General features: G+C 42.6%; 4 protein-coding genes across 4 annotated transcripts; 3 read left to right on the top strand and 1 right to left on the bottom strand.

The window, feature by feature from the left end:
- Positions 1–3,743: 3,743 nt before the first annotated feature.
- On the top strand, positions 3,744–5,369 carry LOC311127579 (heat shock protein beta-1-like). Its single transcript, XM_084159396.1, has 3 exons — positions 3,744–4,282; positions 4,438–4,501; positions 4,764–5,369. Exons 1-3 carry the CDS (start codon positions 3,895–3,897, stop codon positions 4,921–4,923), a joined length of 612 nt encoding a protein of 203 aa, XP_084015522.1. The 5' UTR covers positions 3,744–3,894; the 3' UTR covers positions 4,924–5,369.
- Positions 5,370–15,578: 10,209 nt separating this feature from the next.
- LOC311127092 (serine/threonine-protein kinase TAO3-like) lies at positions 15,579–19,054 on the top strand (the record flags this gene model as incomplete). Its single annotated transcript, XM_084158857.1, has 8 exons — positions 15,579–15,707; positions 16,817–17,053; positions 17,253–17,381; positions 17,498–17,701; positions 17,867–18,106; positions 18,300–18,512; positions 18,626–18,808; positions 18,893–19,054. Exons 2-8 carry the CDS (start codon positions 16,868–16,870, stop codon positions 19,052–19,054), a joined length of 1,317 nt encoding a protein of 438 aa, XP_084014983.1. The 5' UTR covers positions 15,579–15,707; positions 16,817–16,867.
- A 12,633-nt stretch (positions 19,055–31,687) lies between these two features.
- Positions 31,688–33,438, top strand: m17 (IL-6 subfamily cytokine M17). Its single transcript, XM_084159793.1, has 3 exons — positions 31,688–31,770; positions 32,152–32,300; positions 32,514–33,438. The coding sequence occupies exons 1-3, from the start codon at positions 31,713–31,715 to the stop codon at positions 32,988–32,990; spliced, it is 684 nt and encodes a 227-aa protein (XP_084015919.1). The 5' UTR covers positions 31,688–31,712; the 3' UTR covers positions 32,991–33,438.
- A 13,524-nt stretch (positions 33,439–46,962) lies between these two features.
- LOC311127738 (calcineurin B homologous protein 3-like) lies at positions 46,963–62,158 on the bottom strand. Its single transcript, XM_084159606.1, has 9 exons — positions 62,009–62,158; positions 55,366–55,435; positions 55,017–55,097; positions 52,803–52,942; positions 51,650–51,711; positions 51,444–51,551; positions 51,262–51,309; positions 50,456–50,529; positions 46,963–48,080 (listed from the first exon to the last, which is right to left on the bottom strand). The coding sequence occupies exons 1-9, from the start codon at positions 62,070–62,072 to the stop codon at positions 48,020–48,022; spliced, it is 708 nt and encodes a 235-aa protein (XP_084015732.1). The 5' UTR covers positions 62,073–62,158; the 3' UTR covers positions 46,963–48,019.
- Positions 62,159–72,089: the final 9,931 nt, after the last annotated feature.

The following is a 72,089-nucleotide window of genomic DNA, read 5'->3' as shown; positions in this document are numbered from 1 at the left end:
ATCAACTTTAGGAGACGGTCCTGGCGCTTACTGGACTTTCTTGGGTGCCCTGACGCCTTCTTCACAACAATTGAACCTCTCTCCTTGAAGTTCTTGATGATCCGATAAATGGTTGATTTAGGTCAAATCAAATCAAATCAAATTTTATTTGCCACATGCGCCGAATACAACAGGTGTAGACATTACAGTGAAATGCTTACTTACAAGCCCTTAACCAACAATGCATTTTTAAAAGAGATTTTATTTTGTAAATTGTTAAGTAAAAAAATATAAAAGCAAATAACTAAAGAGCAGCAGTAAAATAAAATAACAGTAGGGAGGCTATATACAGGTGGGTACCGGTGCAGAGTCAATGTGCGGGGGCACCAGCTAGTCGAGGTAATTGAGGTAATATGTACATGTGGGTAGAGTTAAAGTGACTATGCATAAATAATAAACAGAGTAGCAGCAGCGTAAAAGAGGAAAGAGGGGGGTGGGGCTGTTGAGAAGCCTTTTGGACCTAGACTTGGCGCTCCGGTACCGCTTGCCATGCGGTAGCAGAGAGAACAGTCTATGACTAGGGTGGCTGGAGTCTTTGACAATTTTTAGGGCCTTCCTCTGACACTGCCTGGTATAGAGGTCCTGGATGGCAGGTAGCTTGGCCCCAGTGATGTACTGGGCCGTACGCACTACCCTCTGTAGTGCCTTGCGGTCGGAGGCCGAGCAGTTGCCATATCAGGCGTTGATGCAACCAGTCAAGATGCTCTCGATGGTGCAGTTGTAGATTCTTTTGAGGATCTGAGGACCCATGCCAAATCTTTTCAGTCTCCTGAGGGAGAATAGGCTTTGTCGTGCCCTCTTCACGACTGTCTTGGTGTGTTTGGACCATGATAGTTCGTTGGTGATGTGGACACCAAGGAACTTGAAGCTCTCAACCTGTTCCACTACAGCCCCGTCGATGAGAATGGGGGCGTGCTCAGTCCCCTTTTTTTTCCTGTAGTCCTCAATCATCTCCTTTGTCTTGATCACGTTGAGGGAGAGGTTGTTATCCTGGCACCACACGGCCAGGTCTCGGACCTCCTCCCTATAGGCTGTCTCATCGTTGTCGGTGATCAGGCCTATCACTGTTGTGTCGTCAGCAAACTTAATGATGGTGTTGGAGTCGTGCCTGGTCATGCAGTCATGGGTGAACAGGGAGTACAGGAGGGGACTGAGCATGCACCCCTGAGGGCCCCCGTGTTGAGGATCAGCGTGGCAGATGTGTTGTTACCTACCCTTACCACCTGGGGGTGGCCCTTCAGGAAGTCCAGGATCCAGTTGCAGAGGGAGGTGTTTAGTCCCAGGATCCTTAGCTTAGTGATGAGCTTTGAGGGCACTATGGTGTTGAACGCTGAGCTGTAGTCAATGAACAGCATTCTCACGTAGGTGTTCCTCTTGTCCAGGTGGGAAACGGCAGTGTGGAGTGCAATAAAGATTGCATCATCTGTGGATCTGTTGGGGCGGTATGCAAATTGGAGTGGGTCTAGGGTTCCTGGGATAATGGTGTTGATGTGAGCCATGACCAGCCTTTCAAAGCCCTTCATGGCTACAGACGTGAGTGCTACGCGTCGGTAGTCATTTAGGCAGGTTATCTTAGTGTCCTTGGGCACAGGGACTATGATGGTCTGCTTGAAACATGTTGCTATTACAGACTCAGTCAGGGACATGTTGAAAATGTCAGTGAAGACACTTGCCAGTTGGTCAGCACATGCTCGGAGTACTGGTAATCCGTTTGGCCCTGCGGCCTTGTGAATGTTGACCTGCTTAAAAGTCTTACTCACATCGGCTACGGAGAGAGTGATCACATAGTCATCCGAAACAGCTGGTGTTCTCACGCATGCTTCAGTGTTGCTTGCCTCGAAGTGAGCATAGAAGTGATTTAGCTCGTCTGGTAGGCTTGTGTCACTGGGCAGCTCGAGGCTGTGCTTCCCTTTGTAGTCTGTAATAGTTTTCAAGCCCTGCCACATCCGACGAGTGTTAGAGCCGGTGTAGTACGATTCAATCTTAGTCCGGTATTGACTCTTTGCCTGTTTGATGGTTTGTCGGAGGGCATAGCAGGATTTCTTACAAGCGTCCGGGTTAGAGACCCGCTCCTTGAAAGTGGCAGCTCTAGCCTTTAGCTCAGTGAGGATGTTGCCTGTAATCCATGGCTTCTGGTTGGGGTATGTACGTACGGTCACGTTATCGATGCACTTATTGATGAAGCCAGTGACTGATGTGGTGTACTCCTCAATGCTATCTGAAGAATCCCGGAACATATTCCAGTCTGTGCTAGCAAAACAGTCCTGTAGCTTATTAAGGTGCAATCTTACTAGCAGCAATATCCTTGCCTGTGAAGCCCTTTTTGTGCAAGCAATGATGACGGCACGTGTTTCCTTGCAGGTAACCATGGTTAACAGAGGAAGAACAATGATTTCAAGCACCACCCTCCTTTTAAAGCTTCCAGTCTGTTATTCTAACTCAATCAGCATGACAGAGTGATCTACAGCCTTGTCCTCGTCAACACTCTCACCTGTGTTAACGAGAGAATCACGGACATGTTGGCAGCTGGTCCTTTTGTGGCAGGGCTGAAATGCAGTGGAAATGTTTTTTGGGGATTAAGTTCAATTTCATGGCAAAGAGGGACTTTGCAATTAATAATCTGATCACTCTTCATAACATTCTGGAGTATATGCAAATTACCATCATCAAAACTGAGGCAGCAGACTTTGTGAAAATTAGTATTTGTGTCATTCTCAAAACTTTTGACCACGACTGTAGTTTTAGTCAGTAGTAGGATAACTAAGTGGGACTTCACCCCTTCACCCCAGGGAGTTGTGCACCCTTGGCATAAGAAATGTTGAATGGAGAGAGCCTGAGTTGTTGACATTATGTAGATAATCCCTTTCATGACCCTCCTAAAACACATTGGCGCAGGCTTATTAGATCCATTCCCCTCTGACAGTGAGTGAGGAGACAGAGAGTCGCACCCAGGGGTAAAGAATGGGCAACCCAGAGGATAGGCCTACAGGCTCTTCATATAAAAATTCCTCACTACCTCTCTATTGCGTCAATCTTTCTATTAGAACTCCATCACTCCCCTCAGATGCAGGAGCCACAGTGTCAACATGTAAGTGAATGTTATATGCCCATAGATGTACGTAGAAGTTGAAGTCACATCAAAATAACCTTATGAACATAAGGTCAGTAAACCATGGCTCCGACAGTGGGGTAACCAGAAAGGTCATGTTTTGGAGTTTGGGTCTGGAACTAAAAGTTTACCCCTCGTTCATACAGTAGCTGAGGAGTTGCTTAGCAGTTTCTGCTGTGAATGTACATGCTGTCCCTGCACATAGCTGAGCGGTGCGATTACTATGGAGAAGACAAAGCGCACCAGTATGTGACAAGACTGCAGAGGCCAAGCTCTGAATAAACCCCATCGTTGCCGCGCCCAGAGTCATCCACCAACTACTTGCCATTTACGTCTTGGAGCTATAAATACAGATAATTAAGATTTACCCTCTCCAGGTCCCAGGGCAACAGAGGAGCAACACCACTGCCCCAACCATGCTAATGAACTACTTCTCATCCCATGGATAAGGCTTACTGCTTGATAAGTTCTAGAATGGATCAGCTGGGTGTATAAAGGGTGTGAGTGATGCTCCACAGCGGAACAAAGTCTGATTGTCCAGAGCAATCCTTCCCACTATGACGCAGCCTTCCTGAACTGTTTGGGGGAAAATATTGCTGCCCTTTTGTGTGGTGAGGCTAAGTCATTAAACCTGACTTAGTAATTGTAATTAGACAGAGATTGGATTAAATTATCCAGTCAGGGGAAAACCAAGAGAGGAAACAGGTTTCCCCCCCCTAGTACCACTCTCGGGCCATTCTGAAGTCATGGCTGACCACAACAAGGTATTACCGCGTCCTCTTTTCCGCCGAGATGCAAACTGGGATCCTTTCCGTGAGTGGACACGGCCTAGCCGCATGATCATGGAGCAGGACTTTGGCCTCCCTCCTTTCCTGGATCCAGGCGATGTGAGCTGGATAGACTGGGCTAGGAGGAGACTGGCATCATCCTCCTGGCCAGGGTACACACGCCATGGCACTGCTCCCCCTGCTGCAGTGGCACCCCAGACCTCAGCCAGACTTCAGAGACAACTGTCTGGAGGAGTGTCAGAGATCAGGACAGGACAGGACAGCTGGAGGATCACACTGGATGTCAATCACTTCTCACCAGAGGAGATATCAATCAAAACCAAGGGGGGCTTCCTGGAGATTACAGGTACGAACGTTATTTCTCTGATCTGAGACAGCAGAATATGGTGGCAGTTTGAACATTCATTGTTACTTAAAAGGTTTGACAATTAACTGTTGAAATATTTTATAGCGGTCTCAAGTCCACACTACTTCAATTATTGTCTCAACTTATATTTTAAGGTCAACATGAAGAAAGGGAGGACGAACATGGATCAGTCTCAAGGTGCTTTACAAGAAAATACAAGTAAGTTGTAATGGTGGAATAGAAAATAAGGTCCCTCACAATGCTATGACAAAGACATACCGGCAATGAAACTAAGAACTCAAAAAATAATGTGTGGAATTGAAAGTCTTTGCTGTTGATTGCTATAGGAAGACATTCTAAATAGTTTCCCACGGTTTACTTACATTTGTAAAAACAGATGACAAGCAGTCTATTGTATCACAGTAAACAAGTCCTTGCCTGTCTGTGTTGTAAACAGATTATTGTTGTTTGTTTGTTGAAGGCTGCCCCCTGGTGTGGACTTGCAGCACGTCAGCTCGTCTCTGTCTGGTGAAGGGGTTCTCTTAGTAGAAGCACCCCTCCCAGGCTCAACCACCACCATCCTCCCCAGTGACATGGTCATCCCCATTCAGATCAAGCACAAGCAGGAAGGGAAAGAGTGAATCCAGTTGACCAGAAGTCATGATCCATTACAATTAGATGTAAAGCTTGGGGTAGAGCTTAAAAGTTGATGTCGGTGTTGACAACTTTTGACAAAAAATTTGAATTAAGTCTTGGTCATTTAAAATGACAAATGTAGTGGCTTCTATAGCTATTGAAACACCATAACTTTATTTACTCTCACTGTAACCACAAGCGTGGCATGTTTTTCTATGTATTATGTTAAATCATTTCCCACAAGGACTAGCAAAACCAAGATAAACTGAAAAATCAAGACTGTTGAAATGTACTTTCTCATTTGTCAAATTATAGATAATCTGGGAGGAAACATGACCATGCTTAAGAATGCTGGAACAGTTCTGCAAAGCATACTTTTCAACGTTATTTATTTCTATGAATATAATCTCTTTTGAATCAAAGCAATAAACATTCCATGGCAAAATGACCCATATTGAGGGGGGCTGGGGCTCTTATGTATGCAGTGTCTGTCTTTGTATAAAAACTGCTGCCTGTGCACACACATTACTTACTCTAAAAACTGGAAGAATCTACTGGGAATTAGACCTGGAAGTAGTAGAACGTTTTTTAATTAGCCCAAACCAAAAGAGCTACTGTGTAAATACAGGGTAAAGTGAAGTCATTTCCATTTTAGTTATTTATCAGACACTGTTATCCAGAGGAACTTACTGTTAGTGCATTCACTAACTGAATGCACTAGGTACAACGACCACATCAGTCAAAGTAAGTAAACTTCCTCAAACTTCCTCAATAAAGCAGGTGAGTGTTAGTGCAAGAAAGGTAAGTACAACGCTAGGGTGTGGGTTTCCCCCCATTCTCTTCTCTCATTTCCCTCAAACTCTTGCTTACTTGACCCAAATTGACCCTAAAGGACTTGGCAAATGTTCCCGATTGTGTCAATGTTGCCCTGCATTTGCCTTCAAGTTTGACAGCTTTATGATAAGAACTCTGTTTAAATACAAATCAGAGATATACTTGTGCTTGATGTGTGCTCCAAAATCTTATTTCATTGGCGTAGGCGTGTAGACACGTCAGAGGCCACAACGTCCAGTCGTCCACTAAGAGGTGTTGAAACCCTCTCAGGGCGTCCCTTACAAAAAGGCATGAGTGTACACAGCGTTTGGTCAGTAGAGACGGTGAGCAACATCGATGGATACCTCCAGCCTGAAATCATCTAATGGTACTGTACAACTTCAGATTTCGGCTGAGGCTGTTAAATGTGTTTACTATGGCACCACAAAAAAAATATTTTCTATTGTATTAATGAATTCATGTTAAAGACAGTGCAAGTAATCTATTCTCTGAATTTTCACATGACAGTTTTACAATGGTCTGCAATCTCTGGAAAATATTTAATCTCTCCTGTACTTGTACTAGGTGTCACATCAAATCAACAAATAGGGATTTACACCCATTAACCACTGGAAGTCCCAGGAGTGCAGTCTGTGTCAGCTGAATATCATGTTTGCATTAGTTATCCTTTCCAAATATGACTGACTATTTCTGGCAGTATAAGAATCCATAAGACTTGTGGAACCTTGCCAAGGTGTGGCCGTTTCTCTCTCAGGCTGATACAGAGAGACTCATCCATGCTTTTATTACAAGCAGGATTGACTACTGTAATGCTCTCCTGTCTGGTCAACCTAAGAAAGCCATTGGTCAACTGCAAAACATACAGAATGCTGCAGCACGGGTACTGACCAAGACCAGACGGAGAGCACACATTACACCGGTTTTAAGGTCTCTACACTGGCTGCCTAGAATTCATTTTAAGATTATTATTTTGGTTTTAAAACAATCCATGACTGTGTGTGTGTGTGAATTTGGGGCGGGGGGGGGGGGGGGGGGGGTGTGTAGCAAATATTTCACTGTTGGAAAAATGAATTGTGTCATGCACAAAGGAGATGTCCTAACCGACTTACCAAAACTAGTTTTAATGACTCCAACCTAAGTGTATGTAAACTTCCGACTTCAACTGTACATATATGGACAAGCAATGACAGAGCGGCATGGACTAAGATACAGTAGAATATTATAGAATAGAATGCAGTATATACATATGAGATGAGTAGTGCAAGATATGTAAACATTATTAAAGTGACTAGTGTTCCATTTCTTAAAGTGGCCAGTGATTTCAATAGGCAGCAGCAGCCTCTAATGTGCTAGTGATGGCTATTTAACAGTCTGATGGCCTTGAGATAGAAGCTGTTTTTCATTCTCTCGGTCCCAGCTTTGATGCACCTGTACTGACCTCGCCTTATGGACGATAGCGGGGTGAACAGGCAGTGCTCAGGTGGTTGATGTCCTTGATGATCTTTTTGGCCTTCCTGTGACATTGGGTGCTGTATGTGTCTTGGAGGGCGGGTAGTTTGCCCCCGGTAATGCGTTCGGCAGACCGCACCACCCTCTGGAGAGCCCTGCGGTTGCGGGCGGTGCAGTTGCCGTACCAGGTGGTGATACAGCCCGACAGGATGCTCTCAATTGTGCATCTGTAAAAGTTTGTGAGGGTTTTAGGTACTATGCCGAATTTCTTCAGCCTCCAGAGGTTGAAGAGGCTCTGTTCGCCTTCTTCACCACATTGTCTGCGTGGGTGGACAATTTCAGTTTGTCGTGATGTGTACGCCAAGGAACTTGAAGCTTTCCACCTTCTCCACTGCGGTCCCGTTGATGTGGATAGGGGGGTGCACCCTCTGCTGTTTCCTGAAGTCCACGATCATCTCGTTTATTTTGTTGATGTTGAGTGAGTGGTTTTTTTCCTGGCACCACACTCCCAGAGCCCTCACCTCCTCCCTGTAGGCGGTCTCGTCATTGTTGGTAATCAAGCCTACTATTGTTGTGTCGTCTGCAAACTTGATGATTGAGTTGGAGGCGTGCTAGGCCACGCAGTCATGGGTGAACAGGGAGTACAGGAGGGGGCTGAGCACGCACCCTTGTGGGGCCCCAGTGTTGAGGATCAGCGAAGTGGAGATGTTGTTTCCTACCTTCACCACCTGGGGGCGGCCCGTCAGGAAGTCCAGGACCCAGTTGCACAGGGCGGGGTTCAGACCCAGGGCCTCAAGCTTAATGATGAGCTTGGAGGGTACTATGGTGTTGAATGCTGAGCTATAGTCAATGAACAACATTCTTACATAGGTATTCCTCTTGTCCAGATGGGATAGGGCAGTGTGCAGTGTGATGGCGATTGCATCGTCTGTGGATCTATTGGGGTGGTAAGCAAATTGAAGTGGCTCTAGGGTGACAGGTAAGGTAGAGGTGATATGATCCTTGACTAGTCTCTCAAAGCACTTCATGATAATAGAGGTGAGTGCTACAGGGCGATAGTCATTTAGTTCCGTTACCTTTGCTTTCTTGGGTACAGGAACAATGGTGGCCATCTTGAAGCATGTGGAAACAGCAGACTGGGAAAGGGAGAGATTGAATATGTCCATAAACACACCAGCCAGCTGGTCTGCGCATGCTTTGAGGATGCGGCTAGGAATGCCGTCTGGGCCGGCAGCCTTGCGGGGGTTAACATGCTTAAATGTCTTAATCACGTCGGCCATGGAGAAGGAGAGGCCACAGTCCTTGGTAGTGGGCCTCGTCAGTGGCACTGTGTTATCCTCAAAGCAGGCGAAGAAGGTGTTTAGCTTGTCTGGAAGCGAGACGTCGGTGTCGTCGACGTGGCTGGTTTTCCTTTTGTAGTCCGTGATTGTCTGTAGACCCTGCCACATACGTCTCGTGTCTGAGCCGTTGAATTGCGACTCCACTTTGTCTCTATACTGATGTTTTGCCAGTTTAATTGCCTTACGGAGTGAGTAGCTACACTGTTTGCATTCTGCCATATTCCCAGTCACCTTGCCATAGTTGAATGCGGTAGTTCGCGCTTTCAGATTTGTGCGAATGTTGCCATCTATCCACGGTTTCTGGTTAGGGTAGGTTTTAATAGTCACAGTGGGCACAACATCACCTATACACTTCCTGATAAACTCAGTCTCCGTTTCAGTGTATTCATCTACCCGGAACATATCCCAGTCCGCGTGATCAAAACAATCTTGAAGCGTGGATTCCGATTTGTCAGGCCAGCGTTGAATAGTCCTTAGCACGGGTACTTCCTGTTTGAGTTTCTGCCTATAGGAAGGGAGAAGCAAAATGGAGTCGTGGTCAGATTTGCCGAAAGGAGGGCGGGGGAGGGCCTTATAACCATCCCGGAAGTTCGAATAGTAATGGTCGAGGATTTTGGCAGCGCGAGTACAACAGTCGATATGTTGATAGAACTTCGGCAGCCTAGTCCTCAAGTTTGCTTTGTTAAAATCCCCGGCTACAATAAATGCAGCCTCAGGATATGTGGTTTCCAGTTTGCATAAGGTCCAGTGAAGTTCTTTGAGGGCAGTCGTGGTATCGGCTTGAGGGGGGATATACATGGCCGTGACTATAACCTAAGAAAATTATCTTGGGAGATAATACGGTCGGCATTTGATTGTGAGATATTCTAGGTCGGGTGAACAGAAGGAGTGTGTGGAAGGAAAAGCAGCCAACAAGTGATCAGCATATGTGAGAACTCCTTCAAGACTGTTGGAAAAGCATTCCAGGTGAAGCTGGTTGAGAGAATGCCAAGAGTGTGCAAAGCTGTGATCAAGGCAAAGGTTGGCTATTTGAAGAATCTCAAATATAACATATATTTTGATTTGTTTAACACTTTTTTGGTTACTACATGATTCCATATGTGTTATTTCATAGTGTTGATGTCTTCACTATTATTCTACAATGTAGAAAATAGTAAAAATAAAGAAAAACCTTTGAATGAGTAGGTGTGTCCAAACTTTTGACTGGTACTGTATATATATATATATATATATATATATATATATATATATATATATGTGTGTGTGTGTGTGTGTGTGTGTGTGTTGCTTCAATGGCCTGGGCTATTGTTTGTTTAAATTCAAACCAGGTTAATCTCAGTTTGTCAGTGTCAGAGTAGCCACTCATTTCAGTCATTTGTGTGGTATTAAAAAAGAGTCAGCTAATGTCTTCTGTCATGTAAATGAGGTAGAACTGCAGCAAATGTGTTTTTAAAAGCCAGATTTTATTCCAGAACCTGCTAATCCAAAAAACGCCTTTGCTCAACTGTAGTCTATACCACATTGCAAATGTTATTATGGGTTTATTATAAAGGGGCTTTTTCTTCAACAGTAAATTCACCATGCATCGAATTGCATATTGGTTCACGGATTAGTTTACAGAAAATGTTGGTGTGTTTTTTTATGATAAAAAAAAAAAAACTCAGTATATTTAGTGTTACATTTAGAAAAGGTTTATATTAGGCCTCCTGAGCGGTGAAGCGGTCTAAGGCACTGCATCGCAGTGCTTGAGGTGTCACTACAGACCTGTGTTCGATCCCAGGCTGTGTCACAACTGGCCGTGACCGGGAGTCCCATAGGGCGGCACACAATTGGCCCAGCATCAATGTAGTTCTGGGCTGATTCCTCACTGTTCTCATGATCATTGCAACTCCACGAGGTGAGATCTTGCATGGAGCCCCAGGCCGAGGGAGATTGACAGTTCTTTTGTGTTTCTTCCATTTGCGAATAATCGCACCAACTGTTGTCACCTTCTCACCAAGCTGCTTGGCGATGGTCTTGTAGCCCAATCCAGCCTTCTGTAGGTCTACAATCTTGTCCCTGACATCCTTGGAGAGCTCTTTGGTCTTGGCCATGGTGGAGAGTTTGGAATCTGATTGATTAATTGCTTCTGTGGACAGGTGTCTTTTATACAGTTAACAAGCTGAGATTAGGAGCACTCCCTTTAAGAGTGTGCTCCTAATCTCAGCTCGTTACCTGTATAAAAGACACCTGGGAGCCAGAAATCTTTCTGATTGAGAGGGGGTCAAATATTTATTTCCCTCATTGAAATGCAAATCAATTTCTAACATTTTTGACATGCGTTTTTCTGTATTTTGTTGTTGTTATTCTGTCTCTCACTGTTCAAATAAACCTACCATTAAAATTATAGACTGATCATTTCTTTGTCAGTAGGCAAACGTACAAAATCAGCAGGGGATCAAATACTTTTTTCCCTCACTGTAAGTTAGTCTAGTCATCTAAACCTTGTAGTAATCATGGCTGAATTACCAACCAGGCACGAAGGGCACCTCCAGTGGGCCCCCCTCTAGCCTTTAGGCCCCCCCCCCGACCTTTTGTTAGTCAACCAGATTTAAATTTTAGTCATTTAGCAGACGCTCTTATCCAGAGCGACTTACATGAGCAATTAGGGTTAAGTGCCTTGCTCAAGGGCACATCGACAGATTTTTCAACTAGTCGGCTCGGGGATTAGAACCAGCGACCTTTCTGTTACTGGCACAATGCTATTAACCACTAAGCTACCTGCCGCCCTGAACATGGCATAAGTCAATGCAAAATGTGCAGACTTGCAGGAAATTAGCTTCAAAACTGCACAATTTTCTCAAGGGAACATCGACAGATTATTCACCTTTTCAGCTCAGGTATTCAAACCAGCAACCTTTCGGTTACTGGCCCAACACTCTAACCGCTAGGCTACCTGACACCTAGCAAGCTCATTTTCAGCTCATTGTATCTTGTTAGGCCATGTCTACACTTACATGCGACTTCTGCTATCAGAATACAAAAATCTCATTAGAAAGACAGGTCTAGATACACAAAAGTCGCATTGTGGTCGGATTGTGTTCAGATTGTGTGTCGGATTTCTCCTCAGTCTGGACGCAATCATGCTACCGCAAGCACATACACTGGGCGACATCACCAAGTCTCCAGAAAACTTGTATTTTAGGAGCGAGAGGCACCTTTTTTAATTAAACGTTATCCTAACCTGCTTGCAATCCCTTTAGTTTTGATAGCTAGCTTGCTGGCTAGTTACAGAGGTTAGCTGGCTAGTTAGCTACAGTAGTTGGCAACTGCCATCAAGTTGTTGTTGTGTTATTATCAGATTTAGCCTGTCCACCGTTGACAGAATGCATACTGCATTTGAATATAGCACGGAAAAAGGGAATCCAGACACAACGTGGACACGGTAGACACATTTAAATGTAGGTGTAGACGCATGACTGGTTCGGAATTCCATGATCAGAACTCCATGATCAGAATATAATATATATAATATAATTAGGCAATAAATTATTCTAATCATTCATATCAAACATAAAAATAGACAATACATATTTGACTCATATCAGTGATGACCTTCTTTGCCTTCTCTGCATTTCTGACTTCCTGAACAGTGTCTTCCACTTCACCTTGTATCTGAACCAAGTCAGCCTCAAGCTTCTTCTTGGTGCTCAGAAGGCTTGTGTTCTACACAAATCATGTAAAGAATAAGTTCCTGTGTTCATAAAAATTAGGACAAACGTCAACAAACGGTATGAACAAAATGACTCTTCCTGAGAGTGCAGCAGTCCAACACGTTCACTGGCATCCACCAGCTCCTGCTCAGCCACTTTGCGGCCTCTCTCTGTCTGGTCCAGAGCAGCCCTCAGCTCCTCAATCTCAGCCAACATCAAGTTGTTCCTGCGCTCCACCATGGCTGTCTGTTCCTTCATGTTATCCTGTCCTCTGATTGCATCATCAAGGTGCAGTTGGGCATCCTAATAATAAATAGGTTATAGACTATTTAGCAAACGTGGGAAGTCATTAAGTTATTGACTTCGTAAACACATTTTGACTGAAAAAAAATGAAGCTTAAAGTGGCAATATGTAACTTTTTGGACGACCCGACCAAATGCACATAGAAATGTGAGTTATAGATCTATCATTCTACTTGAAAGCAAATCTACGAAGCGGTATATCTGTTCTATGTGCGCTATTTCTATGCTTCCCATTACTTTTACTTTCGGTTTTGTACACCAACTTCAAACAGCTGAAACAACAATATTTTGGGTTATGGAAAATATATTTCACAGCAGTTTAGATGGTAAAATGATTCTCTACACTATACTAGTTTATTTTGTCACATAAACTGAAATTAGGCGAACTATTAGCGTTTTAGCAACCAGGAAATGGCAGAGCGATTTCTGCATAGTTCAACTTTAAGCAGCTTGTCGGTTGGCATGACTTAGCTGGATCTCCATCTCATTGAGATCTCCCTTCACCTTCTTCTTGACTCTCAGGGCATCATTTCTGCTCCTGATCTCAGAGTCCAGATTGCTCTGCATGGTGTCAATCACCCTCTGGCTGTTCCTCTTGATCTGATCCATCTCCTAATCCTTCTCTGCAAGCTTTCTGTTGACTTCACCCTTGACCTGGTTGACCTCCAGCTGAACACGCAGAATCTTGGATTTCTCATGTTCCGTAGCTTTTTATTACACAAGAAACAAAGAAGTTGAACAAAATGATATACATTTTTGACTAAGCTTGCTCGGCCTATTCATGCAAATGTTTTTATATTTAATATTTCACAATATTAAAGTGTTGGACACTGTTAAACATATAGGTCATAGAAAGTAGTACCAGCAGTGTGGCAGCTTCTTCAGAAGTGGTTGAATAAGCGCAAGCCTGATGTCAGGTAACAAGTTATAGGCACAGAAGAGGAAATCACTGACTTGAAGAAGATCTATAAGTCCGTCAGGGAACACAAACATGAGCATGACAGTTAAAATAAATAGTGTTTGAGTTAAGGATTACATTTTACATTTCAGTCATACCTTATTCGGGCATAGTAATAGGTTATCCATTTAGATAGAGAATTAGAGGACTGTTTGCTTGGTTCTTAGCTCTATTGCAGTTGACTGAGGATGTTGACTTGAAATGTATTCTCTTTGATCACTGCTATGATTGTGGGTCACTGAAACCCCTGTTTAGAGACCGTTATGCTACGCTATTGACCCATCCAGTGGTTTGTTGTGACAAGCGTTGCTACTTGGGGCCTTCACATGCTCCCGGTAGTAATTTAATTGGCCATTTGTACCACAAAGTGAGTAACATAATATGAAATTGCAATATGTAGAGTAATTGTTAACACTGTGTGATGCGTGATTTGAAGGAGTCAGGCGCAGGAGGGTAAATCACAGTATACAGAGTTTATTCCGTAATCCAGTGTAACCAGTCCAGTGCGCAAAACAGGCGCATTGGAACAAACATGCACACCGGGACAATACAAAATACTGAGCTCAACCGAGCTACTAATCCTCACAATGAACAATCACCCACAAGGACAAGGGGGCAGAGGGAACACTTATACATGGACTAATGAGGGGATATGCACCAGGTGTGTGTAATAGACAAGACAAGACAAATGGAATTATGAGATATGGAGCGGCAGTGGCTAGAAGGCCGGTGACGACGAACGCCGAAGCCTGCTCGAACAAGGAGGGGAGGCAGCTTTGGAGGAAGTCGTGACACACTGTATAATCATTTTAATGAATAAGCATGCATAGATATTATACATATTTATAAATAGTGTACCTACAATTTCATTATTTATAAACATTTATAATAATTTATAAACATTATAAGAACCACAATTTATAAGCAATTATGGCATGTATAATAATTTATAAAACATGTATAAGCATTTACAATGGCTTATTCAGTAAAGTTATTGTAAAGGATAATATGTACAGTAGTTTACCTATTAGCCAGTCCTCTGAACTAGTATTAATTTTAAGTCGTTTTTACAATACTACTATTGTATTACTCTTTTATAATGACCTTGTTGATTATTCAGACATTTTTACAAATCTGTTTCAAGAATCAACATCATTTGAGCAAATTCATTATTTTAAGGAAGCCACACTAGATAATGAATGTAATCAAATAAAATGAAATGTTATTTGTCACATGCGCCGAGTACAACAGGTGTAGACCTTACTGTGAAATGCTTATTTACAAGCCCTTAACCAACAATGCAGTTCAAGAAATAGAGTTAAGAAAATATTTACAAAATAACTAAAGTAAAAAATAAAATAAAAAGTAACACAATAAAATAACAATAACGAGTAATTTGTACATGTAGGTAGGGGTAATGTTCAGGATTGGTATCGTTGTAAAGTATCCATCCAGTATTTGAAACATTGTAGTGTCTTTTTAGAGAGCTGGAGAGATGAATAGAAGGCACTAGAAACAATTAATTGGAATATATAAGAATTATCTAGCTGATTAGTAATGTCACAGGAGAATAATGCCTTGGATGGATCTGTGTTTGATTTGCATATTTTCACAGATCACATAATATATCATCATGGGAATACAGGAAAATGAATACCTCTCCAAATCTTTTTATTGTAATTTATTTGGAGGCAGGAGAGAAGGAGTGCAACAATCTCTCTGTCATTTTCCTCCTCTTCTTTTTGTCTTGATTGTCTGTGATAGGCATTGCATAATTCACCCTTTCCCACCGGATCCATTTGGTTCCTCCTCCTCAGGAAGTGGAGACGCCAGAGACAAGGACTGCCTTCAGCTGCTGCCTTCCTGACGGTGCCTGCGATCGCTCTGCGATGCCTTGTTCATTTCTAGTGAGGAGCTGCAGGCAGTAGCGAGGGACCACGCAGGGGAAGGATGCATTTAAAGCAGGATGTGTGCTGGATGCTGGGAGACACGGCAGCGATAGCAGCAGCAGCAGCGAGCACGGAGGGCCTGGGAAGCGTCCACCCCCTCTCTCTCCTCCTTTTCCTCCCCCCCTGCAGGACCATGCTTGCGTGAGGGATGAGGCTGTGCACAGGGACGCCAGGCCAGAGCTGCGGCCTACTTCTTCTCACAAGAGCCGGGCTCTCGACTGCAAGATCTGTGAACGCTTTGCCACCATCAAATCAGCATCTTTGGTAGGCAGGCTCCCTCTCCCGCTGGGAGGGTCTCTCTCGCCATCCTCTCAGCTGCACATCTGTAGTCATGGCAACCGGATCCCGTTAATAAGTGTAATTTTTTCCATCCTCAGGTTCCCCCCTCTGCTTTTATGTGTGTGTAATTGTTTGGATTTCTATCAAATCTCTTTCTATATCTGTTTATCGTGATGTGTTTTTGTTATTGATTTACAAGCTGTGTGTAGACGTACCTTTAGCATTTTCATCCCAGAATAGTAGGCCTGCAAAACAGGCTCATACCTATTGAGCTCTCCATTTGTGGCTACATACAGTATGTACGTGACAGATGTATTAGCATGAAGAACACCACATTGACATTCAAGACACCCTTGCTATGTTCATGTATGTATTTATCGTAATTGATGATGCATGTGCTATGTTACTAGCATGAAATCTGAGCTGAGCAGCCATGATCATTTAGTGAAGAGGAGCAGTGTACATTATTTCCTGCCCTGGCTAATACTATCCACAGATACTGTAGCTAATAACCCTCAAGAATGTCCACCAATTAACAACTGTGCGTGTTTGTGTGTTTGCGTGTGCGTGTGCATGTTTGTATGTGTGAAAGTTATGACAGGATTTGTGACAGGTGGTCGGTCATAGAGGCCTTTTTAGTTATAATTGATTGGACTTTACACATGTTGGACTTGAATGCTAATGAGATTATATTGAGTAAATTCTGGATGAATTTACTGTAGTTATACTACATTAAGGGTGATATTCAGAGACTGTGATCTAGAGTACAAGCAAATACATAGAACCAAATGAATACTGTAGTTACCCTTAGGTGTACAGTACATAGTCTTCGTGAGGTCTCTCTTCTCTATTTCACTTAAGGTATCCTTGCAAAGATAATCAAATATGTCAAGTTATGTGTCAGATTCACAAAGGACATTGTTCTACTATATTTTACAGTCTATTACTGAGTGCGACTAGGGTACTCGTGTTTCTCCCTTTGTGAGTCCATATTTAACATACATTTTAATTGTACAGCAGTCTTCTCAGGCCCTCTTGCTTTTCACCCCTGACTGTTCTCTCTGTGCCCTCCGACCCCTGACCCCTGTGTCCAGGTCACCAGGTAGATCCAGGAGCATGAGCAGGACTCTGAGCTGCGGGAGCAGATGTCTGGGTATAAGCGCACGCGGCGGCAGCACCAGAAGCAGCTGATCGCCCTGGAGAACAGGCTGAAGGCGGAGATGGACGAGCATAGGCTCCGGTTGCAGAAGGAAGTAGAGACCCACGCCAACAACACTTACATTGAACTGGAGAGACTGGCTAAACGGCACGCCGTTCACACAGACAAAGAGGTGAATAATGATGTTGCCTGGTAGGACAGTAGGTCCTGGTTGCTATGAATGAGATGTAAACTGAAGATGTTCCAGCCCCTTAATTATATAGCATCCTTAGCATTTTTCCCTTTCAGCATAATGTCAGAATTTTAAACAGTACATCAAAGGGAGGTGGTAAACAAAATAATTCTGGAACATTTAATATGTTCCCGTACAGATAAAGGCAGCTACAGCAGAGGAGAAGAGGATCCAGCAACAGATCATTGCCCAGCAAAAGAAGGAGCTGACCACCTTCATAGACAACCAGAAAAAAGAGTACAGGCTCTGTAAAGATAAGATCAAAGAGGTAAATGTACAAATCATTTACACATTTTTCCACTTTGTCTGTGATGAAACTGTTTGCATTTTCCATTGATTCCATGCATGACCCACTAAGCCCTGGTTCTTATCTGGATGTTGCAGGAGATGAATGAGGACCCCATTACGCCCAAGGAGGAGAAGCAGGAGCGTCTTTCCAGGCACAAGGAGACGGTGCAGCGCTCACAGGCTGAGGATGAGGCCCACCTCCTAGACCAGCAGAGGCTGGTCTATGACAGGAGCTGCCGGGCTCTGAAACGCAGGACACTGGTCAAGAGGCACGAGTTTGAACAGGAGCAAATGAGAGAGGTACAGTTCCTCTCTGATATTTAGTTTGCCAATGATGCTGATAGAATTGCCTCTAGAATTGTCACCCCAACCTATTTTGTTAAATGGCCTAATTTGCATTGTAGAAATCTGAAGTACTGTATATTCGAAATGAAATGGGAAGATGAGGAATATGTCCCACCTCAGGAGCTGAATAAGAAGAAGACCCAGAAGGAGATGGAGCAGGCCCTGATGATCCGACAGGACGAGTCCACTCAGGAGCTGGAGCGCAGGCAGCTGCAGACGCTGCAGAGGCTCCGTGTTGAGCTGATCCGCCTGCAGCACCAGACCGAGTTGGAGAACCAGGAGGAGTACAACGGCCGGCGGCAGAGAGAGCTGCACAGAAAGCACGCCCTGGAGCAGCGGCAGCAGCCCCGGAACCTCAAGGTGCATAGAATCTATACTGCAGCTGCTGTGCTGTACATTTGGTTTAGTGTGTCTGCACATCTATGCAAAGACCCTTGAATTAAAGTCACACCCCTGGTCAGACTGAAGCTCAGCCGGCAGTCATAACCGGCAAAATGATTGTTTCTTACTGTATGTTTCTTACGATTGTTTCTTTCTATTTGTCCTTCTGGAGATGTTGGAGATGCAGATCAAGAAACAGTTCCAGGACACATGTAAGGTGCAGAACAAGCAGTACAAAGCCCTGAGGAACCATCAGCTTGAGGTTTCTCCTAAGAGCGAGCACAAGGCCATCCTAAAGTCACTGAAGGAGGAGCAGACACGCAAGCTCGCTGTGCTGGCCGAGCAGTACGAGCAGAGCATCAACGAGATGATGGCCTCACAAGCGGTAAGGGCACTACTCACCCTTAACCTCCAAACAGCTACACAATGCTTACTGGTACATGTATTATTTAACCCCCTCTCTCTCTCTCTCTCTCGCTTGTCTCTTTGGTCCCCCAGATGCATCTGGAGGAAGAGCAGGAAGGGGAGTGCCAGGCGTTGAAGCAGCAGCTGCAGCAGGAGATGGAGCTCCTGGATGCCTACCAGAGCAAGACCAAGGCCCAGACAGAAGCCCAACATGAGAGGGAGCTGCAGATGCTGGAGCAGAAGATCTCCTTATGCAGGTCCCACCTGGAACAGAAGGTATGTTTTGGTTATGTTGTAACACAGACTCACCTCTTTAGACTGAAACCGTCACTTATTTGATTATCACTATTGTGGATTCAGATTGAAGAGGAGCTGGCCTCACTTCAGAAGGAACGCACTGAAAGGATCAAGCAGCTTTTTGAACGGCAGGAGAGGGAGATGGACGCTTTCGATGCAGAGAGTGCTAGGCTGGGGTTTGGGAGCTTAGGTTCGCTGGACTTCCCCAAGGAGGACGACAGATGAAAATGGATGTGTGTGTGGAGGACTCTTCCCTTCTGGTGTATGGTGTAGACACATGTGCCTGCACTCTCACTGTTGACTTGACCATCGTCATCTCTACAGTGACAACGCTGGATAACCCTCTTTCTCTCTTTCTCTTTAGAGTCTTTTAGATACCACATCACAGCATAGAGCTGACATTTGCCATGGGAACTACTTTTCTTAAACTTAAAAAAAGGGGAAAATTAAACAAGATTAATTCACAACACAAGTTAAAGTGTGTAACTCAAAAGTCATGCGTTGGAGATTACAAGAATAGAATACTTATAAAAAATAAGAACGGACTCTTTCCTCCATGCCATCATCCTCCTTTTGGTATGAATTCATTAAATTCAGGAAATGTTAGTAAAGATTTGCACTTTGATATGTTTAAGTATTAACCCATCATGTTCATATGATGCTTAATGCGTATGTTACATGGAGGGCATTGTAATTGTGGAATGTGAGCTGCGGACTACACCGTGGTGTTTAGCTGCTTCTTCTTTCTTTTTTTCCTCGCAGAATGTGAATAATACTGGATGTGAATACTGTAAGCTAAAAGAAGGTATCGGGACGGTGTCAGATCTTAAACAGTTTTATAGAGAGATTTTACTTAATTCCATATTGTGCTAAAGCATATGGTCTTTCACTTTTTAAACTATTCCGGTACTTTATTTTTCATTGTTCAGTATTTAGGATTTATTGGCATCAGTTTGATCAAGCTGTGTATTTTATCAGAATGATGAAACTCCGTAAAACTGCTTATTATTGCATGCACTTTAAAGACACATTCAGGTTGTGAAGTAAAGCATGACTGTCAAGAGATTTTAGCCGTTTGTAAATAAAAGTGGTCATTGCATTTTTGTTTTAATGCCTATTGATAAGCGCCATATTTGATATGAAAATGTCACAAATGCCTTTATTTAAGTTGTGCCTATGAAGCTGTTTTGATTTGTCGTTGTTGTTCTTTCATGTTTGTTTAGCACGGCCAATACCATTGTTTGTTCCATCCAAATTTGTGAATCATTTAATGTTCACTAATCAAAGGTGAGAATTGTGTTGTATAACTTTTGATATAAATATTTGTATTTGAGAACATAAATAGGAGATACAGAAGCATTGGTCGATTACTGATGACAGAACTTCACATTATACTTGGAAATCTGTTTTTTTCTTACAAATAGAACTGACATGGTAATACGGTAGATCAACATACTGAAAACTCGAATCACTGAAGACTTTTATCAGATTGTATAAAAACAAAGTTAAATGGTATCACAGAATTACTGTAAATGCATTTATTTATTTTTTTGCTGTCTGGTAATAGTTAACCAGGCAGGTGGTTGCTTTGTCTGGGTTGCATTCAAGTCATAGCTGTTTAGTAACCAGATGTACAATGTTTTGCAGTGTTCACTGTTGTTATTGAACATAAGGTTGCAAAATGTGCCCATTACAGTGACTGGGAAGGAAATTGTTTGGTGCTTGATTTCTAATATCACCATCAGCCTTCATAGTCCTTTGACACAGACAGAAGACCAGATTGAATGCCTGTCTGGATGTTACAAACTATTTCAAAATGTCCAGGGTTAACAGTTTTGAAAGATTGTTTTATGTTGAGATCTTGAATGCAACACTGGTATTTTGACAGTTGCCTCCAAACCCACTCCCCAGTCCTGTTCCTCACACATTGATATCATTTAAGTGATGGAAATAATGCCCTTCCAAGTGATGGGCTGGGCAAGTGAGATTAAGAATGTTGAAATATCTGACACATAAATGCAACAAAGCTATGAAATTCGAAATACATTAATAAACAACTAATATTTTAAATGTAAGAAACCCAGTACGGCATTATTTATACCTCCAGACTCATGACTTGTGGCAAGACTTCAAGTGCCAAAGTTATACAGTAGGCCACAGTTTTGGAATTATTTGTTGTAAATTACTCCTTTGAACAGGGCATATTTTGAGGTTGGAAGGTTTTGGAGATTTATTGACGAATGGTTTAGATCCATTTGCTCTTTTCTCTGGGTTGGTTGAACTTGAGACTGGTTCAAACCTGTTATGAACCAAACTGTTTATGTGGACTTATGTTATCAAAAAAGGGGACTTCCCTAAACTAAACCACACAGCGTTTCCTGTGTGGTACAGAGATGAAATAAAATAGATTCTCTTGAAACAAGAGTTCTGCATCAACATCTTGCATCCAATGTCAGTGCTCCCCTGAATGAATGTGCAATTATTTTCTCATTTCCTGTATTATTACCGTATATGCTTTACATAAAGTATACACCCTGACAATTATGTAAGAAATACAAAAATAGTTACAGCATATTAGATTCACTAGAAGTGACAGTCCATATTCCCCACAGTGCTGTGTATGTGAACTGGTGGTGAGGGAAGTTACACGGCAGTGCTTCCTGTTTCCTCAATGCCCTGTGGTCTACCATCTTACCATGCAGACTGTGTATCTGTTTGATCTGGCTGTTGGGTAAGGACACTCATATGGTAGAGGGGTTGTGGCAGATCCGGTCTACCCTCACCTGAGTTGTGCTGACAGGGATGTGGTCGTATGAATTCCCCCGGACATTTCTCAAGCGGTCAGTCATCTGCTCCCCTCCAGAAACACTTCTGAGTTGAAAGGAGGAAATGTGGATCATAATCATGAAAAGTGAAATGAGTGTACTCTTTATATATAAGAGTACTAGTCCTCTGTAGCTCAGCTGGTAGAGCACGGCGCTTGAAACGCCAAGGTAGTGGGTTCGATCCCCGGGACCACCCATACACAAAAAATGTATGCACGCATGACTGTAAGTCGCTTTGGATAAAAGCGTCTGCTAAATGGCATATTATTATTATTTATATTATTATAAGTGCATGTATTCTCACATAGCACAATGACTATACAGGAACCGAACCAGGATTCATGTTATTCATATTGAGTAAAGAAAGCAATGATGTGTAGGTGATTATGACACCCACAGGGAGGTCAAGGGAGCAAGTCCACACATCAAAGTCTGAGTCAAGCAGAAATGGAGCAACATACATAATTATACATTATGTCTTAGGTTAGCAAAATGGTTCTGTTAAAAATAACTGTTTTCAGTATTGACTGTTGCCGATGTAAGACCTTTAAACAGGTTAACATTCACAAGGCCACGGTGCCAGACAGATTAAATTTTAGTCATTTAGCAGACACTCTTATCCAGAGCGACTTACAGGAGCAATTAGGGTTAAGTGCCTTGCTCAAGGGCACATCGACAGATTTTTCACCTAGTTGGCTCGGGGATTAGAAACAGCAACCTTTCGGTTACTGGCACAACGCTCTTAACCACTAAGCTACCTGCCGCCCCAATTAGCAGGACGCGTACTCAGAGAATGCGCTGACCAGCTGGCAAGTGTCTTCACTGAAGTGTTCAACCTTTCCCTGACCCAGTCTGTAATACCTACATGTTTCAAGCAGACCACCATAGTCCCTGTGCCGAAGAACGCCAAGGTAACCTGCCTAAATGACTATCGCCCCGTAGCACTCACATCTATAGCCATGAAATGCTTTGAAAGGCTTGTCATGGCTCACATCAATACCATCATCCCAGACACCCTAGACCCACTCCAATTCATATACCACCAATGTTCCCTCAAAGAATGTTTGGCACTAAGACATTTTTGGGTCTGCTGAGCGCAAACTTCAACGATGTGAAAATTCTCTTCAACTTCCAGCTCGCATTTACTGTGAACACTGAGGCTGTACCCGCTTTAAGTTACAGTTTCAGACAGTGGTCAAGTAGGCTACTTTGGCTATTTGATCATAATGTAGGCCTACCAGAGTGGCCTACCATCAAAAACAATGGAAAAAATGCATCCCATAACACTTTAACATGGAAATAGCTGTTCTATCATTCAGCCTACAGAAGCAGCCAATGTGTTGTGTTCAATGTAGGTCTACATTCCATGAGACTTTTGAAAAACCCCACTAAGGAATGAATATGGTCCACACACACCAACACAGTCATGAAGAGGGCACGACAATGCCTCTTCCCCCTGAGGAGGCTGAAAAAATGTGGCATGGACCCTCTGATCGTCAACAAGTTCTACAGACGCACCATCGAGAGCATCTTGACTGGCTGCATCACCACTTGGTATGGAAATTGCTTGGCATCCGACCGCAAGGCGCTACAGAGGGTAGTGCGTACAGCCCAGTACATCACTGGGGCCGAGCTCCCTGCCATCCAGGACCTCTATACTAGGCAGTGTCAGAGGAAGGCCCTAAAAATTGTCAAAGACTCCAGCCACCCTAGTCATAGACTGTTCTAGTGGTGAATTATTATTAATGAACTGTAGAGTTTAATGGACTATGAGGTAGAACTGGGTGGTCCTCTGTAGCATCGATGATGTCGTCCCCACAGTGACCGTACGTACATACCCCAACCAGAAGCCATGGATTACAGGCAACATCCGCACTGAGCTAAAGGGTAGAGCTGCCGCTTTCAAGGAGCGGGACTCTAACCCGGACGCTTATAAGAAATCCCGCTATGCCCTCCGACGAACCATCAAACAGGCAAAGAGTCAATACAGGACTAAGATTGAATCGTACTACACCGGCTCTGACGCTCGTCGGATGTGGCAGGGCTTGAAAACTATTACAGACTACAAAGGGAAGCACAGCCGCGAGCTGCCCAGTGACACAAGACTTCCAGACGAGCTAAACCACTTCTATGCTCGCTTTGAGGCAAGCAACACTGAAGCATACATGAGAGCACCAGCTGTTCCGGATGACTATGTGATCACGCTCTCCGTAGCCGATGTGAGTAAGACTTTTAAGCAGGTCAACATTCACAAGGCCGCAGGGCCAGACGGATTACCAGGACGTGTACTCCGAGCATGTGTTGACCAACTGGCAAGTGTCTTCACTGACATTTTCAACATGTCCCTCACTGAGTCTGTAATACCAACATGTTTCAAACAGACCACCATAGTCCCCGTGCCCAAGGACTCTAAGATAACCTGCCTAAATGACTACCGACCCGTAGCACTGACGTCTGTAGCCATGAAGTGCTTTGAAAGGCTGGTCATGGCTCACATCAACACCATTATCCCAGAAACCCTAGACCCACTCCAATTTGCATACCGCCCCAACAGATCCACAGATGATGCAATCTCTATTGCACTCCACACTGCCCTTTCCCACCTGGACAAGAGGAACACCTACGTGAGAATGCTATTCATTGACTACAGCTCAGCATTCAACACCATAGTGCCCTCAAAGCTCATCACTAAGCTAAGGATCCTGGGACTAAACACCTCCCTCTGCAACTGGATCCTGGACTTCCTGACGGGCCGCCCCCAGGTGGTAAGGGTAGGTAACAACACATCTGCCACACTGATCCTCAACACGGGGGCCCCTCAGGGGTGCGTGCTCAGTCCCCTCCTGTACTCCCTGTTCACCCATGACTGCATGGCCAGGCACGACTCCAACACCATCATTAAGTTTTCCGACACAACAGTGGTAGGCCTGATCACCGACAACGATGAGACAGCCTATAGGGAGAAGGTCAGAGACCTGGCCATGTGGTGCCAGGATAACAACCTCTCCCTCAGCGTGACCAAGACAAAGGAGATGATTATGGACTACAGGAAAAAAAAAGAGGACTGAGCACGCCCCCATTCTCATCGACGGGGCTGTAGTGAAACAGGTTGAGAGCTTCAAGTTCTTTGGTGTCCACATCACCAACGAACTATCATGGTCCAAACACACCAAGACAGTCGTGAAGAGGGCACGACAAAGCCTATTCCCCTTCAGGAGACTGAAAAGATTTGGCATGGGTCCTCAGATCCTCAAAAAATTATACAGCTGCATCATCGAGAGCATCCTGACTGGTTGCATCACCGCCTGGTATGGCAACTGCTTGGCCTCCGACCGTAAGGCACTACAGAGGGTAGTGCGTACGGCCCAGTACATCACTGGGGCCAAGCTTCCTGCCATCCAGGACCTCTATACCAGGCGGTGTCAGAGGAAGGCCCTCAAAATTGTCAAAGACTCCAGCCACCCTAGTCATAGACTGTTCTCTCTGCTACCGCACGGCAAGTGGTACCGGAGTGCCAAGTCTAGGTCCAAAAGACTTCTCAACAGCTTCTACCCCCAAGCCATAAGACTCCTAAACAGCTAATCATGGCTACCCGGACTATTTGCACTGCCCCCCCCCACCCCATCTTTTTACGCTGCTGCTACTCTGTTAATTATTTATGCATAGTCACTTTAACTATACCCACATGTACATATTACTTCAACTACCTCAACTAGCCGGTGCCCCCGCACATTGACTCTGCACCGGTACCCCCCTGACTGCTCTTCTCTGTGTCACGGAGGCTCTCCGCACTGCTAAAGCTAACTCTCTCTCCTCTGCTCTTGTCCTTCTAGACCTGTCTGCTGCCTTTGATACTGTGAACCATCAGATCCTCCTCTCCACCCTCTCCGAGCTGGGCATCTCCGGCGCGGCTCACTCCTGGATCGCGTCCTACCTGACCGGTCGCTCCTACCAAGTGGCGTGGCGAGAAGCTGTCTCCGCACCACGTGCTCTCACCACTGGTGTCCCCCAGGGCTCAGTTCTAGGCCCTCTCCTATTCTCCCTATACACCAAGTCACTTGGCTCTGTCATATCCTCACATGGCCTCTCCTATCATTGCTACGCTGACGATACACAACTAATCTTCTCCTTTCCCCCTTCTGATAACCAGGTGGCGAATCGCATCTCTGCATGTCTGGCAGACATATCAGTATGGATGACGGATCACCACCTCAAGCTGAACCTTGGCAAGACGGAGCTGCTCTTCCTCCCGGGGAAGGACTGCCCGTTCCATGATCTCGCCATCACGGTTGACAACTCCATTGTGTCCTCCTCCCAGAGTGCGAAGAGCCTTGGCGTGACCCTGGACAACACCCTGTCGTTCTCCGCTAACATCAAGGCGGTGACCCGATCCTGCAGGTTCATGCTCTACAACATTCGGAGAGTATGACCCTGCCTTACACAGGAAGCGGCACAGGTCCTAATCCAGGCACTTGTCATCTCCCGTCTGGATTACTGCAACTCGCTGTTGGCTGGGCTCCCTGCCTGTGCCATTAAACCCCTACAACTCATCCAGAATGCCGCAGCCCGTCTGGTGTTCAACCTTCCCAAGTTCTCTCACGTCACCCCGCTCCTCCGCACACTCCACTGGCTTCCAGTTGAAGCTCGCATCTGTTACAAGACCATGGTGCTTGCCTATGGAGCTGTGAGGGGATCGGCACCTCTGTACCTTCAGGCTCTGATCAGTCCCTACATCCAAACGAGGGCATTGCGTTCATCCACCTCTGGCCTGCTGGCTCCCCTTCCTCTGCGGAAGCATAGTTCCCGCTCAGCCCAGTCAAAACTGTTCGCTGCTCTGGCACCCCAATGGTGGAACAAGCTCCCTCACGACGCCAGGACAGCGGAGTCACTCACCACCTTCCGGAGACATTTGAAACCCCACCTCTTTAAGGAATACCTGGGATAGGATAAAGTAATCCTTCTACCCCCCCCCCCCCCCCCTAAAAAAAGAAAGAAAAAAGAAAAAAAAAGATATTGTAAAGTGGTTATCCCACTGGCTATAGGGTGAATGCACCTATTTGTAAGTCGCACTGGATAAGAGCGTCTGCTAAATGACGTAAATGTAAATGTATATATAGCCTCCCTACTGTTATTTTATTTTACTTCTGCTCTTTTTTTCTCTTCCCAACACTTTTTTGTTTTATTCTATTTTCTTATAAAAAATAAATGCACTGTTGGTTAAGGGCTGTAAGTAAGCATTTCACTGTAATGTCTGCACCTGTTTTATTCGGTGCATGTGGCCAATACAATTTGATTTGATTTGATTTGATTTGATTTGATTAGCTCAATTGGTAGAGCATGGCGCTTGCAACGCCAGGGTAGTAGGTTCGATCCCCGGGACCACCCATACATAAAAATGTATGCACACATGACTGTAAGTTGCTTTGGATAAAAGCGTCTGCTAAATGGCATATTATTATTATTATTATTAATCAAGAGCATAGAGTTAGATTTCTTTGTTACTGGGCCAGGGATTGAATTGGGTCATTTCACTGTGTGTGTGTGGGGTTTGTGTATGTTTCAAGGATTTAGGGCCTTGTCATGTTTAAACTAAACATGAGTGTGTGTGCAAGACAGGGGAGTGAGTGATTGGTTGGAGTACTATGTGCATAATAAAAGTCGAGTTTAGCCGCCCTCAGAGACAAAGGAAGTGGGCGGAGCAATAAAAGAGCGGGAAACTGAAGAGGGGACTATATAAGATGGAGGGAGAGAGTAAGAGGGGGTTCCAATCTGCAGATTGACCTGGCTTTGTTGAATAAAAAATTAAGTCATTCTTGATGCAACAAAAACTCTGTAAGACCTTTGATTTTTAATAAAGTATAGTGGTTATTTTCCACAACATTCTCTCTGCTACTGCATGGCAAGCGGTACCGAAGCATCAAGTCTGGAACCGACAGGACCCTGTACAGCTTCTACCCCCAAGCCAAAAGACTGCTAAATAGTTAACCAAAAAGCTACCTGGACTATCTGCATTGAACCTTTTTGCACTGACTCTTTTTGACTCTATGCACACATACACTGGACTCTACCCACACACTCACACATACTTACACTTACACTCCAACCCACACACACTTACACACGCATCACATTCGCTGCTGCTACTGTTTATCTATCCTGTTGCCTAGTCACTTTATCCCTACCTACTGTATATGCACAGTACATACAGAATATACCTCAATTATCTCGTACCTCTGCACATCGACTTGGTACTGGTACCCCGTGATATAGCCAAGTTATCGTTACTCAATGTGTATTTATTCCTTGTGTTATTATTTTTATATTATTATTATTATTTATTTAATTTTATTCTGCATTGTTGGGAATTTCACTGTTAGTCTACACCTGTTGTTTACGAAGCATGTGACCAATAACATTTGATTTAATTTGGCCCCACCTTGGTAATTAATTTCACAAATGTCATCACTGATCATTCATCATTGTTTTGGTCATGGTTGGTTCAATCAAATAGATGGGGATTGTGGTTGAAAATGGAGCAGCATGTTTATTAGTTATAAACAACACCATAGTTGGACCATCCTCATCTGATGAAAAGTGGGCCTCTCTGAAACACAGATTAAACAAACAGGAGTTTCCTGACAAAATCAAGAGCCTTTTAGGTGTGGCTTGGTTTGATGCTGGGGACAGAGAACTACAGGGTGTGGTACTGTTGTCTCCTGGCCTACTTTGGTGACTCTGACCCTTTCTTTACACTGTCTTTTACACACTGGTGAAAGTCTCCTCTTGAGAAACTCTCTTCCTGTGCATTGACAAGTTCTCATCAGCCCACATGCAACGGTTTCTCATGAACCTGAAAATGGGTACAGGATCTTAACTGACGTATGTAACCACTGTGAGCTCACTCTGTTTTGTTTCCTCTATTGACAAGAGCACAGTTATACAGTATTTTCTATACTGAACAAAAATATAAACACAACATGTAAAGTGTTGGTCCCATGTTTCATGGGCTGAAATAAAAGATCCCAGAAATGTGTTTACATCCCTGTTAGTGAGCATTTCTCTTTTGCCAAGATAATCCATCCACCTGACAGGTGTAGTATATAAAGAAACGGATTAAACAGGATGATCCTTACACAGACGCACCTTGTGCTGGGGACAATAAAAGGCCACTCTAAAATGTGCAGTTTTGTCACACAATACAATGCCACAGATGTTCCAAGTTTTGAGGCAGCGTGCAATTGGCATGCTGACTGCAGGAATGTCCACCAGAGCTTTTGCCAGAGAATTGAATGTTAATTTCTCAACCATAAACCACCTCCAACGTCATTTTAGAGAATTTGGCAGTACGTCCAACCGGCCTCACAATCGCAGACCACGTGTAACCACGCCAGCCCAGGACCTCCACATCCGGCTTCTTCATCTGCGGAATCGTCTGAGACCAGCCACCCGGACAGATTATGAAACTGAGGAGTATTTCTGTCTGTAATAAACCCCCCTTCTGATTGGCTGGCTCCCCAGTGGGTGGGCCTGGCTCTCAAGTGAGTGGGCCTATGCCCTCCCAGGCCCACCCATGGCTGCGCCCCTGCCTAGTCACGTGAAATCCATAGATTAGGGCCTAATTAATTAATTTCAATTGACTGATTTCCTTAAATGAACTGTAACTCAGTCAAATCGCTGACATTGTTGCATGTTGCGTTTATGTTGTTGTTCAGTATATATTCCATGCACCTACTGTGTGTAATTATGTTGTTCTCTAGAGCGCATAAAAAGAACTCTGATGATTTAACCATATGTACTTTGGATGGTGTCCATATTGATGGTGTCCATATTGATGGTGTCCATATTGATGGTGTCCCTGCTTATAAATATCTGGGCATCTGGATAGATGAAAACTGCCTTTTAAAAATCATATTGATAAGTTAGTTAAGAAGCTGAGAAGACAAATGGGCTTCTTCTACAGAAATAGGTCCTGCCTCTCGCTAAATAGTAGAAAGCAAATTATTCAGTTGTCGTTCCTTTCAGTCCTAGACTATGGCGACATCATCTATATGAACACAGCTGCCACTTCATTAAAGCCGTTAGATGCAGTTTATCATAGCACACTGCACTTTATTATGGACAACAATTTTAGTGCTCATCACTGCATTCTCTACCAGAAAGTTGGTTGACCCTCTTTGATGTCACGTATGTTGATATATTGCTATGTTTTCATTTATAAAGCCCTATTACAAAAAGTCCCACTGTATCTAACATCTTTACTAAACTTTTGACATACGAGTTACCACACCCGGTCTCAGGGATGGCTAACTCTGGAAATTCCTTTGGTCTCTACTGAGTTAGATAAATCAGCTTTTCATTTTCTTGCACCTTATTTGTGGAACAATCTTCAAAAAGTTCTTAAATTTGATGTTCTGGTTCCTCTAGGGCAATTCAGAAAGCTGATTGAGGACCTTATTACTGATGAATGTGTTTGTTTTTTTATGACCGGGTTTTTCTTTCTGCTTGCATTTTGTATTTATAATTTCTGTATTTTCTGTAATTTCTGAAATTCAGGGCTCATCTGTAAAAGAGACATTGGTCTCAGTATGACTCTCTGATACAATAAAGGTAAAAAAAGTAAATTAAATGAACTATAAGGTAATCAAAACGATATCATCATATGATACCCCAACGGAACAGATTGCAACACTGCATTAACTTATTTTAAAACTTCACAATCACTTACTCTAGGAGGCGACAGCACTACTACAATGAATTGTGTCAGAGTAGGTTGACATTTACATTTACGTCATTTAGCAGACGCTCTTATCCAGAGCGACTTACAAGTTGGTGCATTCAACTTATGATAGCCAGTGGGACAACCACTTTTTCCCCTTTTTTTTATGGGGGGGTGGGGGAGGGGGGGTACAAGGATTACTTTTACACTATTCCAGGTATTCCTTAAAGAGGTAGGGTTTCAAGTGTCTCCGGAAGGTGGTCAGTGACTCCGCTGTCCTGGCGTCGTGAGGGAGCTTGTACCACCATTGGGGTGCCAGAGCAGCGAATAGTTTTGACTGGGATGAGCGGGAACTGTGCTTCCGTAGAGGTAGGGGGGCTAGCAGGCCAGAGGTGGATGAACGTAGTGCCCTCGTTTGGGTGTAGGGTCTGATCAAATCAAATCAAATCAAATCAAATCAAATTTTATTGGTCACATGCGCCGAATACAACAGGTGCAGACATTACAGTCAAATGCTTACTTACAGCCCTTAACCAACAGTGCATTTATTTTTAACAAAAAAAGTAAAAATAAAACAACAACAAAAAAAGTGTTGAGAAAAAAAGAGCAGAAGTAAAATAAAATAACAGTAGGGAGGCTATATATACAGGGGGGTACCGGTGCAGAGTCAATGTGCGGGGGCACCGGCTAGTTGAAGTAATATGTACATGTGAGCCTGAAGGTAAGGAGTTGCCGTTCCCCTCACAGCTCCGTAGGCAAGCACCATGGTTTTATAATAATATGCCATTTAGCAGACGCTTTTATCCAAAGCGACTTACAATATGCATACATTTTATTTTATTTATATTAATTTTTTTGTATGGGTGGTCCCAGGGATCGAACCCACTACCTTGGCGTTACAAGCGCCGTGCTCTACCAGCTGAGCTACAGAGGACCACAGTTTTGACCTCTTGTGACTGGTATAAAACAAATGACCTCACATATGCATAGGTTATTACATGTATTTGTAATAATGTATGTGCTCAATCCAAATATACAAATGAATATACCTGCAATGCTGTAATATTTACTGTAGATAAATCTGGTATCTGTGAACCTTGTGGGAGTGAGTTCAGACCGCAGACAGTGGTGAACATACACATTCATTTAGATTTGGTATATCAAAGAAAGTAATTCAGGTCTGAAAAACATTTCTGGGAAATGTAGTTGCTTCACAAAGAAAGAGCTGAGCACGTCATTTCCTCCAATGACAAATGCATGGTTTCAGTCTTTTAAAAGTTTTTCAGGGGAGTGATCATGACTAGTCTGTGTCTGACACTTGGCCTGTGTCACTGTATGGGAAATGAGTGGTCATGTAAAGAATATGTGTCCTCAGCTGTCCATATCACAAGCAGCAAGAAGTAAGTAAAATACAATTTTAAAACCATTATTGCGATATTTCATATACTGTGAATAACTATATATTCAACCATCTGGATACTGTAATTTACTTGCTGTAATGTCACCAGTATCAATGTGCAGACATTGAATGAATGATGCTGTGCACATGATTGGATATTGATTTTTGTTTTTGTGTATGAATGATTGTACTCAGTGCACAGCTACAAACTTAGTATATTTCCACTCAACTTTTATTGTGTCCTGTTACCACAGCTACTTATCGCAACATATATATTTCAGAACTTCTTCATACTTCTAATTTAGATTGTCATGTAACAATGCTAAGGTCTGTGATATAGGTGTTAGTGTCATGATTTTAATTGTCTCACCTTGATCCTCAGCATTGCTCTCTCTGTTACTGGTTGCTGCCATTGATTCAGTTAGTGCTGGAGTAGTATGTAGGAAGCAACCGTGTGGGAGTTCCCTACAAAGAAGTTTGAAGCTAACCAAACTCATACACAAGGAATCTGTGGACCTCTTAAAAACATACGTAAGTAGAAAATTCAAGGCATAATATTGTCCAGTATTATAGCCTCATGTAGCATGCATATGAAGGAATCATGCCCAGTCTAATGGGAAATGTAAAACTACTTTTAAGCTACATTATGGCCAAATCATAATGGATTATAAGCTACCTGTTGGCTTTTGTAAAAGTGCTACCAAGAACTTCTACTAATTTGATATTTTTTTCATTGATATCCAGAAGGTCAGTCAAGGAGACATGTCAGAGCTGTTCTGCCAGATGTCAATCAACAACGTTCCTGACCCAAACATCTCTGGCCTTGATCCCTCAGAGCGGATGTTGAGCATCTACTCCCACTGTAAGGCTTTCCTACCACACCTGAAGAGGGTCACTGAGCAACAGACAGACTTACAGCCACCCTCCAGCGCACTGCTGAGCAAACTCTCTACTGCCCAGAACCGCACCAATGGTCTGGCCAATCAAATAAACTGCATTTACCAAACCTTCTTTCCAAACCTGCCCATCCCACCTGAACCTGTAGACGGACCGACTTCAGTACCCCCCTCCCAGAACGTGTTCCAGCAGAAGGTCTATGGCTGTGTGGTTCTAAAGAGATTCAAGGAGTTCCTGTCACGGGTCACACGTGAATTAAGGACCCTAAAGAGCCAAGTGTGCACTAGGAGGACATCATTTGCAGACACAAATGCACTGTTCTGAGGCCGACTTCCTATTTATTTTATTTATTATTTATTGTACACTTGTTTAGAACTTATGGAAGCTTATTGCTGCCACTGAAAAAAAACTGGCCGGCCAATATTTTTCAGTGGCAGCAATAATTCACTTGGCATACTACGTCATTTCAACATCGTCATTTGTGTAATATTTGGTTGTGACGTTCAATCTTTAATCATCCACTCAAAAAGACAGCCAGAAGTTGGTTGAATTCCCAATGTGTTATCGATATGCCTTCAACCATCTAAAAGCGCAACCAAATTCCAATGAAAAACAGATTATACTTTTTTTGTCATCTAAATGTGTTATCGCTGCACTTTCAACTATTTAAAAGCACAACAAAGCTCAAATGGGAATAAAATGTCAGATATTTTGTATTTATGCAACAACTTAATGTGTTATCACTGTGCTTCATCTAATAGCACAACCAAATGACCTGTATTGCAGTTGAGATTACATTAAAAGTACATAGTGCAAGTGATTGATGCTGTTTGAGATTCTGTGCAGATTATAATAGCAATTGTGAAGATCTCCACAGACCTGGGATCTTTGCATGCTATCTTGAACATGAATGCTTTCTATGATTGTAGAAGACATTTATAGTTAGAGTAACCTCAACGTGGCCATGGGTGTGTTACTCATTTTAAGGTTGAATAAATACTGTTACATTAGTTTGTAAGACAGCCTTACATTTGGGCTATATACTGTATTGCAAAAGTCACACAACCAAATATCAGCATTTGAAGGAGATGTATCTTCTGCTTGGATAGTTCCATCTGTGCCACCGACTTAGTATGGCTTTAACTCTAGTTTGTCTACAAATTAATAATTTATATGTTGGATTCACGTCTCCATCTAAACCAAAAATCTAAGTTAAAGAATAGGACTACATAAAATCAAACTGCACAGATGGATCTATCCAAGCAGAATATACATCTTCTTACAATGTTGATATTTGGTTGTGTTGACAACTAAACACAATTTAATATCCAGTTTGTCTACAAATTAATAATTGATATGTTGGATTCACACACCATCTCAACCAACAATCTAAGTGAAAGAATTGGATTAAATCAAATAAAATCAAACTTAAATGCATTTTAAATCAGCTGAGCTACAGAGTGGTCCTCTGTAGCTCAGCTGGTAAAGCACGGCGCTTGTAACGCTAAGGTAGTGGGTTTGATCCCCGGGACCACCCATACACAAAAAAAGATGTATGCACGCATGACTGTAAGTCGCTTTGGATAAAAGCGTCTGCTAAATGGCATATTATTATAATAAATTTGACCTGATTAAGTCCTATTCTTTAACTTAAATTTTTGGTTGAGATGGAGACGTGAATCCAACATATGAATTATTGACTTGAAGATTCAATTTGAAATCAACCAAAGCTTGAAACCCTAGGTGTATATGTATTGTCTATTTTTAGTTGAACCCTTGGTTGAATTTAAACAATAGCTGTTGATGACTTCACAAATTCTATACACTGAGTGTACAAAACATTAAGAACACTTTCAATTCGTCGGGGCATGGACTCTACAACATTCTTAATGTTTTGTACGCTCAGTGTATATAGGCCTAAATAGTGTCATTGGTGATATACACTGAGTGTACAAAACATTAGGAACACCTTCTCTTTCCATGACATAGACTGACCAGGTGAATCCAGATTAAAGCTATGATCCCTTATTGACGTCACTTGCTAAATCCACTTCAATCAGTGTAGTTGAAGGGGAGGAGACAGGTTAAAGAAGGATTTTTAAGCCTTGAGACAATTGAGACATGGATTGTGTATGTGTGCCATTCAGAGGGTGAATGGGCAAGACAAAATATTTAAGTGTCTTTGAATGGGGTATGGTAGCAAGTGCCAGGCACACCGGTTGGAGTGTGTCAAGAACAGCAACGCTGCTGGGTTTTTCACACTCAACAGTTTCCCTTGCGTATCAAGAATGGTCCACCACCCAAAGGACACCCAGCCAAACTTGACACAACTGTGGGAAGCATTGGAGTCAACATGGGCCAGCATCCCTGTGGAACACTTTCGACACCGTGTAGAGTACATGCCCCGACGAATTGAGGCTGTTCTGAGGGCAAAAGGGGGTGCAACTCAATATTAGCAAGGTGTTCCTAATGTTTTGTACACTCAGTGTATGACAAAGGTACAAATTCAACATATTTTACACAAGGTTTGTCTATGTTGAAAATTGGTTACCATGATGACATAATCCTGTGGTTGAAATGTCACCCTCAAAACAACAGTTAATGTTGATTACATTTTTCAAATCGAATGTATTTTCCATGTTGAACCCACGTCACAATACGTTGACAAATTACGTTGAAACAACGTTGATTCAACCAGTTTGTGCCAAGTGGGAAGCTTCCGTTGGGAGTAATATAAACTTTGACTAACATATGTAGTTATATTATTTGTGTGGAGAATGTATTAACTTGTGTTAATATTGCCCTGCAGTATTATTGTAAATACTGTGAGATTTTAAAATGAATGTCTTTTGTCAAATCTGAGTCACTTTTATAGTTTTGTAAGCTAATTTCACTTAATGTTTTTCGCAGGCTGTGCTCAAATAAAGTCGGTGATATTAACTTTAGACTGCAAAACTTCAACACAGTAGTCCGAACATGAGAGATTGTTCTAAACCAGGAAGCAATTGAGACACTGAGTCTGTGATCTCATCTCACAATGACGCATGTCTTGAAGACAGCACAGCATCTGATAGGAAAGATTTTGTGAAACTGGCGGGCTTCTGTCTGGCCAGTCACAAGGTGTGGGTGTGTATGGGTCAGATTATCTGTGTGTTCTGGGGTGATGTGTTCACATAGATGTAATGGTTAATTGCATCACACCATATAAGGCACATCTGTACTGGCACGCAATACAAGAGTTTATATTATTATTCAAACATTCTATATCAAACTAATTATCAATAGACTGTCAGTTTACTTTATCAGGTGCCAATTACAACCAAAGTATGTTGCGTGAGTGTTACTTGGGTGGATAAAGGTTGTTAAGTAAATGTGTTTGCAGTTGACACATGAATGAATGTAACTGATAGTTTGGTAACAGTGAGCATCTGTCGAAAACAATCCGAAAAAGCAGTATAGACAAATGCCATCAGAAATATTCTAGGCTTTCCTTAGATCACGAGCTCATGCAAAACTGGAAGTTGAGGAGGGATACACTCTAGGTCATGAATCAAGTTCCCTGTTTTAACCCAGAACTTTATTTAAAGAGACAAGTGGCTAAGTCTGGGCAACAAATCCTAAAACGTTACTGGAATAAAAGGTCATTAACACAGATTCCCTTTGTGATGGAAACAGACTTGATAATCATCATTATTTAGGTGAACCTAAGCACTAACTAGCTTTCTATTTATTATGTTATTTTCTATATCCAAAATGAGGCAAAAAGTCATATATATACAGGGAAAATGGGAGGATGATAAAAGCTGCTACAGTCAGCTAAAAGTCACTCAGCTCACAAGGAACAGACAGAGAAAAACTCCCTTCAGATACATTTGGCAAATTTTATGGGAGAACCAGGAAGTCTGCAGGAGTATTCTCCTTTGGGAGAGTTGTTCATGTAAATGTAATGTACTGTGCTGAAAACTACAAATAAAACCAAATTACAGTCAACTATGGTAAATCCCTGCTCATTTACAAGAATGCACACAATACAATTAGGTCAGTATGTTCAAGTTCAACTTTCAACTTTCAACTTTATTGTCCCAGAGGGCATTTGGTTTTGCAGCAAAGGAGGATAAAAAACAACATTGAACATACAGTATAAAATCCACATGGATCACAATGACACACAGTTATAGTGAATACAATGGTCTAGCTAGTCCATCAAGTCATAGGGCTCACAGCCATCAATACTAATATATAGAGTAGTCCTACTAGTGATCCACATTAGCAGCAGCACAAAAGTAAAGCAAGCCAAAGTTGCCTAATAAGTAAAGTGCTCTGTGCAATCTTAGGTCATCTCGTCAACAACATATCATCAATGTGCTGACAAAAACCAAAAAACATTAACGGCAACATCACCTTCATCATCATCAACAACATATTACCATTGTCATCCTTAACATCACCCCTACCTCCTTATCTTCCCTGTATTCAAAAGGGCAATGGCCATAAGGGAGTGCTTGTACCCTGTTAGTCTTAACAGTGGGGAATCTATTTTAATGGGTGACTTTCACTTTTACTTGAGTAACTTTCTATTAAGGTATCTATACTTTTACTCAAGTATGACAATTAGGTACTTTTTCCACCACTGGTGTAGAGGATGGGCACAGTCAGACAGGATGGATTCTGCCTTCTTCACCACTTATCTGTTCTGTTGTACAGGTGAGACAGACTACTCTGCTGGACTTCTGCGATCTTACTGCCCACTTTCACTATTCTAGCTAGGGCATGTTTTGCTTTTACACCAAGGTTGCCGTAGCAGCAAATCAAATTTTAAGACAAGACTCTATGAATGACATAAAACAGAGTCATCAAGGCCCTGTCTACCTGGAACTTTGCCAGTTTCCTGAGACAGAAAAGGTGTTGCTGGCCCTTCTTACACAACATGTCAGTGTTACACTCAAAGTTCACTTTATTGTCAATCAATGTGCCAAGATACTTGTAGTTGTCTACACTGTCTACCACCTGGCCTTTGATGATAGTGTTCTGAGGGTAGGGGATTGATGCCTGAAATTCATACACCTATCTTTGTTTTTTGTCACATTCAACTGTAAGAATGCACTGTCACAGCAATGTACAAAATCATCAACAACAGGGGCCATGGGAAAATTCATTGGACTGAAGGAGACTGACTATTACAGAGTCGTCCCCAAACTTCAGGATGTGTCGGTTCTCGTACTGGCTACGTCAATCATAAGTGTACAGGATATAGAGGAGTGGTGAGAGGACACAACCCTGGGTTGAGCCTGTTGACGATGACAGCTCCCCTGACAGTCACCCATTCACCCTCACCCTCTGGGTTCTGCTGGTTAGAAAGTCAAGGATCCAGCCCACTACATGAGAGTCTACACCAAAATTATTAGTGAGTTGGTTCACTAACAGGTGGGGTTGAATGGTGTTAAAATCAGATGAGAAATCAACAAAGAATAACTTGGCATCAGTTTTGCTACCCTAGATGTTTGCATAGAAGGTAAATTAGGGTGACAGTAGCATCTATGCAAATATGCAAACTGAAACAGATCAAGAAGATGCTGTGTCTTGTCCAGAAGCTCTTTCTTAATCAGCTTCTCAAAGGACTTCATGACCAAGGAGGTCAAGGTGACTGGTCTGTAGTCATTAAAAACCTTTGGGTGGTTGTTCTTGGCAACTGGGATCACAGTAGACTGTTTCCATAGATTTGGCACCCTCTGCTGGCTGAGTGACAACTTAAAGATGTAATTAAAGATAGGGCCTAGTTGCTCTGCACAGGAGGTGAGCAGGCGGCTACCTATATTGTCAGGTCCCGGTGTAAAACTAACTAACTTGACCTCCTGTGCCAGTTGCTTATCAGAATTAAAACCATCTAGTGACACTTTCTTCTTACTTTTATCCTGCAACCCCACAATAGTTCTCATACCCTCCCAGGCTGAGACTAAATTGTTACCAAGATCTCTTTGAATTTTGTCCTTATACATCTGTTTAGCTCTCCTGATTTCACCTCTTTCTGCAGCCTATTTAACTCAGTAAGATTACCATTATAAATGTATCTTACTGTTTAACATAACCCTGAGAGACTTGCTAACCCGTAGCTTATTATTGGGGGTACGTACACCTTCACCACCTTATCTGGGATGACTACATCTTCACAATATGAAACCCAGGAGCTAACAGCATCAGTGAGATCCTCAATATCGGCAAGAGTCTTTAAACATGTCCCAATCAGTACACTCAGTCAATACACTCCTGTAGGGTCAGGGAGGAATCGTCAGTCCAGTTCTTAATCCGCTAAGTAAGCACTTCACCCCTCCGCAGGGCTGTGCGATACACTGGGATAAGGGCCATGCAGTTATGGTCAGCTGTGCCCAGCGGGGGTAAGGGGGGGGGGGGGGGGGGGATCTTGTTATTTCTGGTAGGGCATGTGACGTACTGATGGAAGTTCTCAAAGTTAGGTTCCCCAAGGATGATGTTTGGGGCATCTGGAAATGTTGTTTGTAATTTCTGCGTAGCCTGGAGTATTACCTTTGCGGCATTACTCTCATTTGCCTTAGGGTGGATGCAAACCACGGTGACAAATATTTAACGAAATTCCCAGGACAGAAAGTGGGGCCACAATGACACGGATAGCAGTTCAACATCCTTCGTGGATAGTCTTTCCCTAACCAGTAGGCTACCGTTTTGTACCAGTGCTCATTCACATAAAGACACTCCATCACCAGTGCTTAATTTGTACATCGGGATGTCCCGGAACACATAGTGAGGGGGGAGTTGGGTGGTTATCCGTGGGGCTCTGAGGTACCGGAATACATTGAGAAGAAAAGTGTCAAACAAGACGTAGCAGCCAGGTAGCCTACTATCTATGTGAAACGGACAGCACTTTCCAAGGTGCTAATTAATTCAAAGCATTTTAGACATCACTGCAGTATGCCCACATACTTGAGTGTAGCTGCGGGGCTTACACAAGTCCGAATTTCTTATGGCCTAATTTTCTAGACATCAATGTACAGCAACATTTTTAGATGACACTGCAGAACACCCGCTGTGGGGCTTACAAGACCTGAATTTCATATAATTTTCAACAAACATCACAATATTGGAATATAACTTCCAATAAATCAATATAGGCTACAGCAGAACACACATATGAGGATACAGTATATATGCCTCCTGCCTATGTGATAATATGAAGCACATATTCAGATTACAGACTTGTTCTGTGCTGTGAAGGTAAAGGAAAAAAAAAAGTCCTACCTTAGTTTTCAAAACCTCCCACAATGACTCTCCCCATGTCAAGTCCATTTAATTCCTGAGAGTCAACTTCTTGCTCAAAGCCATGAGCGGGCATGTGGCTGTGATGTTTAGCCTCCTTCTAAGGCTGTTCTGAAGACTCTGGCTGTAGTGTCTATGTTCTTTCTCCATTTTGAGTGTTAACCTGGGTGTCATCTTTAGCCTTGTCTACAAGGCTTACTGCCACCAAATGCGCCTTGATTCAGGCATTTTCTGAGGGCTCTTTGTTTTTTTTGTTTTTTTTTACATCTGATGCATAGGATGTTAATTGACTGTACATTCCACCCACTCTTTTGCTAGTTTAATCCCTCCAGTCGTTTGTAGACCACAGCTCCCTAGCTTTTTGCATGTTGTACAGCCCAACTTTGAATTCTGTATGACAAGCCAGGGGTTATACGTTTGCTTGTTCTTGAACTGCAAATTGCACCTGCTCTGAGCACTTCGTCGGTGGATGCATTGTCCCCCTCTCCCCCAGCTCCCCGTCTCCCTCTCCCGCTGAGTCTGACTCGCTAGTAGGCCTACTAGCTAGTGGAGGTTCCGGTGGTGATGCTGAACTGGCGGGATTAACATCGCCATCAGGCTCAGCGGGAGAGGGAGACGGGGAGCTGTGGGGCAGTGCACTCCTCTCCCCCAGCACTGACAGTTCTCTGGCTCGTTCTGGGTTCCATTCACCATCTTTCTCTGGATTTTTGGACTCTGGATTTTTGAAACTTGATTGCCTTTTCTTATCAATGGTTTATTTGGCTTTCCCACGATTCAAATTCTGTAGGGAGACGACTAGGCTACATTTACATTTTAGTCATTTAGCAGAGGCTCTTATTCAGAGCGACTTACAGTTAGGGAGTGCATACATTATTTATTTTCATACTGGCCCCCCATGGGAATCGAACCCACAACCCTGGCGTTGCAAACACCATGCCCTACCAACTGAGCTACACGTGATGTGATTACGAAGGGACCTCTTCACTAGCTGACCACCACTACCAAGACCTGTGTAAAGATCAGTTACTTACCCCACTGGCCCTCCCCATAACCTCTATGTACAAATAAGAGAGCAGGTCTGGAATCAGTGTGGCAGGATAGGATGATTACAAAAAAGGATCACCGCGCATTTACATGATGGTCTTTCTGGGGGGCGGGAGAAATAATGAGGAGGCAACTTGATTTAATGCTGATCGCTTTTATAAGAATGTTTACAGTTTGAACAGTGAAATAATTAATAAATCATGCCGTGAGAGGTACCGGATCTGGGCAAATAGGTGACGGAACAAACAAAGCCAAATCTGAGAGGTGCAGGATCCGGCTCAAATTAAGCACTGTCAGACCACCACCCAGTGTTTTACTGGTAACATCGGCCTCTCGGTCCAAGCGTATAGGCGCCCCAAACCTGTCAGTCACCAGCTCAGAGTCCAAATCCATATTCTTAAACCATGTCTCCGTGAGATCCAGTATACAGGGATTTCTGAATTCATGTTGGAAACGAACATGGGCTTGCAGTTCATCAGTTTTGTAACGAAGAGACTGGGCATTTGCTAGAATGATAGAGGGTAGGAGAATGCGTGACAGAGACTGACGCTTTGCCCTTTCCTGAACTCCACTCTTTCCCCACTTCTCACCTGCTGGTAGAATCCCATTGCCCATTATTATGATCAAATGCATCGACGTTTGGGTAGATTAGATCCAAGGGAGGATTGGCATTGTGGGGATTATTCCATTGAAGAAGAAAACTTCCTGCTGTACTGGATCCATTTATTGTGAATGGGAAAGATCTTGCAAACTTTGTACCAGGTGAAACACCATCCACTATAAAAACAAGGCTGCTATGCCATGTTCCCGAAAGCAATTAGAGGAAGAGTTCAACACTGCCCTTTCTATTGAATGTATCTACTACATCATTGTATTCAGTGATTTAAAACAGATAATCTAAAACTGGTCAAATTCAAAATAACAAAAACAAATGGAGAAACACTTTGCTGCTGGTCGCTGCAAGAGCATGCGCACTATGAGAGAACAACCTGAGATGAATGGAAAAAAGTTTAGATGGGCAGTGACGTCTGTGGTGTTTGTCATGTTTGGCTAAGGTAAGGGAGACCCCCCTCACCACAGTATAAGCACTATGACTGAGGGAGTAATGCTATGACTGATGTCTGGGAATACAGTATATGAGGTATGTGGAAGTTAAAGGTTTTTGAGAAGGTTAATTACATACAGTACCAATCAAAAGTTTGGACACACCTACTCGTTCAACAGTTTTTCTGTATTTTTACTATTTTCTACATTGTAGAATAATAGTGACAACATCAAAACTATTAAATAACACATATGGAATCATGTAGTAACCAAAAAAGTGTTAAACTAATCAAAATATATTTTATATTTGAGATTCTTAAAAGTAGCCACCCTTTGCCTTGATGACAGCTTTGCACACTCTTGGCATTCTCTCAACCAGCTTCACCTGGAATGCTTTTCCAACAGTCTTGAAGGAGTTACCACATATGCTGAGCACTTGTTGGTTGCTTTTCCTTCACTCTGCGGTTCAACTCATCCCAAACCATCTCAATTGGGTTGAGGTCGGGTGATTGTGAAGACCAGGTCATCTGATGCAGCACTCCATCACTCTCCTTCTTGGTCAAATAGCCCTTACACAGCCTGGAGGTGTGTTTTGGGTCATTGTCCTGTTGAAAAACAAATGATAGTCCCACTAAGCGCAAACCAGATGGGATGGCGTATCGCTGCAGAATGCTGTAGTAGCCATGCTGGTTAAGTGTGCCTTGAATTCTAAATAAATCACTGACAGTGTCACCAGCAAAGCACCCCCACACCATATTCTCCATGCTTCACGGTGGGACCCACACATGCAGAGATCATCCGTTCACCTACTCTGCGTCTCACAAAGACACGGCGGTTGGAACCAAAAATCTCAGACCAAAGGACAGATTTCCACCGGTCTAAAGTCCATTGCTCGTGTTTCTTTGCCCAAGCAAGTCTCTTCTTCTTATTGGTGTCCTTTAGTAGAGATTTCTTTGCAGCAATTCAACCATGAAGGCCTGATTCACACAGACTCCTTTGAACAGTTGATGTTGAGATGTGTCTGTTACTTGAACTCTGTGAAGCATTTATTTGGGCTGCAATTTCTGAGGCTGGTAACTCTAATGAACTTATCCTCTGCAGCAGAGGTAACTCTGGGTCTTACTTTCCTGTGGCGGTCCTCATGAGAGCCAGTCATTGCGCTTGATGGGTTTTGCGACTGCACTTGAAGAAACTTTCAAAGTTCTTGAAATGTTCCGTATTGACTGACCTTCATGTCTTAAAGTAATGATGGACTGTCATTTCTCTTTGCTTATTTGAGCTGTTCTTGCCATAATATGGACTTGGTCTTTTACCAAATAGGGCTATCTTCTGTATACCACCCCTACCTTGTCACAACACAACTGATTGGCTGAAACGCATTAAGAAGGAAATAAATTCCACAAATTAACTTTTAACAAGGCACACCTGTTAATTGAAATGCATTCTAGGTGACTACTGAATGAAGCTGGTTGAGAGAATGCCAAGAGTGTGCAAATCTGTCATCAAGGCAAAGGGTGGCTACTTTGAAGAATCTCAAATATAAAATATATTTGGATTTGTTTAACACTTATTTGGTTACTACATGATTCCATATGTGTTATTTCATAGTTTAGGTGTGTCCAAACTTTTGACTGGTACTGTAACTGTGACCTGTTTCAGGAAACTAGGCGTATGTTGCGGGTCACTACTTCACAAGAGAGCCGTTTGAATGTAAACTTTTTTTTTTAATCAAAATGCGTTTTTTGGCAGAAATGTCTTCTCGATCATGTGAACTTTATTGTGCCTTAGTAACAAACTTGTATGCCATCTGTAAATACAAATAAAATTGTAAAATTAAGAGCCTAGTTGGTTTAGCCAAAGAAAAAGACAGCAACCTCCCCGCTAGCCATGATTGGCTGAGATAATGAGTGGGCTGGACATGCCGAGAAATGAGTTTGGATTGGTCTGCCATATAGCACGCTTCTGTCTATTTGAGTCAGTATGTCTAGCGTTAGAAATTGCGTAATTCAAATCTGGTATTGGAATAAGAGAAAACATAATCAAGAGATTCAATCCAAGCTACATTTATTATATGCAAAATGTATGTATGATAAGTATGATGGTTCTTATACGGGCTCACTGAAATACCACGCAGGGCAGACAGAGAACTGATCCATTGTTACAGGCTCTTCTTCAAATACTCTGACAGAGATAGTTCCCGCTCCCTGCTGGCCAATCAGAGTAGAGATTGAGCGTGGTTTAGACTTACTCTGCCTATCCGTTGGCGCACAGGCTGGTCCCAGCCCCTTGGCGCTTCACTGTTGCACACTGTTGCCAGGCATAAGTTGTTATCATCACAACTTGTAGAGTCAGCACCTTTTTGCAGTACATGTCCTTGAGCGCAGTTTAACAAAGAGGCAGTGTTCGTGTATGTGTCTGTGAGAATCACAAGTTCTTATCTCATCCTACCCCCTAACGTTCCTCACATAATTCACAGCTTGTTATGTGAAACAATTTATATCAGTACAGTACAAACCCATTATGTTTAATCATGAATGCATTCCTTCTAAGATAGGCATCACATCTAGATCCCCACACTAGGTAATCCTGTCTAACGCAGCTTTAATTTTTGCTCTCCACTTTCTGGAGGACCGTGTTTTGAAATCAGTGGAATTAGAGTATGATAGCTAAGGAGATGGAGAAAACACCCGTCTCCGGATTACATCTTCAAACTAAGGGCAACCATGGCATTCGACAGGAGACGCGTCCATCCATGAATGATGTATACGGGTAAAATAGTCTAGCTAGCTACATTTTCAGATATTACACGTTTCTAATTTTGACATAAAGAGCCATTTGCTTGGCTAGCTATAGCCTACTGTTAGCTAGCTAACATTGAACTTGGTTGGTTAGCTACCTGCAGGGTAGAAACGTAATGAGTTGTGATTATGGTTAATTGTTTAGCTAGCTAGCTAACGTTAGCTGGCTGGCTCGCTAGCTAACATTACGTGTATGACCTTATTATTCGTATATCAGTGTTAGAAATTGCGTAATTCAAATCTGGTATTGGAATAAGAATCAAGAGATCTTCAATCCAAGCTAAATTTATTATATGCAAAATGTATGTATGATAAGTATGTTGGTTCGTATACGGGCTCCCTGAAATACCTCGCAGGGCAGACAGAGAACTAATCCATTGTTACAGATTATTCCTCAAATACTCTGACAGTTCTCAGTTCCCGCTCTCTGCTGGGCCTATCAGAGTAGAGACTGAGCGTGGTTTAGACTTACTCAGCCAATCCGTTGGCGCACCCCTGTTGCCAGGCATAAGTTCTTATCATAACAACCTGTCATGGTGAGAAGAGCCAGCTCCCCTAGACACCATTCCTACGTCCAAGGATGGTTCACAGATCACAAAGGACTAGTATAGTCTAGTATTTGGAGACACAAATTATTATCTTATCTTACCCCCTAAAACAGCTCTTCACATCAATCACAGCTTGCCAGGTGACACAACCTACATCAGCCCAGTCTAGAATGCATTCTTTCTAAGTTAGTCATCCCATCAATTATGAGAATAATAAATCCCCCACATCAGAGCCATTGGCTTAGCTAGCTATAGCCTAATGGTTGCTAGATTACATTGAACCTGGTTGGTTAGCTACCTGCAGATTCATGCAGGGTAGTAACGTCATGAGTCGTGATTATGGTTCATTGTTTATCTAGCTAGCTAGCTAACGTTAGCTGGCTGGCTCCCTAGCTAACGTTACGTGTATGACCTTATTATTTGTTTCTCAGAGCCATTTGCTGCATGTCTTAACAAAAGGCTCCACTATGCAAGTAACCATTTCGGGTGAGTTCGGAAATTCAGTCTGGCCATCTACTCCGATTTCAGAGCACACTCGTCTGAGTGTGCCAGAGCGCAGAATAACTAATGAATTTACGAACGCTCAACATCCGTTGAATATGGCCGGTGTCAGTAAAAGTCGGCAAAAAAGCATAATTAAATTGTTGCCAGCAGCACAGTTACAGTCACCAACGCTCTCGATAACATGAAAACAGCCTGTCCAGCTCTGCTAGGGAGAGTAAAATGGTCAGAGTGGGATGTTCTCTCATTATGTGTCTGGAAGTCGCTAGCAGCCAATGTTAGCCAGTTAGCTTGGGTGCTTGACTGCCATTGTGAGGTCAGAACGTTCGGATCAACCCTACTCATTGGCCAGAGCGTCCGGTGTGCGCTCCGAGAGCGACACGTTTTGAATTTACGAACAGACAATCTGACAGCACAGTTGCAGTCACGAACGCTCTGGATAACATAACAGCCTTACCAGCTCTGCTAGGGCGAGTAATGTTCAGTGAGCTGTTCTGTTCATTTGTGTCTGGAAGTAGCTAGCAAGTTAGCTTGGGTGCTTGACTTCTGTTGTTAGTAGAGAAAGCTCGGATCAAACCTTAAAGATATGGGTGGGGCTAAAGCTTGAGAGGGTGTGAACGATGCTGAATGGGTGTACACAAAGAAGGGCTCTAGTAGTAGTACAAAAAGATTCAAAGGCCATTTTCTGAAAAGTGAGTTTACAACTTTATCAACTTTCAAAGCAAAATTACTTTCCCATTGTTCCTCAACTATAGTGTATGATATACCATTTTGTAGTTCTGAGTCTCTACTTTTATCCAATGTAAAAAACACAATTTAAAATTATGCTACATAAGACCGATTTGAGCCTGTCGGTCACAAATGCACTTTGATGTCGATTAAGCTTAAAGCTAATTCAAGTTTCATTCTAGATCTCTCTCCAAGGCTATCTGAGAATTGTAAAAACCTGTAATTCCTACATTATCATTCAAATTAATACCAAAATCATACACCTTTTTAGTGAGTGGTTTTCTATTTTAATGTTATCCCAATAAAAAGAGAAGGTCAAATCATTTACATTATTCCTCGCTACAATAACATCCCAAAAAAAGGAATTAAAATATTTTATTTTACAGTACAAACATACAATATATGGATATTCAAATGCTAAGACAGCTAACATGCATAGCTAACATTCATATATATGGGGGGGATTATCATTGTTCCCATTTCTAACAGTCAACAAATGCTTGTCTGCGAAGGTTTCATTCTTTGTAAAAGTCGGATGCACATTTGACTTGAAAGTACCATCTCAATATCAGGAAGGTGTTGCCATAGCTCAAGTAAATTTGCAGTATGCTATGTTGTATACCAGTACCAGTATGCTAGGCTGGTTAGTTAAACATGGCATTGGCAATAAGTACTTTGTTTCTATTGGTCAGTAACCTTTTAATGCACATGGAAATCGAACCTTTGATTCCAAATTGATGGCAGTGGCAGCACAACAGTTTTGTGATGGTATAGATAGAAGATGCATGCTCTTGGTTTTCCTTGTGCAAATGTTTGTAGCTCATTCCACACAGTGTCATAGATACAGTATACTAGGAGATGAATTGCATGCACTTTAATCATAGAGCTGCATGATTGGCTATTGCTTGTTTATTGCGATATTATTACTGGTTTATTGCATTGCTATTTAATTGATTATTGATTGATAGCATTTATTGCATTGTTTATATTCTTGCATAAAAAAATATATTGTGACAGATACAGGTTGTCACCAAAACAGCATGCTAAATTCATAACATACCTACTGTTAATCTGTGTATATTTGCATAGTTACTCATCCATATTTTCAATGCAATCCATTTGTAGCTACTAGATAGTAGAAGCTTAAACCTTCACCTGATCAAAAGCTCATAACAACCCAAAATCAAACCATAAACAGAGCTTTCTAATAGTTTGTCAGAGAACGTAGTCAGTGACGTGCAGTCAGTGTAGGCAGGGTAGGCCTTGTTTACCCTGTGATAATCTAATAAAAAAAAGCTGTTATGAAAAGCCCAAAAGAAAATCATAATTTTTTGTTATCTAATGTTTTTCTCAGTGATTCTGGTGTTTTTTATGCAAAACCTCAGGAAAGGCGCCAGGGTATTCATGTCTTCCTTTCCAGCCATTCAAATCGCTGACGCTGTGGCCGTTCCTGTCTCCAGTCACTGTTAATAGACAGGGTCAGCATAGGCATCGTAAAATGCAATTTCCTTTGCAATTTGAGGGTTATTCTACTGTTGAGAATACACTACCGGTCAACTTTTAGAACACCTACTCATTCAAGGGTTTTTCTTAATTTTTACTATTTTCTACATTATAGAATAATAGTGAGACATGAAAACTATGAAATAACACATATGGAATCATGTAGTAACCAAAGAAGTGTTAAACAAATCAAAATATATTTTATATTTGAGATTCTTCAAATAGCCACCCTTTGCCTTGATGACAGCTTTGCACACATGCCGAGAGATGAATTCAGATATGTCTGCCATGTAGCCCGCTTCTGTCTATAACATTAGCTGCTCAGTATGTGTAGGTAATCCTTTCTAACGCTGCTTTTGTTAAAGATATCACAAAAGACTGCAAAAGTGTTGCTAATGCTATCCACTTTCTGGAGGACCAAGTTTTGAAATCAGTGGAATGTCTGGTGAAAGCAGAGTGATAGCTAAGGAGATGGAGAAAATTCTGGCGTTTGATTGCAAATATGCGGAGGTAGTCGAAAAGAGAACACACAGAAGGCTGTTGTGTAAAACACCTGTCTCCGGATTACATCTTCAAACTAAGAGCAACCATGGCATCAGTGACAGAGAGGGAGAAGCGTTCATCCATGTACACACATTTTCACATTTTCGTAATTTAGCAGACGCTCTTATCCAGAGCGACTTACAAATTGGGTAAGAGAGTCTAGCTAGCTACATTTTCAGATATTATATGTTTCTCATTTTGTCAGAAAGTCGTTTTTATTGCAAGTTAAAGCGTACTGTTAGCTAGCTAGCTAACGTTAGCTGGCTGGCTCGCTAGCTAACGTTACGTGTATGATCTGTGTAGTAATATTAATTTATTTATCTCAGAGCCATTTGCATTGCTAGTTATAGCCTAATGTTAGCTAGCTAGCTAACATTGAATGAACCTAGTTGGTTAGTTTTAGCTACCAGCAGATTCATCCAGGGTAGTAACGTTATGAGTTGGGATTATGGTTAATTGTTTAGCTAGCTAGCTACATGTCTAAACAAAAGACTCCACTATGCAAGTAATCATTTCACTGTACCGTTTACACCTTCTGTATCCTGTGCATGTGACAAATAAACTTAGATTTTATTTGATATAATGTGTGTTTACCAGAGACGGTAACGTGAAGAACAACATGACCTGCACCAAAGTCAAATTAGGATATAACGTTAGGCCAACGAGACAGTGTCCAAGTTCAAAAGCTCTCCAGTAGAATGCCCTGCTTTTATTTCGTCACACTCACAACCTTAAGCTATTTTCTGTAATTAGCCCGCCATTAACTTGTAAATAATGATCTTGTTGTGAGTTTATTTTCCTGTAATAAAGAATATAAATTAGTTAAAGTTAAGACGTTGTCAGCTATATGATATGGTCATTATTTGAACTGGCTAGCCAGCTAACTCAACGTTAGATAGCTAGCCAACAAGCTAGGAACGAACCAAAACATTGTTTAGAAAGTTGCTTTTAGTTGCCTGCTTTGCTAGATTGACATATACTAAATACATTTTTAAACGGATGGGTTTATTGGTGTTAAAATACACCAGTTATGCTATTTTGGACCACCAGGCTGCTGATGTCGTTTTTGTGTTTATACTTTTTCATAACAACAACAACAAGTTTGATGTCGGACAACAATAGAATGTTCATGATGTCACTGCGACAACTCTCTACAGACATGTCGATAGATGTAGTATAAACCAGCCTTTAGTCTTGAAATCTTTGGTTGTTTAGTACACTACCATACTCACTCTGTTTAGCACATGGCCTCACATGTGAATCCTTAAAGAGATGGGTGGGGCTAAGGCTTAAGAGGGTGTGAACGATTCTGAATTGGTGTAGACAAAGAAGAGGTCTCCAGTAGGTTTACCAAAACATTCAAGGGCTGTTTTCTCAAAAGTGGGGTAATAAGTTGATCAACTTTCTAAGCAGAATTACCTTCCCATTGTTCCTCAACTGTAGTGTATGATATACCATTTTCTCTACTTTTATCCAATGTAAAAAAACACAATTTCAAATGTTGATACATAAGACCGAATTGAGCCGGTCGGTCAGTCACATTTGGTGAACATTTTTGTCAATTTCGGTTAATAGCCTATGTCACTCTGGTTGTTGGCGCTATCTGTTGTATGGTGAACTTGGGCTTCATTAAGGTTTATTTGTGAGCAAATCTGGCTTTGATAATAGCCAGTGCTTACCCAGATACCGACCGCACGTCACTGCTTAAAGTGTGCCCTAAATGGCCACTAAATAAAATACCATAAAAGAGTGCTGGTGCTGCATAGTAATAAAAAAGGTGGAAGATCCTCACTTGCACAGGTTCGTCGTGTCCATATTCAAAAAGCGAATGTTCATTCTTGTCTCGATCTCAATATCTTTCAGTATCTGAAAATAAATTGTTGTTTTACTACCAGTATATTACTTAGTTACTAAACTCTGATGATGCCTTCAACTATGTGTCCTCTAATAACAAGACAACAGCAGAGGGATGGGGCTGGAGAAATGTAACCACTTAAAAATTCTAAGACAGAGCTATAGATGCAAGGGCAGACCATCCATCAGATCAGTTTTAACCATGTTTTGAAGCTATACAGTGTTTGTTTGCAATATCAGTGTTAACAAACAATGGTGTAAAACAAGCGTATATTTTAGGTTCTAATGGGGTACGCCAATTGAACTAAGTTCATGAGGCAGATATAAGTTATATTCTTCAAGAATCAATGGGTATATATCGTTACGGCTCTATTCAATCCGTATCGCGGAAGTTCAGCGTTACAGCGTGATTTAAATTTAAAGGCAATATTCCCGCGTTAGCGGAGACTGCATTCACGGTAAACACTGCATATGTCGGCTCAATCAGAAATTACCTTTACATTTATATCACACAATCTGCAACACTCCAGTGATACAGATTGAATAGAGCCTTAAATTTAAAAGTCAAATTGTTTCTTTTGAATCACAGATGTTCCCTTTAAAGAACAACGATGATTCAATGGGCTCTCCAGGAGGCTCACTTAAATAATCTATACTTATTATTTTTATAGTAAAAACATTTGAAAAAAGAAAAGCTAAAGCCATGACTTTTTCTTAGACACAACATAATGTTTTATTACAAACCTTTAGGAAATGTTCAAAAGTGATCCCCTCGTAAAACTCATCTGGTTCCTGAGAATGAAGAATGAGATTATTGAATATAATAAAAAAAAATAAAAAAACATAATAGTTGGATGTCTTTATAGTAGATGGTTCCAGATCTAACACTCAGAGTGAGGAATAAAATGTTTATAAAGCAGCCGTACCATGTGACCCACGGAGATACTGGCTACCTCCAGCATGGCAGCGTCTGCTATACCTTTAGCCGTTTCCTTCCCCAGGGCTCCGCTCCGAGACAGCAGCTCCTCCACTACCTACAGTACATACAGAGGCAAGGCAGTCATGGTAACAACAGTGATAGGTAGATAGAGTATTTTTGTATTTTGAAAGACAGGGCTGGGCAGTGGCTTACATGTCGGTACTCCTCCAGAGTGATTGTTCCATCGTTGTCTGTGTCGTGCATGTTAAACAGGACTGGGAAAAAATAAGAAAGTGTTCAACTTAAACTATTTTCTATCGGTCTGTCTTTACAAATATTTCCTTACCAAAGATCTGCAAGTGTCATGAGGCATCACTGTAATGTATTTGCTGAGTAATGCTGTATATTGAGATATATTGTTTATTGTTTATTTATTTAGCTTTTGCAGCAGCAGCAGCTACTTTTCCTGGGGTCCACAAAAAACACAAAACATGACAAGTAACAAAACACTGATACACTGTGAGGAAAAATATATAGTCTGGAGGGACAGCCTTGAATTGTACATCTTGTATCATACAATCATTGGTTCCTGTAGGTGCTGGGTAGAGATATGAGGGGGAGACGGTCATGACCCCCTCCTCAGACCTTTTGGCAGAACGCCCAGAATATGTTCTATAAGTTAAGATAGGAGACGGTGCCAGTCACATGCAGGAACCAACCCTATGAATCATACCTATGTAGCTTGTCTGTGTAAGCAGTATATAAGAGAACTAACGGGACTGCCCCGGCAGAGCTCACTTCAGACCGGTACTTTATGCATCTATGTTTGACTGTAACCTCTCCAGCTTGCTGACAATAAAGAGTGATTCATTTAATATTGACTTTGAGTGTCCCTGTGTTGAATTTCCATGACAACTGATAGACAAGGACAGTCACACAAATTTAAAATACAACGCTATACAAACAATACAACAACAAAAATTATACAAACAATACAACGACTAAATAATGTGCGTGTTTCTGTGTGTGCGTGTATGCCCTCACAGTCCCTATTGTTCCATGAGAAGTTGTTTAATCCATTTTGTAAAGGTAATTTTTAATAAAGATCTGTTGTATCCCAGCAGAAAGTTGACAGATAATTGAGTCTAGTATTGATTCAAGTCACAGTGTGAGCCATTGTACACATCAAACGGTATACAGTATCTTGTACAACCGATGTTTTCAATGTCATTGTAGTAAGTACACAAGCTAACAATAATGTTGGGTATCCATTTCAACATAGTGTAACATTTTGCCAGTGATACTGTACTGCAATACATCTATCTTAACGCCAGTCCATGCAGAACATTTTAATGATGGCACTCACAGCGGAGTTTTTCCCTCCTGATGTTCTCTCTCTGTTCCTCTGTCATGTTCAGTGCTGGAGGTCTGAAGTGGGACATGACCACCAGGAACTCCTCAAAGCTGATCTCCTGGACTGTCCCCTCACCATTCTGATGGAAGTTTCTATAGAGGCATACGAGCAAAGAACATAAATATCTTCATTGAGTGGACAGATGAGGTCATTGCATGTTTTCTGTATTGCTCATTAGAAAGTAACCATGTCTCATTCTAGAAACAACCCATAGGCCCTACATCCTAGGCACTTCCCATAAATGTGAAAGAAATTGATACTGTATACAATATGGTAGTAGCTCCAACTTGCCTATTGATATCTTAGGTTGTATGACTGCCATATAGAGTATACAGTGGGGAGAACAAGTATTTGATACACTGCCGATTTTGCAGGTTTTCCTACTTAAAGCATGTAGAGGTCTGGCATTTTTATCATAGGTACACTTCAACTGCGAGAGATGGAATCTAAAACAAAAATCCAGAAAATCACAATGTATGATTTTTAAGTAATTAATTTGCATTTTATTGCATGACATAAGTATTTGATACATCAGAAAAGCAGAACTTAATATTTGGTACATAAACTTTTGTTTGCAATTACAGAGATCATACGTTTCCTGTAGGTCTTGAACAGGTTTGCACACACTGCAGCAGGGATTTTGGCCCACTCCTCCATACAGACCTTCTCCAGATCCTTCAGGTTTCGGGGCTGTCGCTGGGCAATACGGACTTTCAGCCCCCTCCAAAGATTTTCTATTGGGTTCAGGTCTGGAGACTGGCTAGGCCACTCCAGGACCTTGAGATGCTTCTTACAGAGCCACTCCTTAGTTGCCCTGGCTGTGTGTTTCGGGTCGTTGTCATGCTGGAAGACCCAGCCACGACCCATCTTCAATGCTCTTACTGAGGGAAGGAGGTTGTTGGCCAAGATCTTGCGATACATGGCCCCATCCATCCTCCCCTCAATACGGTGCAGTCGACCTGTCCCCTTTGCAGAAAAGCATCCCCAAAGAATGATGTTTCCACCTCCATGCTTCACGGTTGGGATGGTGTTCTTGGGGTTGTACTCATCCTTCTTCTTCCTCCAAACACGGCGAGTGGAGTTTAGACCAAAAAGCTCTATTTTTGTCTCATCAGACCACATGACCTTCTCCCATTCTTCCTCTGGATCATCCAGATGGTCATTGGCAAACTTCAGACGGGCCTGGACATGCGGTGGCTTGAGCAGGGGGACCTTGCGTGCGCTGCAGGATTTCAATCCATGACGGCGTAGTGTGTTACTAATGGTTTTCTTTGAGACTGTGGTCCCAGCTCTCTTCAGGTCATTGACCAGGTCCTGCCGTGTAGTTCTGGTCTGATCCCTCACCTTCCTCATGATCATTGATGGCCCATGAGGTGAGATCTTGCATGGAGCCCCAGACCGAGGGTGATTGACCGTCATCTTGAACTTCTTCCATTTTCTAATAATTGCGCCAACAGTTGTTGCCTTCTCACCAAGCTGCTTGCCTATTGTCCTGTAGCCCATCCCAGCCTTGTGCAGGTCTACAATTTTATCCCTGATGTCCTTACACAGCTCTCTGGTCTTGGCCATTGTGGAGAGGTTGGAGTCTGTTTGATTGAGTGTGTAGACAGGTGTCTTTTATACAGGTAACGAGTTCAAACAGGTGCAGTTAATACAGGTAATGAGTGGAGAACAGGAGGGCTTCTTAAAGAAAAACTAACAGGTCTGTGAGAGACGGAATTCTTACTGGTTGGTAGGTGATCAAATACTTATGTCATGCAATAAAATGCAAATTAATTACTTAAAAATTATACAATGTGATTTTCTGGATTTTTTTTTTAGATTCCGTCTCTCACAGTTGAAGTGTACCTAGGATAAAAATGACAGACCTCTACATGCTTTGTAAGTAGGAAAACCTGCAAAATCGGCAGTGTAGTATCAAATACTTGCTCTCCCCACTGTACATATTCAACCCTTTCCGATCTACACAAATGCTAGCGGGTAGGGGCTAAAGGCTAGGGGTTGTTTCTGGATCAGGCTCACATTTGACTAATCCCTGTGAGGCACCACCAAACCTACTGTATAATGAAAATCATACTATGTAGGTTAAAGCTAGGGGCATCTTGAGAGCAGTTAACCTTTAGTCTTGTTCTTTTTGAGGTACTTAACAGAAACACGATAACCAACCTTTTGTCAAAGAAGGCCTCTATAATTTGGGTTCGGATCGGATTGCATGCCAGGTCTGGAATTGTGTTGAGGTCATCTCGTCTACAGGTGAAAAGACAAGAAGATGATTAGGTTTGCAGCAGGAAGCTGGCCAATTATAATACATGCTAAACAAAATGCAAAACAAAAGCCTAAACAAAAGCTGTTAGGCTTGTTTATGCTAAAGAAATGGGAAGAACCACCTAATCAGAAATTGATTATGCCAGGATTACACCCATGTGTGTCTAAAAACCCCAAAGTAACAAAGTACAACAGCACAAGTTAAAAAATAAAGTGTGTTAGAATGCCAAAAATAATTAGGGAGTTCTACCTCAGCGTGTCTTCATTGTGGCTCAACTGCTTGAATCTTTTGTGAAGGATTCCAATTTGCTCGAAGGAAACTGAGGAACAAAAAAGGGACTGTCATGAGTCCAAGACAGAGCGGTACATCCTGCCAGCCTACCACAGCAGGTTACAGACCTAGATGGATGGAAGAGAAATCATGTGCATCTTCAAGAGGCATCTCCAATTAGCAAAATGCCAGGCAGCACATCAGTTACCACTGAATGGGCAGGAAACCATGACAAACTGCAGAGTAATGCTGTTAATGGAACTCAATTGTTTTTTAACCTTTGCAAATACAATTTATGTTTGTGTCCTGTTCTTATCTCTAATTGATCATTTAGGCTGCCTGATTTGATATCCTCAGACCTAACACATTATATACTCGGTGTAAGCAGAGAGCAGTGCTGAATGTTTATATATTTTCAGTTGATGGCATCTTTCCTCATATGAAAAGTGGATTTGTATATTCAGATGTAAAAACTATTTCACTTTGCATTCTCTCATTGTCTATGTGAGTGCATAGAATTTAGAGAAATACATTGTTTTTAAAAGTTTATTTCTAATATAACTTAAATAAACTGTATATTACATGTAGTCTGAAATAAAAAAAAACTGGTTCTGTCTGAACAACATGTCACACCCTGATCTGTTTCACCTGTCTTTGTGCTTGTCCCGTCAAGTCCTACCAGCATATTCCCGTGTTTCCAGTGCTCTAGTTTTTGTTTTTCCCAGTCTTCACCGTTCTGACCTTTCTGCCTGTCCTGACCCTGATCCTGCCTGCTGTCATGTACCTGCCTGACTCTGATTTGGCTTATGACTCTGCCTGCCTTGACTTACCGATTGCCTGCCCCTTGTACTGTAATAAACTCTGAGACTTGTACTATCCGCCTCCTGTGTCTGCATCTGGGTTTTAGCCTGAGCTGTGATACAACAGGGATAAGCTCAAAGTATTCAAATTCATTCAAACAAGGACTAACAATCGCCACAATATTTGAATTGAGAGCGAGTGAGTGTGTGTGAGTGAGTGTGTGAGTGAGTGAGTGAGTGAATGAGTGAGTGAGTGAGTGAGTGAGTGAGTGAGTGAGAGAGTGAGTGAGTGAGTGACTGACTGACTGACTGACTGACTGACTGAATGAGTGAGTGAGACAAAAGTGGGTGAGTGAGTGTTTTTCAGTGTGTACAAACAATACATTCCTCAGGTTATTGTATAGGCAAACTAGTATGTGAAGAGCTAATATTGGATTACCAGTGGTATGAGGAAACTCACTGAGGGTGGGGATTTCAGACAATGTTAGAGACAGAGATAAAAACAACTCTCTGTTCATGGCCTCATTGCTTGCATGTTTTTCTGAAGCTATACACACAATGTCTAATCTATTATTCATGGTGGTTCAGTCAAGCCTACACTGTAAACTTACATAAGATACCTGGAGAAAAAAGTTGCTACTCCACATGCAATTTGCAGTTTGAATATTTTATAGCCACTGCATGGAGATACAGTACTTGGCCTACACTAGTGTCTTTCTATCATCATGTCAGAATACAGCCTTTAAACAAATATAGGAGATTCATCTGGTCTAATACTATTACCAAGTCTTATTTCCAAGGACATTCCATAGTTGGTGAAACAGTCTTCTCCTTGTTCTGCTTTTAATTTAGACATGGTAGTGTGATAGAATGAAATGTGCCTTAGTACCATAACGAATACAATAATACAGTATCATAATGTGTACCAGCAAGCAATATGCTAATCATTTAATGGTATATGAATGTTGATAATACGATCTGTTTGCTCTAGTGATGTCTGTTTGTGCTGAGTTTGATTGGTTATGCCTAGGAATTCCTATAGGGGCAGGAGAGGCTATATGGACACGCCTGGTGCCCAAATTGATGATAACATACAAATCAAATCAAAACAAATGTAATTGCCACATGCGCCGAATACAACAGGTGTAGACCTTACAGTGAAATGCTTATTTACAAGCCCTTAACCAACAATGCATTTTAAGAAAATAAAAAAAAGTACGCAAATAGTCCGGGTAGCCATGATTAGCTGTTCAGGAGTCTAATGGCTTGGGGGTAGAAGCTGTTAAGAAGCCTTTTGGACCTAGACTTGGCGCTCCGGTACCGCTTGCCGTGCGGTAGCAGAGAGAACAGTCTATGACTAGGGTGGCTGGAGTCTTTGACAATTTTTAGGGCCTTCCTCTGACACCGCCTGGTATAGAGGTCCTGGATGGCAGGTAGCTTGGCCCCAGTGATGTACTGGGCCGTACGCACTACCCTCTGTAGTGCCTTGCAGTCAGAGGCCGAGCAGTTGCCATACCAGGCGGTAATACAACCAGACAGGATGCTCTCGATGGTGCAGCTGTATAACTTTTTGAGGATCTGAGGACCCATGCCAAATCTTTTCAGTCTCCTGAAGGGGAATAGGCTTTATCGTGCCCTCTTCACGACTGTCTTGGTGTGTTTGGACCATGATAGTTTGTTGGTGATGTGGACACCAAGGAACTTGAAGCTCTCAACCTGTTCCACTACAGCCCCATCGATGAGAATGGGGGCGTGCTCAGTCCTCTTTTTTTCCCTGTAGTCCACAATCATCTCCTTTGTCTTGATCACGTTGAGGGAGGTTGTTATCCTGGCACCACACGGCCAGGTCTCTGACCTCCTCCATATAGGCTGTCTCATTGTTGTCGATGATCACTGAGTGTACTAAACATTAGGAACACCTGTCTTTCCATGACAAAGACTGACCAGGTGAATCCAGGTGAAAGCTATGATCCCTTAGTGATGTCACCTGTTAAATCCACTTCAATCAGTGTAGATGAAGGGGAAGAGACAGGTTAAAGAATGATTTTTAAGCCTTGAGACATGGATTGTGTATGTGTGCCATTCAGAGGGTGAATGGGCAAGGCAAAATATTTAAGCCCCTTTGAACAGGGTATGGTAGTAGGTGCCAGGCGCACCGGTTTGAGTGTGTCAAGAACTGCAACGCTGCCGGGTTTTTCACACTCAACAGTTTCCTGTGTGTATCAAGAATGGTCCACCACCCAAAGGTCATCCAGCCAACTGTGGGAAGCATTGGACTCAATATTTACATTTTAGTCATTTAGCAGACGCTCTTATCCAGAGCGACTTACAGTTAGTGAGTGCATACATTTTTCATACTGGCCCCCCGTGGGAATCGAACACACAACCCTGGCATTGCAAGCGCCATGCTCTACCAACTGAGCTAATATGAGCCAGCATCCCTGTGGAACGCTTTCAACACTTTGTAGAGTCCATGCCCAACGAATTGAGGCTGTTCTTAGGGCAAAAGGGGGTGCAACTCAATATTAAGAAGGTGTTCCGAATGTTTATACACTCAAAGTATGTCGCGCAGCTGAGAGTCGAGTGGAGCTGAATGGATTTGGTTCAGTCGTCCTGATGAGCCCTTCCCGGATAGCTACACTGAACTAAAATATAAACGCAACATAAAGTGTTGGTCCCATGTTTCATGAGCTGAAATAAAAGATCCCAGAAATGTTCCATACGCACAAAAAGCGTATTTCTCTCATATTTTGTGCAAAAAAATTGTTTACATCCCTGTTAGTGAGCATTTCTCCTTTGCCAAGATAATCCATCCACCTGACAGGTGTAGCATATCAAGAAGCTGATTAAGTTTTGAGGGAGCGTGCAATTTGCATGCTGACTGCAGGAATGTCCACCAGAGCTGTTGCGAGATAATTGAATGTTAATTTCTCTACCATAAGCCGCCTCCAACGCTGTTTTAGAGAATTTGGCAGTCCGTTCAACCGGCCTCACAACCGCAGACCATTTGTATGGCGTTGTATGGGCGAGTGGTTTGCTGATGTCAACGTTGCAAACAGAGTGCTCCATGGTGGCGGTGGGGTTATGGAATGGGCAGACATAAGATACGGACAACAAACACAGTTGCATTTTATCGCTGGAAATGTTAATGCACAGAGATACCGTGACGAGATCTTGAGGCCCATTGTCGTGCCATTCATCCGCCGCAATCACCTCATGTTTCACCATGATAATGCACAGCCCCATGTTGCAAGGATCTGTACACAATTCCTGGAAGCTGAAAATGTCCCAGTTCTACCATGGTCTGCATACACATCAGACATGTCACCCATTGACTCTGAATCAATGTGTAGGACAGCGTGTTCCAGTTCCCGCCAATATCCAGCAACTGAAGAGGAGTGGGACAACATTCCACAGGCCACAATCAACAGCCTGGTCAACTCTATGCAAAGGAGATGTGTTGCGCTGCATGAGGCAAATTGTGGTCACAACAGATACTAACTGGTTTTCAGATCTACGCGCCTAACAACAGAGGCATATCTGTATTCCCAGTCATGTGAAATCCATAGATTAGGGCCTGATTATTTTATTTCAATTGACTGAGGAACCTGTAACTCAGTAAAATATTTGAAATTGTTGCATTTTGCGTTTATATTTTTGTTCAGGATAGTTTATGCTGGCAACAACAGCAGCATGGCACTAGTTAAAATAAAATGATGTTAATTTCAATGGGAGAAATAACTTGTAGTATTGGTCACCTTGACCTGCCAATTAGCTAACGTAACGAAAAGCCGACGCGAATGACCAGTGCAACGGTGTATCAAGGTGCTTGCCGACGTGGCGGTAGCTAACGTGGCCAATTTGTTCCATCCCACTTGATATTATTTTGAATAGGATAGCAGCCTACACGAGAAATAACTTGTAATATTGCATAGTAACCATCTGGATGTCACCGTGATACAGTCTAACTACAATGGGGAGAGTTTGCGCTGCAAGCCGGCAACACAACAACACGGGGCACAGTGTCCTTCGCTCCCGCTTGTCAAGAACTGCTATCCGGCAGTAATGTGAGGGGAAGTAGCTAGATAGTGTAGCCAATATAAGGCCAGGGTGAGAGCTAAAGCACATTTATTGTAGTGATTTTCACTGAAAATGTACAACTACGGCATTAACGTCTACATTTTAGTTGATAAAAACTGAAGAATTACTCCGATTAAAAACGGAATGGTTCTGAACACTCTCCCAAGTCCCAACTTCGGAAGCCAAGTTTCAAATTCTCGCTGAAGTTTCTAGCCACAAGCATAAACTAGCTAGCTGGGAAGGGCTCATCAGGATGACTGACTGAATCAAATCCGTTTGTCTCCACGCGACTCTCAGTTGTGCGACATACGTCATCAGTTTGGGCACAGGCGTGTCCTTATAGCTTCTCCCATAGGGGGCTCACGGAGCTTCCCAGTTCATTCATTACACTGACGTGAAGCTGAAGCAACTTCTCTGTGTGATTCATTTCTATATTTCTCCCCTTTCAGGTACGAATTCGATTTAGAATATCTTTCAAATCCAATCAAATAAAATGTTATTTGTCACATGTTTTGTAGACAACAGGGGTAGACTAACAGTGAAATGCATACTTACGGGTCCTTTTCCGACAATGCAGAGTTAAAGATAATAAACATTAAAAATAAAATAGAAATTATGACATGAGGAATAAATACACAGTGAATAATGAATACAAACAACGAGTAAAAATAGCATGGCTATATATAGGTAGAAGAAAATAACATGGCTATATACAGGGAGTACATTGTTCATTCTTCATGTCAGAATGTTACAGATATTAACTGTGTGTTATTCATTAGCTAATGTGCTATTTGGATGTTAAGAACCACTCTGAAATTTGCCATTAGCCCTTTTGCTTGCTAGCTACCTAGGAGGCTAATCACGAGTTTCACGAGGCATCTGCGTGATCAGAGCGTTCCCGGTGCAGCTGTGAGTGAGAGAAGGACCATGCACATCTCCTGTGTGTGTGTGTGTGTGTGTTTGTGTGTGTGTTTGTGTCTGAATTAATGAGTGAGAGAACTTTTGGGAAATGTGAAGAAGATGATATATGTTATTACAAAGTAGAGCACTAAGACGAATGTATACATGCTCATACATGTTGTCTTTGTTTATTGAAGTGAGTTTATATAGGGATGACAATGGATAACAATGGTATAAAGATGGAAACGATACAAGGATAGTTAATAGTGATAATTTATAAAGGGGTGTCTCATGCATTTAAAAAGGTTAAAAGGTTTGTCATCGCATTTCATAATGCAATTTAAAAAAGCATAATAAATAAGAATACATTGATAAATGTAGCATACTGGTTATTGAATAATACTAAAAGCTATACAAATTGAAAGAAGATATTGATTTGTGCACCTGAGAAATGTATGTAAATTGTTGATGATTTTATGAAAAATATTAATTACATTGATGTGAAGCTGAACCAACCTCTGTGTGATTAATTTCTATATTTCCCCCCTTCAGGGGTATAACAGTACCTCATCTCCTTGCAGGGCATCAGGAAAAACACTGCAATAGGCTACTTGCAAACATCCTCATTCAGTAGTGCTGTAGCCTACAGCAATCTGTTTTGCTCTGGAAATAGCCCCCAGAACACCTACCACACACGATGACGTTTGTTATGGGGATCCTGTATTGTGGGGCGTTTCATTTCACAATGATGATACACTTTAGCGCAGGATTACATAAACCCAGAAATATGACTCTTCTCAACAATTATAATCGTATCCTACAGGAAAAAACGTAATACTCACAGCCCGTCTTCTCTGAGAGATCTCTGTATTCGGGTTCATCAGGTAACGACTGTAATGCGCCCATAACTCAATAAACGCGCCTGCCGACCAATCTAGACGCATGAAAATACCGATTGGTCTCGCTCAGGACAACGCAGGTAGGCTATTGAAATCGAAACGGTGTCAGTTCAGTGGAACATATATTCTTTCATTAGCACATCCCCAACACCAACTCATGTTACAGGTCGATATGTTGGCTGCAAGGTCCTAATGCAAATGCATTTCAAGCTGTCAGCCTTTGCACAGCGTGCACTTCCGCAACTTGGCTATCTGACGACACCACACTTTCTTCAACAGTGCATTATTTAGGCTCCTGTGATGTAGTTATCTTAACTACAGTCAGCAGTGTCCTACTTAGGCTACATTGTAGTACAGTACTACATTCAATCTTTAACGCTTTATTGCATGGGCTGCATTCATATCACCTGCCCTGCAGTGTCTATAATGTAACCCAGTCACATAAAAGACCAAGCAATATTCCATATTTTTCCATATTCCACACAGATGTTGAAATTGACCAATGTCATGCAACTAAAGTCTACCTTGAAGCCAAACCTTCCTAAAACAGCTGTTTTCTTGGGGAGAAGTGTCTTAAAAAACAACCTGGTCTTAGAACATTTTGTATTATTGTGTAAGTAAATCCGAGACATTCCATTTAGTATGAAATGTTATGTTTGGTATGGTTACATAAGACAGATGGTTAATTAAGGCAAAAATGAAAGTAGGAAGCGAACGTCTAGCAACTCAAAGATTGCGAGTTTGACTCTCATCACTGACAACGTTAGCATTTTAGCAAATTAGCAACTTTCCAACTACAACTACTCAGCATGTTAGCTAATCCTTCCCCTAACCCTAACCCTAACCCTTTTGGCTAACCCTTCCCTTAACTCTAACCTTAACCATTTAACCTAACTCCTAAACTTAACCCTAACCCTAACGTTAGCCACCTAGCTAGAATTCGACATATCATACGTTTTGCAAATTTGTAACATATTGTACATTTAGCAAATTCTTATTATATTGTACATTTAGCAAATTCATAACATATAATATGAATTGTAATTCGTAACATATCGTACGTAATAGCTGATGGACATCCACAAAATAATACCTACATTACGAAACGTAACATATCATACTATAAGAATTATCTCGGATTTTCATACAGAATAGTACAAAATGCTCTGAGACCAGGTTGCAACCAGGAAAATAGAAAGCAGAAAGACTAAGAAACTGAAAATAGATGAAAAAGAGGACCCTGGGGGATTACAGAGGAAGTACTAATAAAGATACAACTTTTTTTTTTTTTATGTATAAGAACAAAAATAATGTAATGAATAAAGAAAACATACACTACCGGTCAAAAGATTTAGAACACCTACTCATTCAAGTGTTTTTCTTTATTTTTACTATTTTCAACTTTGTAGAATAATAGTGAAGACAAATCAAAATATATTTGATTCTTAAACAAATCAAAATATATTTGAGATTCTTCAAATAGCCACCCTTTGCCTTGATGACAGCTTTGCACACTCTTGGCATTCTCTCAACCAGCTTCATGAGGTAGTTACCTGGAAAGCATTTCAATTAACAGGTGTGCCTTCTTAAAACTTAATTTGTGGAATTTCTTTCCTTCTTAATGTGTTTGAGCCAATCAAGTGTATTGTGACAAGGTATACAGACGATAGCCCTATTTGGTAAAATACCAAGTACATATTATGGCAAGAACAGCTCAAATAAGCAAAGAGAAACGACAGTCCATCATTACTTTAAGACATTAAGGACAGTCAATCCGGAACATTTCAAGAACTTTGAAAGTTTCTTCAAGTGCAGTCGCAAAAACCATCAAGCACGATGATGAAACTGGCTCTCATGAGGACCGCCACAGGAATGGAAGACCCAGAGTTACCTCTGCTGCAGAGGATATGTTCATTAGAGTTAACTGCACCTCAGATTGCAGCCCAAATAAATGCTTCACAGAGTTCAAGGAACAGACGCATCACAACATCAACTGTTCAGAGGAGACTGCTTGAATCAGGCCTTCATGGTCGAATTGCTGCAAAGAAATCACTACTAAAGGACACCAATACATTTATTTATTTATTTTTCTTTGGGGGGGGATGGATCAGCTTAATATTGCAGATAGATTGTATCTTCTATCAATGTAATTGTCTGCATCACTTCCAATCCCCCATGTTTTTTATATATATACTCCCCTTTATTACTTTTCAACCCCGCCATCCTTTCCCTACTTGGAGTAAATGAGTGAACAACAATGCCCAGGCCTCTACTTCCGGTCTATACTTACTATCTACACCTTATGGACACAGTTAATTTTACAATAATTCTATTATATATATATATATTATTTTTTTTCTCCTGAACTTCTTCTACTCTCAACCTCTCCGATCATTTTCATGATGTCCATCCGGTTTGCTTCTATATGCCATATCTTTCTAACTGTGCTCTTTCCCAAAAGCTCCCAACATACAACCTATATACTTATTATGGACACAGTATGCTTACATTATTAGCTATCTTTGTTATTATTTGTTGTTATTTGTTATTAGTCCCATCCTTCAACTCTATTCAATACCTCCCATCTATCTCTTAACACCATCCAAATTGGATTTCTATTTGCCATATATATTTCAACCGTACTGTGATGTTTTACAAAAGTTCTGAACCTTTCTATTCTCATTGCTCCTACAGATTGTGAATTAAAACATTTTTGCTAAAAGTTTTTTGCTAAAAGTATTATTATATTATTGATCGATTGACTATGACTTTTCAGATCACCCAGTAATGCTATCTGCAAGGTTAGCTCCAGGTAAATATTGCAATCCTTTAACCATTCCTGGACCTGTGTCCAAAAACAAGTTACAAATGGACAGAACCAAAACAAATGATCTAATGATTCTGTCTCTTCACAGCAAAATCTGCAGAGCTGGGAAGATTGTATCCCCTATATAAATAACATTCTATTGGTAGCAATAATTTTATAAAATAATTTCAATTGAAAGATTCTAATTTTTGAATCCGGTGTCGTTTTGCGTGTCAGTTCATAAACCATGCCATGGGATCGGTATGTCAAAGATCTCTTCCCAACTATTTATATGGGACGGCTGTCAATCCTTTGGTCCTTAAGTGAAACTGATATACTTTTTTATTTATCACAGTTTTCCTTAACCAATTATGTTCTTTAATGCAAGGCCGACAGACAAGTTCCTTCCTTTCTCCCCCTTCCACTTTCCTCTTCCACTTTTGCGGTAAGGCTGCAATTATTTGGTTGTAATTTTGGGTAAAGCAGACATTTCCATATGTTATTGTTAGCTGCATGTGCGACATAACTCCACCAGTCCTACCGATGATATCATTTACGAAGATTATACCTTTTTTAAATATTCTGTCAAAAAATAAAGGTTTTTTGTCAATTAGTATATTTGAATTTAACCACAATATTTGTTGCATTATTTATTCTGTAGTTTCTGGAGGATTAAATTGAAATTGCAACCAACTTTCTATGGCTTGTTTTAGAAATAGTGATATTTGGGAGATGATTTCCTTTTCAAATAACTGCAAATGAGTTGTTGTAATCTGAATAAAGGGGAAAAGGCCTTTCTTGAACATTGGGTGAGACAATCTTACTAATTTGCTTGAGAACCAGTTCGGATTTAAGTATAACTTTTGTATGACTGAAGCTTTTAGTGATAGGTTTAATGCTTTAATATTTAATAATTTCTGTCCTCCGAATTCATATTCATTATATAAATATGCCCTTTTAATTTTGTCTGGCTTGCCGTTCCAAATAAAATTGAAAATGTTTTTCTCATATAATTTAAAAAACTGTTCGCTAGGCGTAGGCAAGACCATAAGCAAATAGGTAAACTGGGATAGTACTAAAGAGTTAATCAGGGTGATTTTTCCACAAATTGACAGGTATTTTCCTTTCCATGCTAGTAAGATCTTATCTATTTTTGCTAACTTTCTATTAAAATGTATTGAAGTGAGATCATTTATTTCCTTTGGGATATGTATTCCGAATATATCCACATCACCATCAGACCATTTTATTGTTAAACTACATGGTAATGTAAAAATTGAATTTTTTAGTGATCCAATACGTAATATACTATCTGTCATAATTTGGTTGTAATCCAGAGAGGTTAGAAAATGTATCTAGATCCTCTATGAGGCTGTGGAGGGATTCTAGTTGTGGATTTAAAAGAAAACATGAATCATCAGCGTACAATGACACCTTTGTTTTAAACCCTGTATTTCTAATCCTCTGATATTATTATTGGATCTGATTTTAATAGCTAACATCTCGATGGCCACAATAAATAGATATGCCGATAGTGGACAACTTTGTTACACTCCTCTTGACAGTTAAAAACTTTCTGAGAAATAGCCATTATTTACTATTTTACACCTAGGGTTACTATACATGATTTTGACCCATTTTATAAGAGATTCTCCGAAATTGAAATGCTCCAGGCATTTATATATAAACCCCAGTCGAACTTTATCAAATGCCTTTTCGAAGTCTGCTATGAATAGCAGGCCTGGTTTCCCATATTTTCCATAGTGTTCTATTGTTTCCAATACTTGCCTTATATTATCTCCAATGTATCTTCCATGTAAAAAACCTGTCTGATTAGAATAAATAATATCCGACAATACCTTTTTAATTCTATGCACTATACATTTTGCTAGGATTTTTGCATCACAACACTGAAGTGTAAGGGGCCTCCAATTTTGTAAATGGACTGGATCTTGATATTTTCCACTTGTATCCTGTTTCAGTAATAATGAGATCAGACCTTCTTTCATTGAGTGTCAGATAATCTACCATTTACATAGGAGTGGTTAAAACATGATAATAACGGTCCTCTTAGTATATCAAAAAAGGTTTGGTATACCTCGACTGGTATGCCATCCAACCCTGGAGTTTTCCCAGACTTAAAGTCTTTAATTGCATCCAGAAGTTCCTCCTCTGTAATTTCACCTTCACATGAGTCTTTCTGTGTGGCTGTTAATTTGACATTATCAATAGAAAAAAAATCTCTACAATTAGCTTCAGTTAGAGGAGATGGAGGCGACTGAAAAGAAAACATATGCTTAAAGTACTTTGTTTCTTCCTTCAAAATATCATTTGGTGAATTATGGGTGACTCCGTCAATTGTAACCAGTTTCATTAAGTTATTTTTGGTAGCATTCCTATGTTGAAGATTAAAAAAGAATTTTGTGCATTTTTCCCCATATTCCATCCAGTTTGCTTTATTTTTATAATATATTACACTTGATCTTTCTTGAATAAGTTTCTCCATTTAATTTTGTTTTTCCTCTAATTTATTCTGAGCCTCTATGTTACAGTTTTTATTGCCATCTATCTGTTCTGTTAGACTTTCTATTTCCTTTCTTAGTATAAACTCTTTTGACCTAAATTGCTTTTGTTTTCGAGATGAGTACTGAATTGCATGGCCTCTAAAGGCACATTTAAAGGTGTCCCATACAATAAGGGGATTCGCTGTACCTATGTTATGTTGGAAAAAGTCAGTTATAAATTCCTTTGTTCTAATTATAAATAAATTATCATCCAATAGGCTTTGATTACATTTCCAATATCCTCACCCACGTGGAAATTCAGTAAGAGTAATGTATATGCCTATTATTGTCACGGTTTCGGCCGAGGCTGCCTCTCTTCCTTGCTCGGGCAGGCTTCGGCGTTCGTCGTCTCCGGAATACTAGCTGCCACCGTTGCATGTTTCTATGTTCGTTTGCTTTTGTCTGATTGTTGTCACACCTGTTATCATTTAGTGTCATTAGTGTCCTATGTAGTTCTCGTTGTGTTTGTCAGGTGTTGTGTGTGATTGTTTTACTGTCGTGCCGGTAGGCTGGATATTTACTGTTTGCTCGGTTGAGCTAGTTTGCTCCTTAGTTTTGGAGTATTTTGTCGCACCTGTTTGTGCGCTTGTGTTTACGCCTACGTGCGGAGCTTTTGCCTCAGGGCATTTATTTCGTGTTTGTTTTGCTGTGCCTCACTAAAGTCTGTTGGACTAACGTACTGCGTCCTGCGCCTGATTCCACCCACACCCACCTACATCTACCTTGACAGAATCACACACCATACTCGATGGAATCAGCAGGAGCCGCAGCAGCACAGGCGACGTTGGAGGACAGGATCCGTGAGCAGGATGACCAGATCCTGCGGATGGGGTCCGCACTGCAGGAGGTGATCACCACCATCCGAGGCTGGGAGACCCGAGGGACTCCTCCACCGCCATCCTCCCTGCCCGCACCATCGGCCACTCAGCCCATTCCCGCTCCGGAACCCAGAGGAGTTCGACTCTCGCTCCCGAGGGCCTATGATGGGACCGCGGCCGGGTGTCAGGGATTCCTTCTCCAGGTGGAGCTTTACCTGGCCACCGTGCACCCGGCGCCCTCGGGACACGAGAGTGTGTCCGCCCTGATCTCCTGCCTTTCCGGGAAGGCGTTGGAATGGGCCAACGCAGAGTGGAGGAGGATCGACGCTAACACCATCACCTACAACGAGTTCTCCCGCCGCTTCAGGGCGGTGTTTGACCATCCCCCGGAGGGGAAAGCGGCGGGGGAGCGTCTGGTCGGCCTCAGGCAGGGGAAGAGGAGTGCCCAGGAGTTCACCTTGGAGTTCCGTACCCTAGCGGCGGATGCAGGGTGGAATGAGCGGGCTCTCATCGATCACTACAGATGTAGTCTACGCGAGGACGTCCGTAGGGAGCTGGCCTGTAGGGACACCAGCCTCTCGTTCGACCAGTTGGTCGACATGTCCATCAGGCTGGATACCCTGCTAGCTACCCGCGGACGTTCCGAGGGGGGTCCGTCCATTTCACCCTCCAGCGCCTCCGAGCCGTGCCCCATGGAGCTCGGGGGCGCTGGCGCTAGAGAGAGGAGGGGTCGGCTTACGAGGGGGTCCATCTCCTGCACCAACTGTGGTCGGGGAGGACACACCGCGGCTAGGTGCTGGGGATGGCCTCCTTGGGGAGAGGACGACAGGTCCCGCACTGGGGAGTCCTTCCAGGTGAGTAGGCGCCCCACTCACCCAGAGCTCTCTGTTGCACATTTCTGTATATCTGTGCGTTTTCCACAGGTAGCACCTCATTCCCAGCATAAGGCGCTGGTAGATTCAGGCGCGGCTGGGAATTTTGTTGATAAGAAGTTTTGTTTAGCCTTAGGGATTCCCCTTCTCCCTGTTGACGTTCCCTTTCCCGTTCATGCCCTAGATAGCCGTCCGTTGGGTGCGGGCTTGATCAGGGAGGTCACTGCGCCACTTAGGATGTGTGCGCAGGGGGGTCATCAGGAGATGATCCAGCTATTTCTGATTGACTCGCCTGCGTATCCGGTGGTGCTGGGCATGCCCTGGTTGAGTACCCATAACCCATCTATTTCGTGGCAGGAGAGGGCTCTGATGGAGTGGTCTGCCCAGTGTGTGGGTCGATGTTTAGGCGTTTCCATAGGGGCTACCTCGGTGGAGAGTCCAAACCAGGTGCCCGCATTGCACGTTCCCCCTGAGTATGGGGATTTGGCTATTGTGTTCAGTAAGTCGAGGGCGACGCAGTTGCCTCCCCATAGGCAGGGAGATTGTGCGATAGACCTCCAGGCAGGAGCTGCGCTCCCACGGAGCCATGTGTATCCTCTGTCTCAGGAGGAGAAGAGAGCTATGGAGACGTACATAGACGAATCTCTGAGACAAGGATACATACGGCCTTCCACTTCCCCTGCGTCCTCGGGTTTCTTTTTTGTGAAGAAAAAGGATGGAGGATTACGCCCGTGCATTGATTACCGTGGTCTCAATCAGATCACGGTGAAGTACAGTTATCCACTCCCGCTGATTGCGACCATGACGGAGTCATTGCACGGGGCGCGTTTCTTCACTAAATTAGATCTCAGGAGCGCGTACAACTTGGTGCGCATTAGGGAGGGCGATGAATGGAAGACAGCCTTTAGTACCACCTCGGGCCATTACGAGTATCTTGTCATGCCATACGGGTTGATGAACGCTCCTTCAGTTTTCCAATCATTCGTTGATGAGATCTTCAGGGACATGCAGGGGCAGGGGGTGGTCGTGTACATAGATGACATTCTCGTGTACTCGCCTACCCGAGTCGAGCATGTGGCCCTGGTGCGCAGAGTGTTGCGGAGGCTGTTGGAGCACGACCTGTATGTCAAGGCAGAGAAGTGTCTGTTTTTCCAGGAGTCGGTCTCCTTTTTGGGTTATCAGTTGTCTGCGTCAGGGGTGAAGATGGAGGTAGACCGGGTGTCGGCCGTGCGTAATTGGCAAACGCCAACCACTGTGAAGGAGGTGCAGCAGTTCTTGGGGTTTGCGAATTACTACCGGAGGTTTATCCGGGGTTTTGGACAGGTGGCAGCTCCCATAACGTCTCTTTTGAAGGGGGGTCCGGTGCGTCTGCAGTGGTCAGCCGAGGCGGACAGGGCGTTTGGGAGGTTGAAGGACCTGTTTACCTCGGCCCCGGTGCTGGCGCATCCGGATCCCTCTTTGCCATTTCAGGTAGAGGTGGACGCGTCAGAGGCCGGTATAGGAGCCGTGCTTTCGCAACGGTCCGGCGCGCCACCTAAACTCCGCCCCTGTGCTTTTTATTCCAAGAAGCTCAGTCCGGCGGAGCGAAACTATGACGTAGGGGACAGGGAGCTGTTAGCCGTGGTACAGGCCCTAAAGGTGTGGAGGCACTGGCTTGAGGGGGCTCAACACCCTTTCCTCATTTTGACGGACCACCGTAACCTGGAGTACATCTGGGCAGCGAGGAGGCTGAACCCTCGCCAGGCGAGGTGGAATATGTTTTTGACTCGGTTCACATTTAAGATCACATACATCCCTGGGTCACAGAATGGTAAGGCAGACGCACTGTCTCGGCGGTATGACACGGAGGAGAGGTCCGTGGAGCCCACTCCCATACTGCCGGAGTCTTGTCTGGTGGCACCGGTAGTGTGGGAGGTCGATGCTGAACTCGAGCGAGCGTTACGCACCGACCCTAGTCCACCTCAATGTCCGGAGGGTCGGAAGTACGTTCCGCTCGAGGTTCGGGATCGATCGATCTATTGGGCTCACACGTCACCCTCCTCTGGACACCCTGGTATCGGCCGGACAGTGCACTGTCTTAGTGCCAAGTACTGGTGGCCCACGTTGGCGAGGGATGTGAGGGTTTATGTTTCCTCCTGCTCGGTGTGCGCCCAGTGTAAGGCGCCTAGACATCTGCCTAGGGGTAAGTTACTACCCCTGCCCGTTCCACAACGACCATGGTCTCACCTCTCGGTGGATTTCCTCACTGACCTTCCTCCTTCACAGGGGAATACCACTATACTGGTCGTTGTGGACCGGTTTTCTAAGGCCTGTCGTTTGCTCCCCATGCCGGGCCTTCCTACGGCCCTGCAAACTGCCGAAGCACTATTCACCCATGTGTTCCGGCACTACGGGGTACCCGAGGATATTGTGTCTGATCGAGGTCCCCAATTTACCTCCAGAGTCTGGAGAGCTTTTATGGAGCGGTTGGGGGTCTCGGTGAGCCTCACCTCGGGTTACCACCCGGAGAGTAATGGGCAGGTGGAACGTGTGAACCAGGATGTGGGTAGGTTTCTTAGAACATACTGCCAGGACCGGCCGGAGGAGTGGGCAAGGTACGTTCCCTGGGCCGAAATGGCCCAGAATTCCCTACGCCATTCCTCCACTAACCTAACCCCTTTCCAATGTGTGTTAGGTTACCAGCCGGTTCTGGCACCTTGGCAGCAGAGCCAGATCGAGGCTCCTGTGGTGGATGAGTGGGTGCGGCGCTCGGAGGAGACATGGAACGCTGCACACGTCCACCTGCAGCGGGCCATCCGTCGTCATAAGGCGAGCGCCGATCTCCACCGCAGTGAGGGACCGGTGTACGCACCTGGTGATCGAGTCTGGCTCTCTACCAGAAACCTGCCCCTCCGCCTGCCCTGTCGGAAACTGGGTCGGCGGTTTGTAGGGCCATTTAAAGTCCTGAGAAGGTTGAACGAGGTG

This window comes from Coregonus lavaretus (assembly GCF_964263955.1).
Source record: "Coregonus lavaretus genome assembly, chromosome: 4".
NCBI lineage: Eukaryota > Metazoa > Chordata > Actinopteri > Salmoniformes > Salmonidae > Coregonus > Coregonus lavaretus.
Note: the sequence above shows the minus strand (reverse complement) of the source record. Positions and strands in the feature narration are given on the sequence as shown.

What these genes read in the sequence shown, in the direction of transcription:
- LOC311127738 (XM_084159606.1), bottom strand. Translation starts at nt 62,072, where the DNA reads ATGGGCGCATTACAGTCGTTACCTGATGAACCCGAATACAGAGATCTC. An exon ending in GAGGCCTTCTTTGACAAAAG is followed by an intron (nt 52,943 to 55,016) that starts GTTGGTTATCGT and finishes ATGCCTCTATAG; the next exon opens with AAACTTCCATCAGAATGGTG. An exon ending in CTTTTGAACATTTCCTAAAG is followed by an intron (nt 50,530 to 51,261) that starts GTTTGTAATAAA and finishes ATTTATTTTCAG; the next exon opens with ATACTGAAAGATATTGAGAT.
- LOC311127579 (XM_084159396.1), top strand. Translation starts at nt 3,895, where the DNA reads ATGGCTGACCACAACAAGGTATTACCGCGTCCTCTTTTCCGCCGAGAT. An exon ending in GGGCTTCCTGGAGATTACAG is followed by an intron (nt 4,283 to 4,437) that starts GTACGAACGTTA and finishes TTATATTTTAAG; the next exon opens with GTCAACATGAAGAAAGGGAG. An exon ending in TGCTTTACAAGAAAATACAA is followed by an intron (nt 4,502 to 4,763) that starts GTAAGTTGTAAT and finishes TGTTTGTTGAAG; the next exon opens with GCTGCCCCCTGGTGTGGACT.
- m17 (XM_084159793.1), top strand. Translation starts at nt 31,713, where the DNA reads ATGAGTGGTCATGTAAAGAATATGTGTCCTCAGCTGTCCATATCACAA. An exon ending in CATATCACAAGCAGCAAGAA is followed by an intron (nt 31,771 to 32,151) that starts GTAAGTAAAATA and finishes CTTGATCCTCAG; the next exon opens with CATTGCTCTCTCTGTTACTG. An exon ending in TGGACCTCTTAAAAACATAC is followed by an intron (nt 32,301 to 32,513) that starts GTAAGTAGAAAA and finishes ATTGATATCCAG; the next exon opens with AAGGTCAGTCAAGGAGACAT.